At 41.2% G+C, this 58318-nt stretch overlaps 2 protein-coding genes across 4 annotated transcripts; one reads left to right on the top strand and one right to left on the bottom strand.

Annotated features, from left to right (window-relative positions):
* Positions 1-8144: 8144 nt before the first annotated feature.
* Positions 8145-43037, top strand: LOC110983060 (tyrosine-protein phosphatase non-receptor type 1-like). Of its 3 annotated transcripts, XM_022241969.2 has the most exons (10): positions 8146-8415; positions 22365-22461; positions 23139-23239; positions 29138-29236; positions 30667-30810; positions 31264-31473; positions 32270-32446; positions 33301-33452; positions 35419-35492; positions 41554-43037. In XM_022241969.2, exons 1-10 carry the CDS (start codon positions 8350-8352, stop codon positions 41634-41636), a joined length of 1203 nt encoding a protein of 400 aa, XP_022097661.2. In that variant the 5' UTR covers positions 8146-8349; the 3' UTR covers positions 41637-43037. The 3 variants fall into 3 exon arrangements, with proteins under 3 accessions (XP_022097660.2, XP_022097661.2, XP_022097662.2); XM_022241968.2 differs by having other exon boundaries at positions 8145-8415; positions 35419-43037; XM_022241970.2 differs by lacking the exon at positions 35419-35492 and having other exon boundaries at positions 8147-8415.
* A 1619-nt stretch (positions 43038-44656) lies between these two features.
* LOC110983059 (uncharacterized) lies at positions 44657-56775 on the bottom strand. Its single transcript, XM_022241967.2, has 12 exons — positions 56461-56775; positions 54501-54717; positions 53860-54015; positions 53119-53255; positions 52384-52547; positions 51526-51714; positions 50407-50496; positions 49607-49696; positions 48914-49036; positions 48422-48553; positions 46949-47065; positions 44657-46287 (listed from the first exon to the last, which is right to left on the bottom strand). Exons 1-12 carry the CDS (start codon positions 56468-56470, stop codon positions 46126-46128), a joined length of 1587 nt encoding a protein of 528 aa, XP_022097659.2. The 5' UTR covers positions 56471-56775; the 3' UTR covers positions 44657-46125.
* Between the last annotated feature and the right edge of the window lie 1543 nt (positions 56776-58318).

Below are 58318 nucleotides of genomic sequence, written 5' to 3' on the forward strand. Positions count from 1 at the left end.
AAACTAAACTGACAGAAAAGGTTTATCAAAAGTAAGTGGATGTCATGGAAAGTTGTACAAAATGGAAGCGACTGCTTGCTATGAATAAGCTTATTTTTACTGAAAATAACTAGTCTTTCTACTTTTCTATTTTAATGGATGTACATTTAGTGATGTTATGAAATATTACATGTACAGTGTGCTTACAGTGGATTTCTAAAGGTACATGTAGCAATGACAGGTAATTTTAAAAAAATTTTCCAACGAATACATTTTCATTACACAAATATAACTCTCAACATACATGTACAGTGTACTTGGTACAGTGAGGAATTCTTGGTAATAAGTGTAAGGCCTTGTTTGATCAATGACAGTTAACCAACAATTTGTGGATTTTTTCTGGTACCCAGGTGTACCCATAACCAGTAGGGCTGTGCCAAATATCCGAATAACCGAATATTCGATCAATATTCGAATATTATTTTTCATGAAAAGGAAAGGAAACTTCTCTTTTGTTTTAAAAAATGAGAAATAGTGCACTATGGAGGCTTGTTTCAAGCAGATTCAAATGAAAAGTGTCAGAAATCTTACAATATAAAAAGTAAATTACTCATTAAACAATTTAAAAGGAACAGAGATTTTCAATAGGGCAAGAAGTTTTGTTTGTCTCTTAAATCTTGCAAAATCGTGGCTGGAGATACTCCTAGATGTGAGAAGCTGTTATATTTATCATGATGTACAAATTGTGTTATTGCAACTGATTTTTGTTCATCAACAATCTGCCCGGTCCGTGCGACCGGATATTCGGATATTCAATCAAATTGAAGTCGAATATTTGAATAGTGAATTACTTGAATTGAATCAGCCCTAATAACCCAGGAGCATTGACCAGTGGTTGACACATGTCGATAATCAACCCCAGCCTTATAATGTAATCAAACTAGAGAAACTTCTAACCTTACTGGGTGATTAAACAATTTTTTTCAATAATCACGTCAGTGTGGTACGTCTTAAAGCAAGGGTGTACACACAGGGGACGGTTGCATGTGTCCCATGCGTACCGTGTCTCCCGCCTTCGCCCCTCAGACTTGCACACCACACATCTCCTGCAGGGATTCGGTGTCTTCTCTGTCGGTGGAAGGGTGATGGGGAAATGCCAGCCAGTCAGTCTGTTGGGAGCTGGCAGGGCATGCGGGGCGGCCGCGCTTGTTGTACACCGGCAACGTCACCGTGTGCAGTATCTCCTTGACCAAAGCCATGCGGAAATCCAGGTAGGTGGTTTCGCGTCCAAGAAGTCGGGACACCAAGAAGGAGTTGACCAGGCACAGGTCAACCATGTAGAAGAATAGCTCCTGTACCACTTGACCGATCTCCACATGCTGTGGTGGCTCGACGCCAGCTGGTCAGAGAGCTCGACGGCACCCCGGGCATGCGGCTGTGATCCAGGATGCAGGAGGGCTTCAGGATCAGCTTGCCATGCCTGTCACTTTTGCCGGTCTCCTGCATGGCCGCTGAGTGTATTGTCGACAGCATTTTATACTTCTTTCTATCCTTCCAGATGAGAGCAAGGAGTCCGCAGTCACTGGAGCGAAAGGCACATTCGCCCCGTTTGAGTTTGACCTTTTTTCAAGTCTGATGGCATCTGTCTCTGGTGTAGCCGGACAGTTCCACAGGCATTCGTCTGGCCTGTCCCGAAGCCGGAGAAAGAGTGCGGGGGCTGCTGGACTTACTGTCCAGGAAGATGTTGTATCCACAGTCCAGGAGATCCTTGTTGAGGTCAAGAACGGCACGGGCACTTCTGGGCATTACAGCACCGTGGTCCTTGCCAGTGCTGATCTTCATATTCCATGTGTAGCCAACTGCATCCCCAGTGCTCTGACACGTCTTGAAGATTCTAATGCTGAATTGTGCCCGCTTGTCAGGGCTGTGCTGCTTCCGTTTTCTCACGATCATGGATTTTCAAATGTGACTCGCAAGTCGTAACATCTTGTGATGGAATGTACACTGTCTTGAAGTTCTTGGTCAGTGTCTTAATAACAGGACGCAGTTTGAAGAGCCGATCAGTACCATCATCATCATTGTTATTGTTGAAGCGCAATGTTTGCCTGTAACTGGAGAAACCTGTCTCTGGACATGGTGTTGGCCAAAGAACGGAGTCTCAATTGTGGCTCTCTACTCCAGTAGGCTTGGACGTCAGGCTTAGGCATAATGCCCATCAAGATCACCAGTGACACCAGTGCCTTGATCTCGTCCGAGGTGGTGCTGAACCAATCTTTCCTGTGGCTGTCCAAGTTGACACTTTGATGGTCATCAGCATACTTGTTAGTTTGGTCGGCAATGTAGTCAAACAGGTGCTCGGGGAAAAATTGGAGGAAGACATCCAGCGGCGAGCTGAAGTAGCCCAAACTGGCAACTTTGATGCCAGGACTGCCCGAAAAGCCGAAACGGCGGGGAAGGCAATCTCGGTTTTCCCAAATGACAGCAGTCTGTCCTTGTGCAGGTGTAGTCATCTTGCATCGTTTCCGCCTGGTAGGAGCACTCGAGCAGTCACTCTCACTCGAGCTTGTGTCGGGTGTTGAGGAGGTATCAGAGGCCAGTGAACTTTCATCGGACCCACTTGAACTAATTACAGTATCATTACAACAGTGGCAATTTGTTCCTTGCACGGATGCCATACTTTGCTTTGATGAAATATCTGACTTTATGCATGTCAACCACAAACCAGCCTCAGTCTGAGGACACGATGCAGTGTATACGCATCAACATGGGACTTCTCAAACATTGTCAACAAATGTAACTTTCTCTAGCAAATGAAGCTTACACGTCAATGCTACCTGTATTGCTAGTCTAGCCACAAGGGGCCTAGCCTATGGAGAAACGGTGGCTAACTCTGTTTATTAGTTCGAATTATTGATGACTGAGATGATTCAATACCACATGATTACTTGTTTCAATGCATGCCGATTGGAAACCCGGCCCCGTTTGCCTGCCATCTTGATACATGCAGGGTAGTCTTACTATAACCATGGGCCTATATCCATCCCACCATGCCTGGTTTCATGTCATATTATTCTTTTTAACGTACAGTTCGTGTCCTTTGACGGCTGCTGATCGCGCGTTAGGCTTGCTTCACACGTACAGTATGTAGGGCTGGGGAAGCCCTCGACCTAATCCGCGTTTTGGCATCAGTGTGTAAAACATCCAATCCTTCTCCCTTGTCATGTTAAATAAATTCCCCCCTAGTTATTGTTACTATACAAACCATGTCTATGCCGTTTTCATGATTTCCCTCTCTGCAGCTGCAACATCCCAAATAGAGGGTGATTTACCACTACTTGCCGGGTGCCGCGTACTTCCATCCTTTATCATGTTAATTTCATAGTCTTCATAAGAATGTTCAACAGAGGGCGCTGTGCTGACGCCGCACACGGTTTACCGGTTGGGGTGAGGCTAAGGCTGCAACCGAATCTGTTGCCTAGAGCTAGGTCTAGGTCTTCGCTCCATTGGAAATGCGTGGAGACGCGCAGACTACGACGTTCCGACGGAAGCGGTCTCCCTGCATTGCTGGCCATCGAAGTTCGTCACGGGCTAGTATTAAGTCGCTTCCTCGAAGTTCAGTGCTCCCCAAATATGTCGTATATTCATTGTCTTCTTTGCAGGTGGCATAATAAAGGGGTGGGGCTTATTATGAGGGGAGGCGGCAACGAAAATAATTTATTTGCGTTTGAGGGTCGAATTAGAGAATAAATAAAACATTCCTCATTAAAAAATTACACATGCATGAGAGAGGATACTTCTGAGCGGTTTCTCAATTTGGGTGACTGCCACTACTATTAAAAACAATGCTGTCCGTTATATGTACGTGATTACTTTATTCCTCCCGACTGTACCACCCCTGGATCTGTTACTTCTGAACCATAAACAATTACTAGATACGCTACTGCTTTTATAATTATCATTATTGAGATCACTTAGAAGAAGTGAAACCCGAACACGATTAGGATCCCTTTTTTTGTCGAAAACGTAGGAAACTAAGATTATAAATGAAGTAAATCAGCATGAATCCTTTAGCTTACTGTATTCAAACCTAGAAAATTGCCTTGTGGGTGAATTCTGCGTCCAGGGAAATGAAAAAAAATGTGGTGAGGGAAAAATCCAAAAGTTATGCGATGTTGACCAGGCATTTAGGCGCACCGACTCCTAAATTTGAAAGGAATCGCAGTTACTGGCTTCCATATAGGACTCTTCTGGGATCTCGGGGTTCCCAGCCCACCGCACTTCCTCCCTGCCCATCCATTTAACCATAAAAAGGATTCGAACGACCATGCGAGGGAGGAAACGAGACAAGCCCCTAAGCCCTGGCCACCGAGTCGGCCACATGTCTCGAACCTGTACTAAGGCGCTCACCAGGACTTCGCGGATAGTCCCAGCAGAAAGTTACCCTTTCGGGTAAGGTACTGACGGAATTTGACGGGGTGAATTTAGCGTCTCTTGTAGCTACTGATCGACCGTAAGCGTTGGGAAAATAAAAAACTACCGGTGGGATTCGAACCCACCAACTAACGATCTAAAAACGGCAACATTAATCATTTGGCCATTTCATATTAAAGAGATAACAAAACCATTAACCTTACTGTACAGATTGTTTCTATGTAAAGATTGAGCGACTAAAACGTTAAAATAGTGCATCACGTAGCAAAATACACACACAGAAGCAATGGTCGTCAACCTGGGGTTGCTCCCGGGGTAGCATCACAGTTGTGCCCATGAGTATGGAAATATACTCGTAGGGTGAACACAAAAAGGCAATAAAACACCCTTTGAAAATCGTGAAACAAAGTTGAAAGTAAGGTTAACCGGCATGACGTAAGTTTACGTCATGCCGGTGAGCTGTCGCGTCGTGCCATTGCAGCCGTTGAGTCTTTGTCATGCTGTCGCCTCAGACTTCTTGAAAATAAACGCGCCCGTACAGACGCATCTTGCACCTCGCCCTGTTCCCACAGACTCATTAGAAATATCTATAGACCGACAATAGGGGGCGCAAGAGCGTACAGTCTATGGGGGTGCAGACTTCCAAGTGAGAATTCTGACCAGCTCATTATCATTAAAAGTGCCCCCGCAGTATCTTTTGAAACAAAAGATTGTTTGGCTCCCAAAATGGCGAGATTGTGTAAATCCTTGTCGGGATCAGCTCCCTGGGTCTTTAAGCTTTCATACGAGAGCAGAATGGCTAAAACTACGATTGAAAAATGGTCGTAAGTGCCAGAAAGCCGCAATCAGACTTCGGAAAAATCACTTTTGGGGGATGATTTTGTTTTGTGGGAATAATTAAAAGTGTAATTGGTCAACCCACAAAAAAATGAAAACAAATTGAAAGATTAGTGACCAGACAAGAATTTCATTTGTGTTTCAAATATCTCAGGGATGGTGGCGTGTATGTTATTTGACCCTGAACAGTGCTGATTTTACACTGTTTTCAATGGGGCTTGAATTCGTGGACTGTACCCATAGTATTAACTGCCATAGCCAACAGTGATAAATACTTTAGTTTGAGACGCACGTCAAATTAAAGCCCAGTTTATGATTTTTCATTTTCTTGTCAAATTTCCATTCATTAACCGATGACTTCTGAAGATATTTATTTCCACGAAAGGTCACCCCTAAAATGCAATCTTGAAGCCCCTCGCCATTTTGAAATATCCATGCCTACATTTCTCGAAAAGTAGACCGTTTTCGGGCACCAATTTCTTCAAAATCTCGCTCAGACGCAAGCTGGTTTTCCCTTTGTCCACCTAAACCTGTCTTTACTACAAATCCTCAAGTTCGTGGGCCACAAAATGCTCTATTTCATTGAGAATTTGAGCGCATACAAATTGTGATTTGGCCCGCGGAAGCAGTTTTCAGCCTATTTACCGGCCTGCATCCAGACAGGAACGTGCCTTCCGCCCGCGCTTCGCCAAACGTTTATTGGCCCGCGCCCACCACACCCCGTAGTGACTTATTTTAGGGTTGATGGGTTTAGTTTATACGATTAAATCCTTCAATACCCTATTTCCATTTTCCTGTTTCCTTTTTTTTTTTTTTTTTTTTTTGTCTTTGCGTTCAGCACGTATTCTGGAAGTCTATGCCACATGATATAGACAAGTCTTTTTATACTGAGACCAGCCAAGTTCCCTCCCTTTCTCCCGACCTACATGGGCTAAAGATGTAGGTCATTTAATCTTTCCTCTTAAAACTATTATCTGGGGCTCAGGGCCAGCTTTGTAAGCAGCCACATGTCTAAGCGCAGATGCGACCGTGGGGCGGGGTAAAGGCTTCCCGGGAGGATGTCCATGCATGCCCTATGCACGGGTGCCCGCGAAATGTCCGAAAATAAACACTTCCCCAAATTATATGGCAATTTCTCCGATCTCAAATGTATAATTGTATCTCAAATGTATACTCAGTTATAATTCCTATCGCTGAATAGAGAATGTTTAGAGGATGTCATTGCTAATTAAGACCTGATGAGTTTCCCATCAATTTAGCCGAAACAGGATTTTAAGGCTTGGTTTCCTACTCCGGCCGGAATGATAATGGTGATCTCGCCCATGCCGCCCCCCACCACCACCACCACTATGCACCGACTACTATTATCATGGTACCCGCAGTTACGCTACAAGGAGAGATTGTTCTTCCGATCGTGAACAAAACTACAAGTGAAATAATCATTCACTAGACAAACAAACCTCTAGAGTTCTCGGTTGGTGTTGGAAATCAAGAAGACCCTTAGCGCAGCTTTCTGATGATCATCCAAACTTTACAAATTAAATTGTTGCAATTCTAAAGCAGAAGCTCTACTTTTACGCGGTATTAACCCTGAAAGAGCGGGGTTATTTTATTTATTTGGACCATCTTACAGCCAGGCGGCGGACCCACCCCTGAGAACTTGACTTTCCTCTGTTCCAATTTTTTTTTTAACTCGGAATTCCCAAAAAACACTCTTATCAGTACAAACGTGGACTCTTTCGTGCTTGAGCGCGGCTGTGGCAAAGTATACGTTTCACGTTGTCTAACACGTCTCTGATAATGGGCGCTACTGAAGAACTGTACCATCGATTTTCACTAACTTGAAGCAACACGACTACAAAGAAATTCTGAAAACAGGCCCCAACTTTAACAAAGCAGCGGCTCGTGAAAAAAACGCACCGCAGCTATATGAAAAAAATGGGGTGGGGTTAAATATCGCCCCAGCTCTTTTAAGGTTAAGCGTTCACTACACTTCAGTACATCAGAGAATCATTATCGTTCAATTCCGTGTTTATCAGATACGGTTATCATTGAAATCAACGCTTATGTAAACAGTTATCACCAATTGTGTATTTCAGCAGGACGTTGGTGTCCGGCAGAGGCGTAACGACGGCATTTTCTTACGGGGGGGGTGTCAATTTGCCGACTTGGAACTTGTTCGCCCACCTCGTGTCGTGTAAAATTCTCCAAATGCGGAAAATTGATACACGCTATATTCCATGTTTCAGGGGGAATGCCGACGGCCAACGTATATTTTGGAGACCGAAGCTCCATTTGCCTAATAATTGGGGGGGGGGGTTGCCGCACGGATTCATGCCATTGCTGAGACGTGTTTACGTCTGAAGAAATGCCGTAATCTGCATGTAAATTAGTTTGTAATTGATCACAAAAATTGAATTATTCACCCTAACACATGATACAGCCGCACTGCAAAAATTAGATCATTTGAACGATAGTTCCACTTCTCAAATGGAAGTCCCGCAGGGCGCTAGCGGTATTTTATGTAGTGTGGAACTTTCAAATTCGACCAAGCTATGTATAGTCTTCACCCAGAATTTTGGAACTTGTAGAGGTGATGCAGGGATTAATTTACGTGAGAATTTAGTCAGGAATTATGTAGGTGATGTACAGATTTGTTCAGGTGTTGTGTAAAATAAATAATGAATTTAATGTTTAATGTGTATTTAATGGAACGAAAAGTGTGAAGCAGTGAGTCCTGTGCGAGCTTGGGTTAGCTAGCTCATTGCATGATCTCCATAATGGAGATACAGCGCCCTCAAAACAAACCGACATTTCCTTGGTACTCTGGTGAAGTGACCAGCTCGTGTATGCCAGCGCCAAACGACGAACAGGCCCCGTGGATGCTCTAGCAGACGTTTTGTACGTACTGTAGGTACAGCCACGCTCTGCGCTGACGACGACCACTTCGGACGAACTCACACGGGCCGGGTACGAGCATACGACCGTTGTTGATCGGAGCGCGTGGATCGAATGAAATGCTGTCTGCTTCTGGTTGGTCTCGTGCGTTGACTATATAAATCGGCGTTCTTTTTGATAAGTTGTGACAGGACAAGCAAGACAATGTTGAACATTCAGGAAGAATTTGACGAGCATGAGAGAAAAGGTACATGGAGGATGGAATTTCAGGTAGGTAAAACGTGTGTTCACCACTAGCAGTGTTCACCCCATTGAGCAAGGAAACAAACCATCAGGCCCACCGGTAGTGTTAGTCTGTCATTGGTCATTTATAGTGTACAGTGCGTGTGCACGGACTTGATTTGACCACGGACATGACGCGACGGACCGTTCACCCAGGGATGTGCAACTTAAGCTCATACATGTAGCTGGTTCAATGCGCGTTACGGCCGGCACAATATCAAAGCAGAAATCTAATTGGATTATCTCCAATAATAAAACATATATTCCTGTCTACCACTTTGTTTTCTTATAATATTTTAAGTCAGGGTACACCCTTTCTAAAAATATGTTGCTCAAGTCTTCATCCTATAGATTCTGAGAAAAGTGTACCACAGAATTGGGGAATTTTGGCTCATTAAAACTTTGTTTTTCCTTGAAATCGATAAATGAAGAAGATTTATTTGTCCAAACGAATAGATTTAAGCACCGCCTCGGCGCGTCGTCTCGGCATAACCACGGCTGCACTGTACATGCTGCATGCTGCAACGTGTGTCATGTGGTCGCGAGTTTTTTCGAAAAAGTCGAGAGCGCCTGCGGGGGTAATAACAATCCGTAACACGCATGGAACCAAGGTTGCACGTGTTTGCACAGGGGCTGCTCACGGCTGCACATCCCTGGGTAAATGGTTCGTGATTTGACCATACACATTGTAGATTTGACGGAGGGTACATGGGACTTGAATTTTCTAAGCTTTCCTTACTTTTGAGTTGGAAATCATGCGATGTTTCATACCCCACGGTACTGGCATCTCTTTTTAGTTTATCCTTTGCATAAACATACATGTGCCGGTAGGAATGATCAGCCTTACTTGCGTGACCGTACGGTATAGTCGCCAGGTCCCTTATTTCGGAACTTACTGTGAAAACCAATCAGACTTGACAATAGGTGGCGAAATTAGGGACCTGGCAACCCAACCATCACACCCGTTAGGCCTACTTGAACTTCACCCTGTTCACTTGACATGCTTGAGTTGGAATAACTATAAGTTGTCCTACACGTAGTTTGCTAGCCCGGCCCCATTAAATGGAAAAATATCCCCAACTTAATAGTGAGCGTGCTTTTCACAGCATGTTTAGGACCAGTCATACTAGTAATTGTGATCTGCTTCTGTTATATGTGAAAAGTTAACTAACTTAATGATACTAAAATGTACGTAGGTCTAAAGTATTTTGAAGTGGATTAATGTATAATTGTTGGAAGAGAAATTGATGCAGTCAGGTGACAGTAAAACCTGTCGGTGTTCACATAAATATTTCAAAGCCATTATCATTTTAAATACAAGTCTTCTTAACATTGATAGTTTATATTCAATGAATGTACTTGTACATGTACTGTATATTAGGTGTTCAAAAGATTTCAGGATTCTTAAAGATTGATTAACAATTATACCATTGGAAAGAGAAGTTTTAAAAATCCAATGGTGTTGAAATCATTCCCATAGCAGCTTGTGTTTTGGAGATATATAAAATCATTTGAACCTAAATACTGCCATTAGCTGAAAACAGTGTGTAACTTTTGGTATAAAGAGGTCCTGTTTGCAACCCTAAAAAAACTACCTGTTCATATCAAATGAATCCTTCCTATAGAAACTACAGGGTGATATTTCAATCAAACTGCTTTCCTTTGAAGAAAAATGTTCATACTTGGCACAAAAACGATAACAGACAAACTGTGACATCAGACTAAATATTCACTCTGCGATTTTGCTGAAGCTGAACTCCTGTCCACTCCAGTGCATGCGGCTGCAAATATTTCAGGACGTGACATTTGTGTTACTTTCACGTTCACCTGAAGAATGGCATGGTTTTACTACCACGGCTAGAGTACTTGTCACTTTTCAGTCTCTGAGTTGGTTTCTGCAGTTTGGGTTAGAAATGCCTGTGGGGAATCATTGTTCCAACCAAACTAGAACTGAAGGGTTTAGTTGGTTTGGTTGCTGATAGAATGGGAGGAAATATTGAAAGGGGAGGAGACAGTGCTAGGTCACCAGACTTTGCATGCAGGGAAATAAAAACGGCACATGATGAGAAAGAGAGGGGAGCAGCAGTGGTCAAAAGCATGCCGAATATTATGGAAGAAAGTTTGTCCAAAATGCCATCTCTTACCTGGGTGGTTCGATAAAGGAGGCTGAAAATTTAACACTGTGGGAGAGATGATGTGTTTACCTGATTTGCCGAAAATAACACATGTAACAGTGTACTCCATATGTATGCACTGCTGTCGAACTGTTACATGTGGCAAACCTACTCTGTAGTGAATGAAGTTTAGGGTACTCGCCTGTAAAGGATATATGGTACCAGTAGCTTTCTTAGCTGGAACTTAAGCCAACCAATCAGCAACAGTCTACCGGGGTATCATGGAAATTTTACTGCAACGATGTTCGTTTCCAGTGTGTGTTATGGCTTGTGGAAGTTCATGGTGTGGTAATCATGATTTTTTTTACCCCGTACTTCCCTCAACATTGAAAACGTTGACTTCATTCCGTCAAATTAATCAATGTCGTCATTTTAGGTCAGTCCAAAAACCTGGAAAAAAATTGTTCTTTGAAATAGGAAAAGTACCCACTTAATGAATGCCCAATCACCCACAAATCTTGAATCATTTAAAAGCTTATCCTTCAATTCAGTGTTATTTCAATTACGTATAGTTTCATATCATATGATGTGCCGGTATTTCAAATTTTCAAAGACGCATGTGCATGGCTGAACATTAACAACACAAGGTCTAACCCACAACCTTGAGACAATGCTTCTTTTACAATCAGCAATGCAATTTTGCCATGCAGCCTCAATCCTCCAAAATCTTCCAAGAAACACCCCAGAGGATTTTGAAGGATTGAGAGTGGTAAGGGTTAATTAATAAAAAGCATGTATGGTCAATGTACATGTACATGTACACTAAGTGTGTAGGTCTGTCACTTACAGATAATAATGTGGGTCATTTGAATGAAATATTGATGATGCTGAGGTTTGCTTGGCTTCGCAAAAAAGAGAATCAAGCCAGCCTAAACTGTTTGGAAGTATGAATGTGCGTGTAATTTATGTAGAGGCACAATAAACAAGTAATAAAATGATCAGGATAAAGTACCAATATGCTACAATGTCCACCATGCGTGGGACACCATCCACTAACATGTACTCAGGGACAATATTCAGCAAAATGTGCCTGATGGTATCTGGAGATCCTGATTGAAATCCTGCTTCAGTCATCGTCTTGTTTGTTTTCCACGAAAGTAAATTGCGGACAAAATAAGCACAGAGCTTTAAGACAATAGGCAACATTTGTCTTAGAGACTTACTTGTACATGTACCTTTTTTTCCAACCTAACCCCCTCCCCCCCAAAAAATCAGAATTCTTTCCGGGTGAGCTGCATGTTTCAGCCAGCAGACTATCCATTCACCACCATTCTGCTGACCCACTGTGAGATGTATACGTGTACACCATAGGCAGTCCAAATCCTGCTTTGTGAAATGCAGCACTTTAGCATGCAGGGGCGAATCCAGGAATTTTATTTGGGGGGGGGGAGGTCAGGCCAGAGATGATTTTTGATTTCTAATTTTTGTGGACAAGCTGAAAGAAGGATGAAATATTATGTACATGAATGAGCATTGTTTACAGTGGCATTGATGCTCTTATGGTACTTTTGTACACTTTGTTTGATGAGGAGCTACCCGGTATTTCTCATATAACTTGGGTTAAAGTTAGTTAAAGTTAAAATTAAATTTTACCATTGATCAATGGCAATCTGTCTTGTGTACGCTATAAAGGTCATGTAACATTTTGTACTGGTATGTACAATGTACATGTATCGGTACATGCAGGCCATAGGCCTATTTTGCATGAGGTACCAGTACGATGATCCTGTATAATCAGCAAAAAAAATTAACAACGAATGTCATCCCCTCAGTAAGTTGTATTTTTGGGTGCCAACAATGCAAGCTCGAATTAAACACCTCGCTAGTGCCTTTTGACCAAATAGGCCTCTCTGTGTCCCACTTTTTTTCTTCTCTCTGGAGAATGTTTTGCATGTGGAACATGAGAGATTAAAGTTTGGCATAACAAATTTTTTATCTGTTCAGCAATTTTGTAGATTTTGCCGTCAGACTAAATTTTCTCTTTGCTTATTCATTATTTACCAGTATGCAGCAGCAAGCAAGCATCAATCCCATGCTCAGAAATGGTTTCAGTGAGCAAATTCTGGGTTCACAATTTGAACAGAAAACCTTTGCCCAGGATTTTGAAGCATTGATAATTTTGAAATTTTGAAACTGTGTCCTTTTCAAATGCATTTAAGCAAATACATGTATGAATGTAAAAGTTTTCACACATTGAAGAAGAGGACAACGTTGCTGAAGAATAGTGTCTAAGAAAAAGTCATTGCAGCTACACTTTTAGGAATCCTTTACTGTCACAAAAAAGGTGGCAAATACCAGTATATTAAAATCTAACTGAATAAATGATGTTACACTCGATCATTCGATTAACAGAGTAATAATTACATCTCAGAGATGAATACATGTGATCACCCTAGTGGTACATGATGAGATTCTACAACACATGTTGGGCCTACTAGGCACAGTTGGCCTTACATGCCCTGGTCTTCTGGCATTGTCTCCGTTTAGAGAAATAGGCCTGTACACATCAGGCTAGGATCACTATGCAATCAATGTCAGACCAGGTTGCATGCCATCTACCCCAACTCCACCTGTCCGTTTGTTTCTCAGGTGAATGTTTTTTCCAGGAAGGCAGATGTCCTTAATCTCCCTCCCCCCACCACCTTTTTTTGTTTTTTTGACTGGGGATGGTTCTGGTTTGACTGGGGATGGTTCTGGTTTGACTGGGGATGGTTCTGGTTTGACTGGGGATGGTTCTGGTTTGACTGGGGATGGTTCTGGTTTGACTGGGGATGGTTCTGGTTTGACTGGGGATGGTTCTGGTTTGACTGGGGATGGTTCTGGTTTGACTGGGGATGGTTCTGGTTTGACTGGGGATGGTTCTGGTTTGACTGGGGATGGTTCTGGTTTGACTGGGGATGGTTCTGGTTTGACTGGGGATGGTTCTGGTTTGACTGGGGATGGTTCTGGTTTGACTGGGGATGGTTCTGGTTTGTACTGGTGAGGCATCCTGTGCCTAGAATTTTCATGGAATGTTTTTGTTTTCACACTTCCTCCATTTGTTCATTTTATTGTTTAGGATTCATGGACAGTCAATTGTGTATGTACCTGTATACATCTAGTACAATGCACCGGTACCTGTACATGTACGGTGTCCACATAATGTGGGGTAGAAGTCCGTTGTGAGGACTTCCGTCTGAAAAATAGCTTCAGAGGCATTTTGAGATCAGGATTATGTGTGGCAAAATGAAGAGGAGCAGTCCAGGGAATCATCAAAACTCCTGCTCATAGGAGTTATTGTAGTGGGAGAAAAAGGAGCATTTTCCCCAAGTCTTCTTGACTTCAAGAGAACAAAGGAATGATGTATGTCCATGCACCAGTATGCATCATGAAGGAAAGATCAAGAACTATCTTTTTTTGGGGGGGGGAGAAACTTTGAGGATTTCTGTGAGGTGTGTAATCATCACGGTCTTCGAGTGAAAGACTAAAATCTGGGGGTTTCTGACGTGCTTGTTTGTAATGCACTAGTACATGTGACATCCCATGTTTACATGATTGTGGGGACAAGTACACCATGTATGAGCTACTGCTTAATTTGGTAACAAAATACAGGACGTACATGTACATGTACATACAACTGAAGATTAACCCAAACAGTCCTTAATCATTCACCTGTTGGAGGATTGAGGACTGTTGCACAAGGGTTCAAAAATTCAGCAGATTTGTTTCTGTTTACTAAAAGCTGTGTATTCTACTGTACAGAGTCTATAGTATAATTCCGGTTCAAGTGTGCTGTATGCTGTACCAAGTACGGTACACGTACACGAAGGACAGTGTTTACATGTACCAGTGTCTTGGCGTGTAATGTTTAAAGTCACACAGGGAAGCCACATCCGTATGCGATGGCTTGTAAAAGCAGGAAGGAGGGGTGGTTGGGTTCATGTAGGTTTTGCTAGATGTACACTATATACACTGTACAGTATATGCAAGCCACCTCCGTGTATGGTACATGTATACGCATGTACAGGTTGAGGCATGCATGGACACAGGGTGGCATCGGGTACCAGATACCATCTCACCAATGCCCATATTGAGCAGGAAGTACAGATGTACTACTGTACACCTGTACCATCCATTTTGTGCCCAGGAATTGGGAAATGATACATTGGCTGTGTGTCCCCCCTACACTCCGTCTGTGGTCTTTCCTGTGCTGTTGCTGGTCTTTAGCCTCAGCGACACTTTCAAAATTGTTGCAGCTTGCCACCGAGGGAGTACACATAAACTGTATATCACAGAGCACCTTGTCCGCACTTGCGTGTACATTGTATGGACACATACTTCTATACTGTACCTACCGTACATGCATGTGGTTTAAACAGTGTCAAGTAATAGCCAACTTGAACCGTGTGTACCGTGCATGTAACTTTATTGTTTACATGCTTAGCATTACCAATCAGTTTAATTCAACTTTTCTGTTGTGTGGTTTAAACACAGAGAAATGTGGTTCCCATTTTGTTAACGTAGAAAACCATTCACGTCTTGAGACAGTATGTCACAAGTACAATGTGTGAATATTTCAGATAAAATCATTCACACATTTATTGTTTAAAAGAGAACCTTTTGAGGTTGACTTCTGTAGCCCTTGATGTAACAGTAATGTACATGTATCAGTGTTTGATAGAATTTCACTGATAATACATACCATCTTGTGTTCATTGCTGTTCATTGTTTATACTACAATATATACTTACTCTGGTGTTTGGGAAAAAAATGGGAAAGCACTCTTGTACATGTTAGACAACACAAGTCATTATTTTGGGGGTGTAATGTACATTTATAACATTTAACAAAGGACCAACTGTTTAAAAAATGTTTTGTCAGTAGGGAATCGGTTCATTGCTGAATCAATACATTATAAAATGTGGGCGTACACTAGCTTTATGTACGTAAATGCACACAAGCATAAGGTCGTATACTACATGAAATGACGTATATGTACATGTACAGTGTGTGTACACGAGTGCACCAGTTCCAAGAAATGTTGGCCAATTCTGTTGGAGTGAGAGAGAATGTTAGAGATAATAATGGTCAGAGTTCAGGGGCTGCTGTGCCAGGTTTTATCCAGAAAGCTGTGAGCAGATTCTTGCAAATTTGAATAGTGTTGCAACCTTGCTTTAAAGGTACATGCCCATGAAGAACATCAGCAAATACAGTAGTTCAGGAATACATGATGTCCTTCATCTAGATGAACATCTTAACCTCTGCAAAGCTGGAAAATTATTCACAAAACATGCAGTGGACGACTCCAAGAACAGACTTGCTGAAATCTGAACGATCTGATCAGTCGTTTGTCTTAAGCAAAAACTGCGTTAGTGGACAGAAAATGAGTCTTTTATATGTTTATCCTACCCTGTCTTTCCAACCTGCCCATGTATGGTACTATAAATTTGCTTATTTGGTATGGGTACAAGGAGCTGTATTTGTCATTATGGTCACGAAAAAAAAAACGACCTTTTATGAGTTCATGTACAGGCACATGCATGAAGAATGTAGCCACTGTCAAATAAACATCCCTTGAGGATCTGCGGTTTTGATCTTGGTAAGGTCACAAGTTTATGCCAGTGAAGAGTGCAGTTGTTCCCAGTTAACTGCAGTAGCATTCATGTACTGGTAAGTCATTGGAAACGGGGCTGCCAATTGATATTGTGATGAAGAGTTTGAGTGTGAGATGGCACTTGTGCATCAAGAATGTAAATGTGCAGTGTAGTAACTGTCAAACATACCATGAGGATGTGTGGTTTTCATCATGGTGGGGTCGCAAGTTTATTGCCAGCGAAGAGTGCAATTGATGTAACTGCAGTAACATACCGTACATGTACGTTTTTAAGTCATAGGAAAGAGGGCTGCCGAGTGCCAACAGTGAGTAAGAGTTGAGTGTAAGAATACCGGTACATACGTGGGAATCAGGTCAACTCGTACCTATGTCAACTCATACCCCCAAACTCCCGCCCAAGTCAACTCGTACCCAGGTCATCTCGTACCCACGTCAACTCATACCCAGGACAACTCGTACCCCGTAGAGTGTACGTTAGAATAGTGCTGCAGCCGAACCGCCAAACCGAACCAAAACTCGTCGAACATTGCACTTTTGAACCAAACCAAACTGGTCAGTTCGGATATCGACAAGAATATAAGATTAAATCAGTGCTCTGAAATATATGATGTTTGGCACATGTACTATAAAGTTACGATGGCCCTGCATCATGTAATCGTTGTAAAAAGCACGTGGTGAGATTTCACTAATAATCATCTGAGAACACGCAACATTTCCGCTGCACAGCGATTCTAAATTCTCACTACATCCAATTGTGCTTATGTATATTCAAACTTAGCATTAAGTTTGCCAATCTCCGGTAGCCACACCCTTAATTTCCATATCAGGCCAATGATGTCATAAATGGCCGTGCAAAAATTTTGATTTGATACTGATCAGAGTAGGACCTGTGCTCCATCAAAGGCAACTCTGGAAGGAAACCTGATTTTGCCAGGCGGGCCGCGCTGGTGCAGCCCTTTAGCACTCCAGCGCGGGACAAGATTGGGTTCGCGCGGTGGCCCATCTTACAAGGATTTTTTTTAGTGAAGGAGAGGATTATATAACGTACCAGTAATTAATAAATTTAAATTAATTAAAAGGTTGATATTTTGCAAGCAAAGCAGCCATTGGTAGGATTATCCACTGATGACAATAATACATGCAAGGGTACGAATTGACTCGGGTACGAATTGACTCAGGCATGAGTTGACTTGGGAACGAGTTGACCTGGGTACGAGTTGTCCCGGGTACGAGATGACCCAGATTCCATACGTGTACATGTTCATGTGTGCCACTGTGGTTGATAATGTATACATGTAAACAGACATACATGTGTACTGGTGTACGCACATTACATTACGGTATGAACAAGTACGGAAAGGACATCGAAGGGTTAAGCAAATTACATTTTGTTTAATATTTTATTCGCAGCTTTCATTTCACCTCTGTGGTTTTGTTTTTTTCGTGGAAAGCCTTATGGGCATGACAGGGCTGATTCTTATAAGTTGCATTCTCATGGACAAACATTGTAGAGCATTAGTGGGAGTGCTTGTTAACATTCCATAGCAGTTGTCCTTCCGTGCATCCTTATATGGATTCATTACTCGTGACATGCAGAAATCCCTTGGTTACTTACACATAAAACTGGCTGTGGCATGCCTTCTCAGAATCTCTCTAGGGCACCCTCCAATTGACTTCATCATCTTACACCGGATATGGCTCAAGCACAACATTTTTCCAAATATTGTTCTTGAAATTTGTCCAGTTGTCCATTATGCATCTCCAGTGTCAGCCACGTACATGTACTGTATGCAGAATACTGCATGGGTGCATGTGTAGGAAACAGCAGACGTGGTGTAATTACATGCATGCCCTTGCCCATGAAGTTTAGCAATCAAAATGTTCATTAAGTTTTACATTTCAGTGGCCATCTGCACTGGACTTTTCTGTGAAGTAAAACAGACAAGGTTATTCTTCCACGACCTTGTTTTCCCTGTTAAACTTACAACCAACAGTCAACACTTGACAATTTTGACAGTTTGCCAGCTGTCAAATTAACATCAGTCTGTGTATCATGTACTTAATCCAAAAAGGTCCAATGTGAACACAGCTTACATACATGTACATGTACAATGTATATACATGTACTGTACATTTACATACTCGGTGTGTGAGAGTTGGCAGTCTTGCAGAAAGATGCCTTAGAGACTTCAAAATTTTGCTTTTCAACAGCATTTCCGGCCTTCCTGCATTTCTTTGTATCGATATGACATATGACAGGCATTGTTGCTACTTAAAGACTTTCCCAGCATGCTTCTTAGCTGTACTAGGATACATGTATGTAAGCTGACGCACAACTCATAATTAAACTCTTCCAACAGTCTATTTTAGTTCTTGGTTTTGTGTATCCATTGTATACATCGCATAAATCAATTATCCTCTAATAAGGAAAATCCTTGTTTTTTTAAAGGTACACATATTTTGCAACTACTCGGTGAAGTGTGCATCATGTGTGCATGCTCAAGGAAGCTGAAAATTGAAGCCTTGTCTCTCAGGCATGGTACATGTACGAGTACATGTACATGTAGCGGTTCTGACTTCAGGCAGAGAAGTGTCCTTTAGAAAACATTCATACATCATGTAGACATGATCAAATGCACAATGTACATGTACTTCAGACAACAATTTTTGTGAAAGCACATATGCAATGTACCGGTAGGCTACCGATAGGTGCATCTTAAGACGTGCACTCTTGGTATTTCGGAGCAAACACAGATGCTTTTGAGTGGCATTGAGCAAAACAGTTTATTTTTGAAAAGTTATTTCACTCATTTGTAACTGAACTTACTAAAAAGCCTGTTCGTACATGTACATACTGGTACATGTACCCCTTACATGTACATGTATGTGTACTATACTGGTACATCCCACTGCACATGTACATGTACATATGTAGGTAATTCCAGAAATTAGGGGTCCAATATTTTTCGTTTCCCTGTCACATCTGACATATGATTTTGTACGTTCAGAACACATTTTCCAATTTCCGAGAGTGGTGAATTAAGACAAATTACCTGCCAAACAAATAATAATAGTTGGAAATCAATTCTGGTGATACCGGTACTTGTATGGTACATGTACATGTATTTCCATGTCAAATAACAAAGGTCAGATGTAACAGGGACGCACAAATGTCACACTTTTGGACCCCTAATCTCTGGAATTACCTACATGTATAGCACGTACTGGTAATTATTAGCCTTTGAAATACATACATCTACATGTATATATACATGTGGGTAGGCATTCACCGTGTTCACGGGACAAGTTCTTTCGTTAGGGAGTTGTGGGGACATTTCTGAGTCCCTACAACATTTTTGGTCCCCACAAAATAGGTGAAATGTCGAGTATATGTCCCCACAACTACGGTGCGGGAGTCTAGGTACATACATGTACATACACATGTAACATACCGGTACAAGTGAATGTACTAGTACATAATTGTGTGCATGTTTACCTTCTAATTTAAATGACATTTTCCAAACAGATGTTAACAACCCCTCAATACACTGTCCAGCAAGGCTGAAATAAAGTTGCAACCACAGTGATTTTTTTCATAAGCTATTGAGTTTTTTCTCAGATAAGCTCTTGAGCTACATATGTACACAGTACAGTATGTATTGTGCCCTAGCCTGTAAGTTGTTGACTGTGGTTGAATAATGTGGAATGTACATGTACATGTACATGCTACGCGTACCCCGCTGCATGCAGTGCTGCAGCTAAGCGTTGGAAGTGGAGGAGCCTCTGGGGCCTCTCAGTGTGTTAATAATAGCCGCAGATTCCTGGAAACCAGCACAGTAGGGGCAACTTCGCTATTGACCCAGGCTTGTCCATTGAGACAACACCTGTAGACAGTACTGCATTATGTGGCCTTCATGACTACATGCAGTGTACAGTGCACACATGAAGTCAGGTGTGTTCAGTGTGATTATATACAGGTGTGCCTTGGGGGAATCTCAAGCCTTTGCAGAACATCCTCACATATTTTAAGAGGTCTGCTTTTAATTCTCCCATGGGAAGCTGTTCTGGAGAACTAGTTCATTTAATTTGGGATCATAGTGTGCATCGTAAATTTACATTCTGTAGTAATCCATACATTTTGACCCTTGTACTGTAATGGTACTGGTACCTGTTTGTATGGTATTTATGTGGTGAGTATCCTTGTGTGGGTGTTGAAAACCACAGTCTTCAAATGCAAAGGGGAGAATGCATTGGTTCAATTTGTATTAGTTTACAAGTTTCCTGAACTCATCATCTTGGCCTACACATGTACGGGTGAATTGCTGGTGTGGTTCCCCATATTTTTGCTGTCACAATGCATAAATCTAATTTTAAAGCACAAAAATGTATGGGTGCACTACTCACAAATGGAGCATCACCCAAAAAATTACAATTCACAGGTTTTCAGTAAAGATTCACTTGTTGTGGAAAGGGTGTACAGTAGTCAGTGCAGAAATATTGTGTTGTTGACAAATGCTCAGAAGTAATAAAAATTATTAACATTAAAACTACATGTAGTTATCTTTTTAAAACTGAAATGTACATTGTACGTGTACATGTACCAATAAAAGAAATCTGCTTCAGAGGTACATGTACAATAATGACTAGTTGTGCTAGTAATACATGTATATCTGTGACCGGCTCTAGAAAAATGGGTAATAAGTCGCCAGATTCAGGTTATCAGTTTTTGATATGGCTGGATTGAGTACATCAAAAGCTACAATTTGATTTATGAATGACCTTTGTAGTGCACTGCGTTTCAGAGATAGACATTTGTATGTATCCACACTTTCGGATTCAATAAAAGCACTTTTCGAGAAAAAGCTCAGAAAGTGTAGCACTTGGAAACACAATGCTGTGTAGGATTTCCTACTGAATGATCATTTTTTCATCTTTATTCATCAGTATCCATGTTTGTAGTCACAAATTCTGAAAACATAGGCCTAAATGTTATTCAAGCTAATAGAGGGAAAAACACAAAATCACATCTTTGAAGACATTTTCCCCTCTCCAAATAGAACAGGCCATAACATATTGGAATTGCGCGACTTATTACCCTTTTTTTGCAGAGCGGGTCACATGTATGTACACGTATGGTAGTTTGCAGCATAATAGAAAAATGGTAAAAACACATGGTACCGGTAGTGTAAGATTATGTCGATTTTTGAGAAATAATCTAGAAATCCTATAAATGACCAAAGAAATTAATATATTTCCTGTTCCAATGACTACTGTCAAAGACAATTTGTTGTGCAAAAGATCTGAACTGTACATGTACGTGTACCGGTATACAGGAACGTGCATGTCTGTAATGCAGTTAGAGATCATTGGAAAGTAAAAGCCACTTTCAACAGGAACTTCCTCATTACGTAATTATTGACAAATAAATCTACTGGTGAATCAATTTTTAGGGTTAGAAATTCTAGAAAGAAAAGAAATCTTGTTGAGGACACACTAAAGCCTCGTTCCCAGTGGATCATTTTCCGGTCAACATCATGCAACTTTCCTGTAGAATGACTCTGAGAATGAAAACAATTAATTCAGTGGGGACTTGCAGTAAACTGATGTTCCTGTCAAAATTACTATCATGATGTTAACGTTACTGGTACAAGTACCGGGCTGAAAGTGGTCGAGGAAGATTCCTGCCCAGCCATGGTACATGTAAGTTATCAGGGACTCTCAAATGTCCAGTGGGAACAGCTCAATGCTTTACATGTACACTTGCCATATTACCCGGTATGTGACCGTTACATGGAGGTCGTACATGTACATGTACGTACATGTATGGTTCCTTTTCTCATGCCCACACATCAATCTACAGGCATGCGGATAAGTATTTGATGTGCACAGGCGTTGTACATGTGTACCCTGAGATGCATGTATCCTGTATATTTCTTATCACTGCTTGAAAAATAACAGATTGAATCACTTTTGTTCGATTTTTAATTAGTTTCTGACGTTAAATTTAGGCAAGTGGAGGAAATTCAGTTAGCAGAAACAGTACTTGGATTACTGCTTTTGTATTGGAATTTGAACCTCTGCAGAGAGGTACGTGTACAGCATTTTAAAAGCTTGCCCATCGTCAATGCTGCCTCAGCATTTCTTTGTCTTATTTTTCCCTTTCCCTACAGAAAATAAACATTGAAAGTCACCAGTATGATTATAGCACCACAGAAGCAAAGAAAGAAGTCAACAAACCGTACAACAGATACCGAGACGTCAGTCCTTGTAAGTCACTTTGGAATCAAATAGTTGTTGTGCAGCTCTAGCTGCAGTATTTCTGACGCTACACCGAGTGTCACCATTTCATGCTGAGAAGTTGAGAAGTAACCTTACCGGTACATATGTCAGTCTGTGCAGTGCCAGATGAGTACTCCTGTTACCTAAGCATTTGTCCCTCCCCCCCCCATGGTGCCGAGGGATGCCACGTAAGATGAGACAGGGCTTGACTCGATTGACACTTATTCTTGGAAATCTTTACAGTTGTAAACACGCCGCCAACAGCCCTGTCCACTAGCCAGTTCCATTCTCCTGATCAATGAAGCTTCCTCAGAATTTTCCAGATAAAACTATGTAAATCTTGAGTAAGGTTTTGCAAAGCCATCCCTGTGTTTCAATTTTGTTTTTGTATTTTTCAGAAGTGATTGATCCTTAGCTACATGTACATGTAATTATCAGTCAGTTCCTGTGAACAGTGAAATTCATTTCCAAAGCACAACATGCATAGCTTCATATCTTTCTCATCTCATTCCACCCAATTGGTGTCATTATAATTGGTGTCATTATTTTATGTTAATCCTCAATGATTCTACTTTCACAGGTCAAAGTTAAATCGTCCAAATTGCTTCATTTTTCTTTTTCTCTCCCGTCCCCTTGTGCCTCTCTGTTTGTAATTCCCCACCCAGATAACCACACACGCATAGTCCTCTGTAACGGCACCTCAGATTACATCAACGCCAGCCTGGTAACGGAGAAACGAGCCAACCGCAGATACATCCTCACTCAGGTATCGTTTCCACCCTGCCAGCTGTAACTCTGCAGAGTTTGTCCCTCTCTGTTTTGTAGGGGCCTTTCCCCTATCGTTTCCCAACGCGTCGTTGGTCATCCTTATACCGGGGGGGGAGGGAGAAACCGCGTCACAGAAACTGAAAGCGCACATGTAAACGTGTGGCAGTATATGTTCCAAACTTGTATCATTAAAGCAGGGTTGTAAATCTTTCAATTGACACTGACTTCCAGAATTTCACATGGAGGAATAGGAAGTGTAACGCAAACTAGTTGCCGTGAGATTTGTTTTATGGTGTAGGTGTGACAATTTGAGAACTTATTTTGAGAGAGTTCACATGTACAGTGCTAACAATGAATTTCATGCCGGGAGTATCTCATTTCAAATGTCCCGGTGATAAAGCGTGTCAAGCTGTCTAATGCTTTTTGAGGGAGGGACTTCCTTTTAATTTTGTACGCGGGCTTTAAGATTGATGTTCCCCTTTTGTCCCCATAAGTTGTGACTTTCATCTGAAGGATCTCATACTGTAGCATGTACGATACATGCACATATATACATGTACAGTATGTACGTACAGTCAGTAACAAATATGGGAGCATTTTGTATTTATTCAGTAACTCATATTTTGCCATACCACAAATCTTGTCGCACTGCTGGAATATTTTCTTGTTCCTTTAAACCATTCTAACTTGTTTCTTTTTTTGCCACTTTTTTTTTTTTCACATGTACATGTATTGTGACAAATATTGTTCCAGTAATTTTCAGCCCCCAGGTGTACTGTAGCTCCCCATTAAAGGAAAGAAAGTGCAAATACATGGAGATGATGCACCGATTGGCATATGTTACAACTGAACTCTGCCACGTTGAAGGATCCTGTACAATGCGTGTGGGCCTGGTATTTGTACAACATCAGCAAAAATGCAAGACATTGTATGGGGTACATGGGTAATTCCAGAAATTAGGGGTCCATTTTTTTTCGTGTCCCTGTCACATCTGACACATGATTTTGTACGTTCAGAACACATTTTCCAATTTCCAAGAGTGATGAATTAATGCAAATTACCTGCCAAACAAATAGTAATAGTTTGAAATCAATTCCGGTGATATTTCCATGTCAAATAACAAAGGTCAAATGACAAAGGTCAGATGTAACAGGGACTTGAAAATGTCACACTTTTGGACCCCTAATATATGGGAATTACCCACAGACATGTGCATGTACATTTGTACGCACACGCAGACTGCCATCCAGCCCCATCTGACACATGCACCCCGTACATACCATGTACATGTACAAGGTGGCATGTTACAAGGGTGAAGCATTCCTCAGCACTGCACATTTCTGCATTGGAATTGCATGGAGACAAACACATGTACATTTTTGTACTTAACCTGGGTCTGCATCGTAGAGTGTACTGTACATGTACATGTATGCATACATGTGTACATTTAGTTTGTGGCCTAGTGTTTGACTGTTCTTGCAGATGGGTGTGATTAGCATTATTCCTATGTACTTTATGTTGTAAAGTGAAATAGTGTGCTTGTAATAACATCTACAGGCTGTCTGTGGGAAAATACGATACTTGCATTACACACTTAATGTTTGGCTTCTTCAGGGAAAAAATATGATTTGTTGTTCACTGATGCACTTTATCTGTCGAAAGTTGAGATTTTTTAACTATACGTGTCTATAAGTAGTGTTGAGTGTTGTAAAGTTGTGATCTTTACAGTGTGTTGACATACATTAGTACTGTAGCCTGTAGTGTACATGTTCACCATCATTTCGGGTGGATTTTGCTCCACTCCGGTTGCAGCTGTCCTATGCATAGACCATTTACACATGTAGCCCTGGGTTACATGTACATGTACACACCTGTCATAGCTCCCTGGTGCAGCCTCCATTCCAGGGATGCACCTTTCATGTGACACACCGTATATGATATGCAGTATGCGGCAGGCCTTCTCTGTTTGTCTGGCTCGAATGAGCCTCTTTCTCGGAAATTCACCGGGCCTCGTCCACTAATGTGATTGGGGAATTTTATTGTGTAGCTACATGCACGTTGTACGCACACGGAGCCTCTCAACTGAATGGCTAAGGAGACCGCAGGCCTGTGTTTTTGCCATTTACCATAAATATTGTATCTCTGGCTGTGCTGCAAATTTCATTATCACTGAGAGATTCTTGGAAATTTGTAGGTACACTACTTAATGAAATGTGAAGTGAGATGGTGGATAAGTGCATGTACACTTGATACCCTTAAAAATTACTCCCATGAAAGTACATGATGTACATATACATGTAAGCCCCAATCTCCTGTGGGTTTACAGTTAATTGTACTCTGTGCACTATGCTACATTCAACTACGAGTGTGAAGTGTGAAGTTCATTGACTCCAACAGTATCTGCCCGAGTTTAAAGCTAAAGAACAATTTTTCCTGCAATCAAAACAAAAATCGCACGGATTTGTTTGTGGAACTTTCATTCATTCATGATTGCAATTATGAGCAGAAGAAAGTTGGATGGAGAGCTTTTGAAATACCTGTATTTCAGAAGTGAATTTGTCTGATTTCCTATTCAAGATTATTTTTATATTAAAGAAAATTTGGTAATATACATGTAAAAAAACATCTAATTGAAGCCACAGAAACTAAAAGTACAAATGTACTGGCAAGCATTCCATTGATGTTTGACCTATGGAGTGTTTGGTTTTGTGAGGCCGACACAGACGGTTCTTGGAAAAAAATTGAAATTAAAAAAACTAGTTGTTCTTCCTTATTTTACGACAAGGGACGAGTTTTGGTTTCAGAGGGAAAAACATTCAAACCCTTTGTTTTCAACCGCGGGGCTGGTTGATAGATCACATACATGTACATGTGAATGTATGTCACTAAGCTACACATTCAATTACTACAACATGTTGTTCGCTCATTTGTCATTCCAGCTCGTAGAAGTCTTGGTGCCTTCTGAGTGTAGCCATTTTGAATTCATGCATATATTTGTGGAACGTAATGAAATAAGATGACATGTATCCCAAATGATAGTACTCTAAATGCAGTATGGAAGTACATGTACACTACAGATAGGTATAGAGATACATTCCAAAATTTGTGTCCCTGTGGAGACATGGCTTTGTTCTCCTGTTTTGAAATATGGTGCCTTGTGGAGACCCAGGAGAATGGGGTGAATAGGTCTCCACAAGGATTTTCACGAAACTGGTATTTGGAAATCGCTCAAAAAGGACAAATTTTGAATGTGAACTGCAAATTGAAGTGTTTCATATAAGGGACATTCAGTCGAAATTTCAGTCCAGGAGAATGATTCAAGTTGCAATGGGAGCATTTTGAAAACGCTTCACATGTGACCGCATCAGTACACACTGTCACACAGATGTGCCGATAGCTGTGCAAAATCTTCACAACATTTACCATAGTTTGTGTACACAAGCATGGATGTGCCCAGCAGACGTCACTTTGCACAGGTCTGTTAGTGTGGTAGGGTAGTGTACATGTACTCTAACAAGTGTACATGTGGGTAATTCTAGAAATTACCGGTAGGGGTCCATTTTTTTGTGTCCCTGTGACATTTGACATATGATTGTTGTAAGTTCAGAAAACGTTTTCTAATTTCCAAGAGTGATGAATCAATTCCGGTGATATTTCCATGTCAAATAACGAAGGTCAGATGTAACAGGAACCCAAAAATGTCACACTTTTGGACCCTTAATTTCTGACCCCTAATTAGCTCCATATTACATTTGTGAATGACATTGATGATAAGTTTTTTTTACTTGTAAGTGTACACGTACATGTATGCTCCGCGTTTAGAACTGTATGACGTGGCCAAAAAGGTCGCGACAGTGTGGAGGTGATTTCCCAGTTGAATGACCTCAGGCTATCACCATTTCCTGATAAGGACCAATGTGTGTGAATGCCCAGGGCCTGGACGCCAGTGAGAATGGGAACTAAAACAAAAATCTAAAACAAAACAAAAACAACTTGGCAGTTTTGTGACGGAGTTTTGTTGGTAATTCTTAACCAGTTTATAAGAAATTTTGACTCCCAAGAAAATTTGGTCTCTGCTTGTCTGCAAAGTGGATCCCACAGAATGAGTCTTATAATAAGACTATTTTTCAGCAGATTTGTTCATAAGAGCAAACTGAGCTCTTTGGCTGGAAAAATCACTCAGTTTGGTATCCTGATGAAAGACATCGTAAGAGTGAAAAATGTTCAGGGTTCCTACTGGTTAACCTCATGCCCAAGATTCTTTTAAAGGCCTTTCATTTAAACATGACTTTTGACGACAAGCAACTCATTTGGTGGGGTTGGGATATATGGCCACGTGGCTTCCTGTGCTGTGATCACTTGTCACTGATTTGTGCCCTAAAAGGCATTTTTACAATTGCATTTCAGAGGAGTCTGGATTTGACATTTTGTTTCCAAACCAAGTGGCACAAAACACATTCAACAAGGCCAGGGAGTGTTTTCCTGATAGTTGTACATTTTTGCCATGCCTTGAATGTTCCACAACCTGATTTTGCCATACCTGGAGCACTCCACCGCCTGTTTTTTGCCAGGCATTGAGCACTCCACAACCTGATTTTTGCCATACCTCGAGCACTCAACAATTTTCCATGTGTATAAGTCAGGAGGCTATAACTGGATTGAGATCTGAGAGTGATTTCTGTGTCGAAATGAAAATCAACTTTGAGGTCAAAACTGACAGGTAAAGTTTGTCCCGTCCTTTTTTGGAATTCAGAAGGGAATAACAACTTTGTAAGAAAATTCGATAAATTGCTCTATTGTTTTATTCAAACCACGGCCTGCTTGCCAACTTACAAGTATAAAATGCTTAAAACTCTGGCAGAAATCCATAACATAGGAGAAACACTGCTTACATGTACATGTATATGACTTGCCCTTGAGTCAAATACAAAATGTACATGCACATGAACTTGTATGTTTAGAGATTGAAGACCATATGCACTGTACCGCTGTGTAAATACAGCACAGCTTACCTCAACAAATTTTTGTCATTACCAACTCCTTGAAATTCATACCACCCCTGGTTATTTTTGGAATTACAAACTCTGTTTTCTGCATCGTGTGCGTACAGTGCATGCGCATTTACATGTGTTTGCTGCTTGATTGATGGACCACTGGGATTAAAACAAAGGTTCAGTAAATGAAATACAACACTTGGACAACGTGACACAGTATCTTTTCCTGTGCCCACAGTGTTAAATGGGTTGCTGTATGGTAATATAGGACTCCTTTGCAGGAGTGAAAAGGCTTACATGTATTTAAGTTGGATCAACTTTTCAATGGAAAATCTTAACCCGCAAACAATTCAGTTTGGAAAATTTTCACATTTCTGATTTTGTTTCCCTTGTTAAGACAGAGCAATTGTGAGGCCTTCTCTGAATCTGGCAGTAGTTTTCCTGTCTGCCGCTGGGGCTACATGAAGTCACAATGGCGAACGTAATCTCAATCAAGCCATTCCCCCCCCCCAGCTCACTGTCAGACATGGGCATTGCGAGAGGGACAGGGTCCCCTTCCCCCATTTTTTTTTTGGAAAAACAAATACTGTCGGGGGAGAGAGGGGGAGGGAAAGGGGAGGGGGGAAGAGATGAATTGGTGTGCAGATCGCCAGTTTACTTGTACAGACCTCAAAACTGACCCCCTCCTACTTTTAATAGCTGATCAGCCCTCAGCTGATGAGCACTTTGCCCCTTCTCTCTGGAAATGTCACCCCTGGAAACAATAAGTTGCCCCCTTCCCTCCTCTGCCGGAGAAATCCCACCGATGCCCGTGCTTTTGACCGGGATGGCCACAACGTGATTTCAGCTTTGGTAAACCAGTGTTTTCCCTCTTTGATGTACGGTACATGTCCATTTATCAGGGTCCTCTTCCCACGACAATCGGCCACTTCTGGCAGATGGTGTGGGAGCAGAAGAGCAAGGCAGTCATCATGCTCAACAACATCATTGAAAAGGGAACGGTGAGTTTTAACAATTATAATAGTAACAATAATTTACGTATATTCATTTACACCTACTCATTTAATTGGATAGAGATGCAGCATGTTCTGCATGCGCTGTACAGTGAGGACATTAAACACAGTTGATTCAATGGTATATACAAGGGCGCCTCAGGCAGCTGCCAAACGACCAACATATCCACCTACATCTGTGGAGAGGAGACAAGTAGTTACAGTTTGAGAGCTCTGTAGTCGGTTATCAAGCGCCCGCTCCGTCCTGTTGTTCGCACTGTCTATCCGGTTCGTAAGTGTGATGTCACTTCAGTTTAAACCACGCCCATAGCACACGTGTACTGCACATAGGGTTACATGCATTACTCGCCGTTTACATGGAACCATGGAACGGGAAGTTAACGCGCAACTTCAGCGATTGTCCAATGAGAGCCTGCAAATCGATGCGCGTCCACCTTTGTGAGGAAGTCACTTACAAACCGGATACTCCTGGATATTGTTGACAATTTGCCAGCACGTCGTGATAATACTGGGTCTAGTTTCACAGGATTTTGAGTTGAAACAAAATATGCTCCGAGTCAAAATTGTTACTTCACAGTTTTCCAGCAGAAATGTTGATTTTTTTTTCATTCCTAACCGGCTGCAAGATGATTACGTGCTATTGCTAATGTGCTTTACAGTGTACTAGAACTTTATTCTAGTCCATCTCCCATGGTAGTGTATAAAGCTGAAAAACTTGTACGCTACAAGGGCATTTTGCCACACCAAAACAGATCTGACTAATATAAGGAGCTTTGAAGCCAAAAGCGGCAAGGAATTAAATCAGAAGAGACAAAGGACACAAATTGCAGATTTTGAAACAAACAAAAGTGAGAAACATTGTAAGTAACAGAAAGAAGAAAACAGAAAAATGTCCAAAACAAGAGCTGAAACGACTGAACCCAAATAATTTGCAATCAAAGGAGCTAAAATAAAGACTAACAAATGACCATCGCCAAAGATTGAAACCATGAACTGAAACCTTCGGCCAACAAATAAAACTGAAACGCAAAGCACAACTGAAACTAACGAAGTGTGATCAGTTGACCACAGGGGAATACACTTTAATTACTGGAAATCAGTGACCATATAGTAGACAGGGCTGAAGTGATTCACACTACCAAATGGTGGGAAAGGAACACATTTGTTACACTTCACTGCTGTAGTCTGCTGGCTGAACTGAAGCTTGGGTTTACATGTCAATGAATAAACAGGGGACACACCAGTAAAAGAGGGGAAGTGGACATCTAAACTAAAGCCGTGGATTTTAAAGGGGAACTGCTCTTATTTTAAAAGAATGCAAGTAAACTCTTGCTACAGTTGATTTCTGGTTCTGCCAGACGTGGTTGTATCGTACAGTCCTTTAAAGCAGTTTCAGTTTTTGTCCTCATCTTGTGCAGCGGAAATGTGCCGAGTATTACCCCGTCAGTCCTGGCAGCTTGCAGACAATAGAATGTGAGCACACGGACCTGCAAGTCAGCATCCTGAGGGAAGACGAACATTCCTTTTACACCGTCCGCACCTTGGAACTCAAAAACAGAAAAGTAAGAACCGGCCAACCATAGATGACATTGTGTTCCCTGGGGCCCCCCAAAAGCTGGTGTCTGACCATTCCTGTTTCCACTGGAATGCTGCTTTAAGGAACACTGTGAGTTTCGTTTAGGAGTCATGTTCCTTAAAAGAAGGGGCCATTCCTGATTGAAGTGCTCGATATTCCAATTTATTTTATCTATATTGTCCCCAGCAGGGACAGCGAACGTTCTTCATAAGAATAAGCAGTGTTTGCTTGTGAGCATTGTATATTTTCCCGCTATTTTTCTAACAGGACGTCCAAAGGCATCTCAGCCTTGGCAAAAGAACTTAACGGGAACGATGGCATAAGAGGCGAGATTTGTCGGTAGTTTTGCTCAGCAAGCTAGTGGCGTTTGGCTCGTTCGTCTTACTGGCATTGAAACTAATAAATCAGGTTTTTTGTTCATTTCCCTTTTTGTTTTCAGACAAACGAGTCAAATGAGGTCCTCCACCTCCACTACACCAAGTGGCCGGATTTTGGCGTGCCCAAGTCCCCTGAGGCATTCCTGAAGTTTCTCCATCATGTGCGGCAGACAGGGTCATTGGCAGAGGACGTGGGTCCCCCGGTCATTCACTGCAGTGCGGGGATTGGAAGGTCGGGCACGTTCTGCCTGGTGGACACATGTTTAGTGCTGGTGAGTCTTGTGAAGTTGGTGGCCGTTCTGAGTCTGGTGTCGTTGATCGTCAGTTTCAGATATTTGCTTGGTTATAGATCTTAGCCTGTAAGGTATCGGTAGTGTAGTTACAAGCAGGCAATTAATGCTGGTAATCTGGGTTGTAATAATTCACTGATTCATGTATAATTTATGTGACAAGGGTGCTGGCGAACAGTCTCCTAAAGGATTTCTAGAGCCTACAGCCTTGTATGAACATTTCCCTTTATGCTGTTAGCTTTCAACCTTTGGGACAGGAAGTCAAATTAATATTTTAAAATGTAGATCTTCAAAGTTTTTGTGTATGCCACATGCTTATGGAGCCCAAGAGCATCCAAATTCAAAAGCCAGGTACAAGAGAGAGGCACCCCTATATTTAGAACTGACCTTGGTAATTAGAACATTCTTAAAACCAAATATATTGTACAAACAAACAAAGCTCTCTGCTGAGCTTAGCCACTCCATCAGTGTGCCTCGCATAATAAAGCAACTGTGACCTTAAAGTAGTTTGAACCACACCATTGGAAACACCCTTGTGCTTGTTTGGTTTTGTTTCCTTTAGTACTGCATTTGGGGACTTGACATATGTGGGTGCGGCATGGAGTGTACATGACTGATTCTCGTCCACAGACAAGCGAACCCCATAAGGTGGTTACTTGTGTGCTGGGTGCATAGCTGCAGTAGCATTCAAGCTACACCTGTCTAATTCCTCAGTAATATTTGCACAGGAGCACGAACAGGATTCTTAAAACTGAGAAGTCTGTTGGCTCTTTCACAGATAGAGAAAGCAGGCCATTTGGACGGCGTCAGCGTGGAGGAGATCCTGTTGGACATGCGGCGGTGCCGAATGGGCCTGATTCAGACCCATGACCAGCTACGGTTCAGCTACCTGGCCATCCTGGCTGGAGCCCGGGCCATTCTAGACGGGAGGGGCCTAGTGTCCTTAGCTCGTGAAGTGAGTGTGGGAAGAGGGGGGGGGAAGCCATGTCTGTGGTGGGCATGGCTTTAAGTGTTTTGTGGTAACTCTCTCTTGGCAGTGACGTCAGACATTGTGGACTTGTGGCACTAACTATGCTTTCATTGGGGAGAATGGAAAGAACCCAATTATTGCGCGCCATTTCCCTTGTGTTCCCTCACTCAGATCAGGAATACCAGAGTTCCAGCATTTGCTGGCTATTCCATCATTTTGAGAATATACTGCAGCTTTTCGTATTTATGGTCCAGAAAAACAGTATTTATTACTCATGGGCACTTAATCATACCTAAAACTACCAAATGATACAGCACTTTCGTGTCTCCATTTGCTGCAATACACGTGTACAACAGTTTCACTTATGCGTAACATGAGGCACTGTATAGCATTCTCCAGTGAAATATGTGAATCTACATGCAGCTAAATGAGCATGGATAATGATACTATATTGGTGACTTTGAATGACAGATATAATGTACACTTATAAATACCGGTACATGTACTTTGATAGTGTTACTAGGCCCCTCCAGTGCAAAGGCTGTTTTTATTTCTGAGATTGGAGAATGGAACCTTTTGGAAAACATCCGCCCAAATCAAAAGGTTTAGAGACCAGTCTGAGTTGATTTTCAATTTTTCTCAATGAAAACCCTTCTGAAACTCTGGTAAGTCTTTCTAACAGAGTGTAGGACCCTCTTGTGTGTTGGGTTCCGAAAAGTTAATGATGGAATTGAATTGAAACTAGCTCCTAATACATAACCTTAGTTTCTGCCTTCCCTGATTCGCGGCCACAGACTGAATGTTTCAATAGAGGGCTCTTTTAACACTGTTTGAACCAGGAGGGAGAAGAAGAAGCTCCGCCCCCGCTACCGAGGAAGTTAAAGCGTCCGCACTCACCAGAGGAGCAGGATGGCAGTGACGTGAAGACAGCCAGGCAGGATGACACCAATGACGTCAAGTCACATGACCACGACGGCAACCCCGGTACAAGGTGAGCAATATTAAAGATTCTCACAGAGGCCTGACGGCAGTTTCATGTGAAAATGGAAATTGGAAATCCTCATTTGTAGTTCATGCACAGTAATGAGTTTTTCAGAAAAGAAGATGGAATTAAACAGTAGTAGGCACCGCCAATTATTTTGACTTGAATTTTAGTGTTAAATTTCTTTAAGCATATGAATTATAAACTGTAATGAGGTTGGTCAAAGCATCACCAATTTCCACTTTGGCATTGAATTGCCCCTGAATTAAACATCTAAAACATCTCATGGCAGGACAAAGTTGTCTCCTTTGTGTATGCTTTGTGTTGTTCTGGGAATCCACTCATTGCATGGAGTCCTATTTTTACATGTTGTCTTGTCAATGAAATTATGCTTTACCCTTGCTCAGTCGGCATTTTTCCCCTGACATTTAACAGCCACTGTCAATTTGCGAAAAGAAAAACAGCTATCTCACAAACAGTTTCTCTATTAGAAATGATTTCTCTCTGGGTTAAAAACCTGAAGGCCAAGTCTCTCTTTTTTTTTGTTGGACATTTGTTGGTGGCCAGGTAACGTGAAAGATTAATTTGCAGAAACCAACCGTAATAATGCCGTGGTTTGCTGAACCTGTTTGTGAAATTGTATGGGCTTATTGTGTGTTGGAAATGTCAACAGGTCTTACAAGTGACATTTTAGCATTGGAGGGCTTGAAATTTTGTTCGCACCTTGTTATACAGGTTATATTTATTACACATGTGCAATACGGTTTCTTTCCACATACTCGTGATGCACATGTTCATGTGAAGTGTGTTATGGAGAATTTTTTCTAAATTTCATATGTGTATTTTTTTCCCATTTTTTTTAGTCTGTCCTCTTGGTTAATCCCACTAATTTAATTGAAATTTTGGTCCAGAGAATATATATTACTTTTGACTTGTTTTCTATTAAATTTGTTTTAATGGTGATTTTGAACAATTTTCATTTCAGTAAAGATCAGTGCCTGTTTTAGATTAGGTTTGTCAGTTTGCAAAGCCAAGTTTTACCCTCTCCCCTAACATGTTGGCAATTGATTAAAAAAAATTAGGGGGGGGAGGGTTGTGATGCATATTCTTTAATGGATAACAACAATTGAACAGTCAGTTTTTAGACAAATATCCATTTTGTCTGACCTGGACCCAAGACCTGGATACGCCACTGAAGCTGAGCTGTGCCTTCCCTTCCTTCTTGCGAAAACCATGGAAAAGTTCTGGTGGAGTTTAAAGCGCGTGAAAGAGAAGGATGTTGTTTGTGCATTTGTAACGGCTTTGTTCCAAGCAGATCCAAATTGCAATCGGTGATCTGTCGTTGATTCACTGACACCAGAACCCGCCTAATGGATAGCGCAAACCAGTCCTGGAATCACTTATTGCGATCCAGAGCCCAAAGAGGTCCAACATGACTGACGCCGTCATACGTGTTGTCGGAAAGATTTCTAAACAGATATGCATACATGTATATGTTACAGGGGCTATAGAGTGGTGCTCGTATGTGTTTACAAAAATCAGTTGTCTGAAACATCAACTACAGATTTTATTGAAAGTTACTTGATGTGTGCCAGAGAGAGTAAAAGGAATCCTTACAAAGAAAGATCATTGGTATTATGTACATAGACCCATGCAGCGGATCGCTACACTTTTAAAGGACAACACAGTTTTTTATAACACACTTCTTGCAGGTTCGTTATCCTTGTTGGCTTGAACACTGTCACGTGGGGTTCACTAATATGGGCTAGTGCATGAAAGTTACATCAGTATGCACGGGGACTGGCAATTTCAGAAGTATGGTGCCCAGTGTGAATTTAGCATGAGGTATGCCGCAGGTGCATTGGAAGCATGCGCCAGGACATACACGCAGTATGTAAGAACGGGAAGAGTCAGGAACATTGGTGGCCAGTGGCAACTTCTGTTTTTTTTTGGTTGTGATTGCTCTCCCCCACAGCGAGATGGAGCTGCGGCGGCGGCGGCGAGAGGAGAAGAAGCGCAGCCTGCAGGAGAAGGTCAGCGAGATCCGAAGTAAGCAGAAGAAGAGCGAGTGGTGGCACAAGCACAGGGCGCTGTTCCGCTACCTGGGCCTGGGGCTAGGGCTGGGGCTCGGGGTGTGCGCCCTGCTGTTGTACCGCTGGTTTAGCGGCGGTGGGGCAGTCCCTCCTCTTGCAGCCAACGAGCCACCGGCTGTTTCCCCGGGGAATTATTGAAGATGGGATGGGAAGGAGGGTTGCTGGTCATATCCAAGAATCTACTCTATGTGCTTGTAATTGAAAGGCACAAGTTCCTTTCCAAAAGGTTTTCACCAGCGATTCTGACGTATATGTACTGTATGTCACTTTTATTTAGAGACACGTTGTAACCCTCGGCAACAAAAGGAGCACCTGCTTGTCCTGCATGTTTTTTTTATAGCCTTGCAACCAGTGCTGTAACTCGGATGAAAATTCAAGGGAGCCCTTTTTTCAGAGAGGCACTGAAAGCCAATGAACTGTGACTTGTACATAGGCTGTGTACATTTCAAACTTTCCATGGGGAGGGAGGGTGCATGATACGATGATTTCAAACAGTCTATTTGCCAGAAATATTAATTTTCTTTTTAAATAGGCGGGCCGTGACCTTACGCTTTATTTGAACTATCTTGCCTGGCAAGTTAACTTATTTTCACCAACCTGCAAGAATTTCAAAGGCTGACTGGATATTGTTTAGCAAAACTTACTTTGACCGGCTTGTTTCAACTGTACTTTTTTCAGTCATTAAACTGCAGAGTCATGCTATTCAATTTTAAAACTTAGAGTGGAAGATTCAGTAGCCCGTACAATCAAACTTATGGTTGTAAACTTTGTTTATTCTTTACAAATAAGACAAATGACAGTTTCAAGTTGGGGTTTCTTTACCAGTCAGCCGGCGCAAGTTAGAGTCCATTTTACTAGCCAGCAGCAGTTTTATGAGACTGTATGCCAGTCTAGTGCTAAGGCCAAGGCCTGAAAAAACTACATATCTGTAAAAAAAACACAACAAAGAAGGATTGTGTCCAAAGTGAGCATTGGGATAGCTACATGTATGAAGAAAAGTGAATGACATATAACAAATCTTGGCCTTTCTGCAGTGAATTGCAGGTCCCTTAAACAAAGATGTGAAAAAAACCTCTTGCACATTCACCTTGATGTTAGCTACTTGCACAGTCAAGGCAGATATCCAAACCACAAAAATCATGTACATACAATTTGATCAATATTTTCCAAAGGTATACGTATATTCTTTTCTTATTATACCACCCACAGGATATGCTTCTGTATGTTAACCTAATCTGTAAATGATTATGTAAATAATTTTTTTAAAAGAAAAGTACTAGCTTGTTACTGGAGCGTGCAGGCTCCTTTGATGTACAAAAGCAGGAATTAATGGGGAAAATAAATGGTTTCCTAAAATCCATGAGAACAGAGTCTGAAGTTTGCAGGCCATCTTGTACCTCAGGATTCAGATCCCTGCAAGCAGCACGATTATATTATTGAATTTTTGGGTGTGCCCACTGAGGCAACACCGTCTCTTCAGTATTGTTAAGACTTTTGGGGAGGGCTTAGAATTCAACCTAAACCCTGTCTGGTGCAGTCGAGATAACCTTTAGGGGCCATTGATCTCTGAAAAGTAAGTCCATACAGCAAACGTGTCTGAGAAGTGTTATTTTTTGCACATGTGATGCCCAGGTTGATGACTGTAACTCACAATTCATTGCAGAAACCACTGGAAGTTGAAAACGTTTTTAAAAATTGTGGTGCAGTGTAAGTGTTTACTTGTTAGATTTGTTGGCGACCTTTCTCTTGCCTCTTCTCAAGTTGGCAACTGCAGCCATTCTGAAGGTACACGCATGTGGCAGCGATGCCCATGCTTTGGAATACATTTGTAGCCATTGCCTAGCTTCATGGAGCTACTAGGGAACTTATACACTGAGCTGAAATCAGAGTACCAGCCCTGTAGTGTGCCTGCTGCACGGCATCTTGGCTGGTAACCCTGTTCCTACCAAGCAAACAAGCATCGTGAACCAGCAGAGAGGATTCCTTCTGAACAGGAGGCTGTCAGTGGGAGAAAAGAGACAAGTTGTCATTAGGATGTGTCTTGAGCAGCAGATAGGTGTACATGTACATGAGTCTGTCTACCTCTTTTGCAAAACCATCCAGAAACTTGAGTCTGGTGCCCATTTTGCCTTTGATTAACTATTGGTGTCTTGCTAGAAATGACCCAGTTATTTCTCAGGCATGTATTGGTTATCCATTAGTTGGTGGTGATTGTAGCTTCTAGCTACATCTGGTGTTAAAAAAAAAGTTAAATAAAAGAAAGACTATTTTCATTGGAATTATACAAAATGGTGAATATATTTTCTATTTTGTATGGGGGAAACCCATCCTGTTTGTTTAAAGTTTTGTTTGTGAAAAATATTTGATGTTTATTTTGTACTTTAATCATTGACACTTAAAAAGGCTATAGACTAGGCAACCGAAAAAGGTGTAATTTGCCAATATAGCTTAAGTTAATACCAAGTCGATTATCAGCCTGTTACGTGATGACTGACTTTTGTGCTTTGCCTCCTGAGGGCGCCCTAGCAAATATAGCAGACTGAGCTGTGGATTGCATGCCACTGACATTTAATACTGATGCTGTAGAGGGAGTTGTAGTTGAGTTGTTTACTAGTATCTTGCTGAGTGTTGCAGCATGTCCTGGGTAGAATGGCCGTGTGTTTGTGAGAAGGAATGCGACATCATTTATGCCACTTCATGCAGTCATATGTCCAGCAGGAGTAGTAGGAAAGCTACATGTCACAGTGTTTGAAGTTAACGCTGCAGCGATTTAAATCATGTTTTACGGACGTAGTTTCACCTTGTTTGTTTTCAACTCGTTGGTTTGACTTTAAAAAAAAGTATTGTCGACTACCGTGATGTGGGACATTTTAAAATGTATTGACTGCTATGATGTGGGATGTGATGTTTTTAACACCCAACTGCCTCACAGCTCTGAGGGTGCTATGTTCCCCTGAGGTGTGAAAACATAATATCCCACATCACATCAGTCAGTGATTGTTTTGTAATACCTCTGTCTTGAATTCTTTGCAACATTTCCTCACCTGAAGGTCTGGAACTACCCAGACAGTTATGCAACAGGCCAGGACTTTCTGCATTGCAGTATTGGTCCCTATTAGTCTCTAGTGTCCTGCTCAAAAGCAGTATCTTTACTGATACCTCTTCAAAACCAATTGGAGGAGAACATGTCTTCAAGCTCAGCAGTCATTATGTTAAGTTACTTACAAAATGTGATTAGCCATTGACAAAAATTGCAGCACGCCAAAAGCTGTTTGTGTTGTAGTGCCAGTAGGCTGCTCCCGCCATAGAGTACCGAAGTGAATACGTCACGCGCACAATTAGTGTGTAAAAGGCATTAGCGCGAGAACCAGCGCGTGAACCAACACGCGCGCGTACTCCATTCGTTTGCACTGCACTTTCTGGTTCACAGTGACGTCACACTTCGGTACTGTATAGTTTATCAACTGTACAGTGAAAAAAAACAGAGGTACCAATGAATAATCTGGTTTGGTCCCTGCATTATGGTTTTGACTATTAGGTTGGAACTAGTCTGTGTTGTCATTATGTGATATTGCTTATGTTTAATGTCCAGAGGTGAGGGTAACATACATTTTTATTTCCCAGTCACTTGAATGTGGTATTCGGGACAGAGGTATGACAGTGCTGGTTACCGTACCTCTGAAATTGGGCCCAGGGGCAAGTTGCTGCTATGTTGATGTGAAATATTTCCTCTATCAAACCTCATTTCTCATCAAACTTTGTAAGCCATCTTTTTTTTTTTTAAATCTTGTTTTCAACTACCTGCTTGCACACAAGTAGCTGTTAGTCCCGGGGGCAGCATTCGGCATGTCAGCTGTAGAGTCCTGCCACAGACTTCCCCTCTTGGATTTGCTAACAATTAACTCCCAATTTGGACTTTCGGACCATATCTTTTGTCTCATAGATTGTAGAAGCAACATTGATTTGCCGTGTAGATTTGTAACACTGACTGTTGGTTGGCTTTTTGAGAGAGAGCATTTGTGGTGTTTTGATTTGATGGGACATCTTGTACAAATTACACCTGTAAATTATACCATAAGTGCACTTGTGTGTAGAAATCTCAAGTAAAATTACAAAAAAAAAAAGAGAAAAAGGCTGCACTCATTCCTTGGAAATTTTTCATTACAGATATTTGTTTTTTCTGATAAATGCATGCTCCGGCTCCTCCAGCCCTCTGCTGGAATGCGTAATTCTCAGAGTTGCATGTTGCAGCCACCATTACGTACAGGCATGCAACTTTTCCTTGGACCAGCTGATTTCCTTGTTTTTCACTTCATCCTCATGCCATTGAAAATTGGACAACACTGTACAAAGTCCGGTAAAGTTTGGAATTTCCTGATGGGGGGGGGTTCAAAGTCCAAATTGCCTGCCTGTGTGCAGGATCCAAGAAACTGAAAGACAGAAACCCTGAATCTCGATTATTGATCCAAGGATCCAAGAAACTGAAAGACAGAAACCTTGAATCTTGATTATTGATCCAAGGATCCAAGAAACTGAAAGACAGAAACCCTGAATCTTGATTATTGATCCAAGGATCCAAGAAACTGAAAGACAGAAACCCTGAATCATGACTATTGATCCAAGGATCCAAGATCCAAGAAACTGAAAGACAGAAACCCTGAATCTTGATTATTGATCCAAGGATCCAAGAAACTGAAAGACAGAAACCCTGAATCTTGATTATTGATCCAAGATCCAAGAAACTGAAAGACAGAAACCTTGAATCTTGATTATTGATCCAAGGATCCAAGAAACTGAAAGACAGAAACCCTGAATCTTGATTATTGATCCAAGGATCCAAGAAACTGAAAGACAGAAACCCTGAATCATGATTATTGATCCAAGATCCAAGAAACTGAAAGACAGAAACCCTGAATCATGACTATTGATCCAAGGATCCAAGAAACTGAAAGACAGAAACCCTGAATCTTGATTATTGATCCAAGGATCCAAGAAACTGAAAGACAGAAACCCTGAATCTTGATTATTGATCCAAGATCCAAGAAACTGAAAGACAGAAACCCTGAATCATGACTATTGATCCAAGGATCCAAGGATCCAAGAAACTGAAAGACAGAAACCCTGAATCTTGATTATTGATCCAAGATCCAAGAAACTGAAAGACAGAAACCCTGAATCTTGATTATTGATACACATTAACTCTGCTTTCCCAAGGCTTACCACACATCGCACCCTTACTTGTATACTTGCAAATCTGCATGACGTTGCTCGTCGTTAGACTAATGCTTTCCAAATTCAAAAGACTTAATTAGAAATATATATATATATCAGTAGTATCTCTGGTAGAGGTGCTCGTACAAAAAATACAAAATGCAGCTGGAAAGGAGTGCAGCACGTGTTGTAAAGTTCACCGTTCCAGGTCAAACTTTCTGTCGTTAGTTCACACTGAGAGTGGACTTACTATTTAACGGTGAAAGCGACTAACAGGTAGACTGGTCAAAAGGATCTAAGTGGCATTAAAACCACATGCGAATGAAAATACATGTACATGCAGGTTATTATGTGGATGTACCCTTCTAATTCAGCAAAGTTTGGGCTGGGTGTCATCTCAGCAGTTGCGTGTAATTAACAGTTTGGGAAAGGTGGACAGATTATTAGAATGTTTAAATGCTTTCAAATCATCCAAGCTGTTTAAATACTTCAATTATTTAGTCTCTACTCCGCCAGTACTAAAGTGGCCAATATGGTGTGTGTACGGTTATTATGACTTGTTACACATGTCAAATTTTAACATATGAGTTACAGTGTGTAAAGCTGACATTTACCCCCCAAAATCACAGTAATAACCATTTATTTTGACAGAGCCTAATGTGCTTGAACAATAATCTTGTACAGTTACAACTGACGTCCGAAATAAAATAACCCCGATGTTGAAGTATTTTGGCTTTCTGTAACTCAGGTTTCCTCTCGGAGTGATTTTGGGTTCTTTGTTCTTCTTTGTTTTTTCTCCTGTGTAGGGGCACGGGAACCAGTCGGAATCCCAGACAAGACATCGCCTCCCCTTCCAAATTGTAAATTGGACCAGCACCCTGATCCATGACCCCAGTTGACCCAAAGGTCAACCTGGGTTGAGTAAGGTTTTTTGCCTCCCCCAATTCCCCTTTTTTCCATCTTCGCTGGTGTGTCCTGGGTTTTTGTTCGGGTATTTTGTGTTCTACATCATTCATTGTGGACCTGCCTGGTTTGATTTTTGAAAGCACTTTTTTTGTAAAGTAAAGTAGATTGTAAACACCTGCTGCTACGTCTCGTGTGTAAGTTTTGGCCAGTCTGATGTACTGTGCCAATCAAGTCGGTGGCGGGATTTTAATATACCTGCACACACAGCACTGGTTGAAAGTGTCCACTGGCAAAATATTCCACCTCCTGTGTGAATAGTTCCTATACTGTGCAGGTGGGCATGGTTTACCAGAGACTCTTCGGGGGGTGGGGGGAGTTCTTGAGGATGTAGAAGCCATACAGCAAGAAGACTCTGATGGCACAAGATGGAGGATGCTCACTTGCTCAGCCGTGTATTAGCCTAGTGATCTACAGATTGTGTGGTTGCATACCACTGTGGTAGCGGTACGTAATGACGAGGTGTCAAAAATGCGAGGCCAACATTGTTGTGAGTTGGAGGGTTGAGAAAAGATAGGGTTGACTTAATATTTGCAAAATATGTTAGAAATTTCAACTACATCGTGTATTGGTAAATTTGAAATTGTAATTTAAAAATCTAGTCTTTGATTAATTCAATGCTCAAAGGAAAAGGTTGGTTGCTACATATTGGTTTATGACGGTTCTTTTTTTTGGTTCTGTTTTGCTTTGTTCTTGCATTTTCTCTGTTCGTTGATCGTAATCTTTTTTTGAGGGCTTTGTTTTTTAATCATTGCTCCCTGAGTGTTATATGTTCAACTGGGAAATTGTACTCTGGTGCCAAAGTAAGACTTTGTTTTGGCCTCAGTCTCAGACCGTAGAGATTGGCAAGTTAACAAAATACTTGTATATTGTGGAATAGAAGCCATAAGACGTATTCACAACAAACAGACACAAACATCATGGGATAAAGAGACAGCATTCAGTAAATCTTTCTGATTACAATCAGATGGGTGGTTGAAGAAATGAATAATTTTTTCTTGAGTATGTGTGGTTGGCTTAAAAATGCAAGTATTATTAGCACTTTTAATTTAGCATTCTGTAGTTTTTTCTGCATAAATGGTAGCAACATTTTAACTCCCACAAGTGAATACTGGACAGTGTGCACTCAACTCTTGTTTGTTTTTTTCTCACATTGGTGAGTTTATCAGCATTGATTTTTACTGATCATTGAGAAGTTATTTGCCGTACATGTACATTTACCAGAACTGTCAGTGTGTCGGAAATCTGAAAAAAAAAAATATCTATGCACTTTTGAGTCTTGAAAACCTTTGACGGGAAGCGAAGAAAACCATTGACATGGATGGCACATTTTAGAATCAGGGACTTAGTTATTTTTGTTGTCTCACAGTTGGAATATGGAACAGTCTTATTACATGTTCCACTCACCACAGCTCTCTCTCAGGTTGAGATTGAAATTTGGTATTTTGTCCAGCCATTTCTTGTGATAAAGTGTGTTAAAAAACAGAGTGTGTCATTTTAAACCAATCCGTACAACCGATAAAGGCTCTTTAGGAGTTGGAAACAAAAACAACAAATTAAAACATTGTCTCTTCTTTCCAACTTAATGTCTTATTAAAAAGGAAGGGGAAACTAGTCCTGTGATTTATAGAGCTTAAAATGTCAAAGATGTTTTGCAAGATAAATCTGTCGTTCCTTTCCTGTGTTCAAACTCCATGATTGCGAACAGATATTCAAGACGTGCTGTCTGGATAGAATTGTCAATATCTAGACAGTTTGCAGAAGTCCTTGAATGATTTGTTCTCCCAATCACCACCTCTGCCAAGCTCAGGGACCCGTGTGGTCGAAACCAAACAGGAAGGCCCAATTTTAATGGTCTCTCGTTCTGGGAATTCCCATCCAAAAGTGCCATAACTTTTAGATTTGAAATTCTAATGGATCCCAGGTTCTGTTGAACTAAGATCTCTGTTGGCATACCCAGACATCTTCCAAACTTCTTAAAGGGCACACTGACCTCCTTTTTGGTACTGCTACATACTTTTGCATTGAAATCACTACTATGCCACAGCCGAGAGCGGAAATTTGTATCTGCAAAAACCTCCGTGCTGCATGTACAAAATGGTATGACATGTACGATGTAAATAAAAGCAGTTATGTAGTCGAGTCCATTTGCAAGTCCCTGCAAGTCCATCATGGGCCATACAGTGAGAAGTCATGTCACAAAATGTTCAAATGGACTCTGGTACAAGACTTCCTCGGTCTTTATTCATCCTGTCAGTTGTGATTGGTCTTATGAAAATGCCTGTGACTGGACTCGATGTTAACCGGCAAAAAGTGGAGAAATTTTGACACATGCTCGCTGGGGTGTGGGGAAAAAACAACTGCTGTTACATATTTGCCTGTTCATTGGTCAGTTGAAGCTGTAATATGTGTCACGATCATGGTCCTCTGCATCACAAGTCAAATCACAAGTCTGGTCACAAGTACCAGCCCTCATCTCAGTTGATGCGGCATCATATTTAGACAACTTGTGAGAACTTAACATCACTGGCTGTACATGCCATACAGTCTGGTATCCGATGGTGTCAGAATATCATTTGGAGCAGAGTGCAGGGTTTTTTCTGTCGGAGAAAGTCACACTTCTTCAAATTAATTGGCCAAATAGTATTCTCTTGGCCTTGAAAAAGTACAAGTCTAACGCAGCCGTCTCGTAAAATAACAGTAACCAGAGATATTTTTCCTGTTCCGGGTTATGGATTTTTCAACATTCTTACATCATATTTTTTCAGAAAAATTGTCAAAAACAAGTGCATTTCTTGGTGGCACTTGGTAAACTTATGTATTTCAGTATAACAGGTGTATTATGGGACATCAATCATAAGAGACAAAAACCTCAATAATTCATCTGTTTTACAGTGTCCTGTGTACCTGAAGAGCTCTTTATTTTTAATAGATTCACCCGCCAAGGCCTTTTTATTATTTATTTTCATTCAATTACCAAGTTACACTCCCAGAAAAAAGGAAATAAACAGATGAGGGGCGAAACAATTCAAAAGCATTTCCACAAGTTGTCATTTCTCTGAAACTTCTCCACGGATTAAGTGACCTTTCCACATCGTGGTAACAGGTTTCAGTGTGGTTGCCACAGCACATAACATTTGATCTGGTTGAGAGCAATACCCAACTGTTCTTAGAAAAAAAAAACAGATGAAGTGTTCACGTTTGTGTCAAGGAAATTTCTGAATTCAACGAATCCTGATACCATACTTGGCTTTGCCAACCCAACATTTATAATCATCTCTTAAAGTACTGTGGCCTAAAATCTGACCCTTAACATACTGAATGGCTACAACCTATTCACTGAAATGTGCCCTTGCTCTAGTTAACGTCATTAACATACCTCCTAACATGTATAGGGAGTAACAGTGTTTTTCTGAATCCTAGTTCAAGCCACTGCAGAGAGTTCATTTCTTAAAAGAAGCTTTTTTGTCCGACATTTTGGTCATTTCAGAATAAACACAGCAAAGACCTAATGCCAGTAACTTTACTTTTTGAAAAATTTAACTGTTGAGGACATAAACTGAAAAATTACAAAATTACTGTTGATTGGCCCCATGCTCAAATAATTGCTTTAGAAGATAATACATGTAGCTTTCCATTATATGATGCAAAATTAAATGCACTCCAGTTTTGGGGTCACGTGTAAACTTTACACAGAGTTAAACGTGAAACTGCACAAAATTAAATATGTCTGTATTTCAATATTTATGTGTCAGTAATATACTTTTGATTGACTTTCAAGGAAGAGCAGCTGATAAATACGACGAAGCAAAAGGACAAAGATATCTCGGAATGGTTACAACCTTACCCAAATAATTGTTTTACCAAAAGCTGCTTTAAAGGGTTTTATATACCTCATATACCACACAGCATTTCCACTTTGCATACACATGTATAACTAGATAGAGATCACAACATTAGGAAGATTTTGCAAGCAAGTGAATATGCTTCATGCTCTGGAAGCTCTACCAGTTCTCATACAGCCTGTATGTGACACCACACGTAACTCGCTATCTGCTACAAATGCACACAGTATGGATATCTTGCTCGCTACACTTCAACCTCAAACATCAACTGAATTGTCAAATCTCAACGGCTGTTCTTTACATTGATTCCATCATGTGTGACGTGACTTGAAATGAATAAGGATAGATCTCTGAACATGTATTTATTGTTTGTATGCATTTTTTAAGAGAGATAAACCACGGAAATGAGCTTTCACTGGAGGCTATCGTTTGACAGGGTGTATCAGCTCAGTGTGTGCTATACAGGTTCATGAAACAACCAAATGACTAAATGGTTACAGATAGCAAACACGTATACAAACACACGATCAAGTACATATGTCCTCTGGAGTCTACCCCCTTTGCCTGAGCCTACAAGTGCCCGTTGGAGCAACCTCCCTGGGGGAAGGGCGGTGGCGACACTGCAGCCTTCTCCGCCAGGAAGAGCCCCCACTTCTGGTCGCCAGCCTTAGACCGGGTCAGCTTGTTGGTCCATCCGTCCACCAGATACTGGAAGTCCTCCTCACTGAATTCCTGCAGGCCAACACACCAATCGACAGACAAATCCTTGGTTATAGAGTGCCCTCACAGTCCTGCTTTCAAAAAGTGAAATCTATCCCCACCGAAAACGCCGAAACTACAAGTACACAAAGTAGCCGTGTGATATCAACCAAACTGAGGCAATTCTAAAGCATTCCCTCAGAAAACATAAAACTGAGCTCTGCAAATTGACACATATTCAGATTGTCTTGCCATAGCTCGCTTCTTTTTGTCAGACTACAAACAGGAGTAGTACTGTAGACCAAGAATGATTCCTTAGTGTCTCAAGATCATTTCTTCAGAAAATAATTGAAAAGTTAAGGCACCTTATGTTAGATGTGGCCTGCCCAGCATGGTTCTGTATCCATCCTCAAGGATTAAACTTTAACTTTGGAATGAACAGGTTATTTGCACTCTTGGGGGTAACTCGTAAGTTGGGAAAAAGTGTTCCCATGTGAGAAATGTTTCTGCAAACTTTGGCCATCCACGCAAAGTGTGGGTGAAAGGAGAGTGGTCTATTTGGTAGGTTGGTGAAGCAGCAGTAAGTTCATGGCTTCTGCTGCTGTTGGAGATGTTACGCCTGGACCACGCATGCTTTCATATCACCAGCTCTTGGCAGGGCAAGTTGAGGGACCCTTGTCCCCTGTCTCCATACCTTGATAAACGCCTCCCTCCCTTTCTCAACTTTGGCCTTCTCCGCCTCTAAGATCTCCATGAACTGCTCAGTCCGGTCCTCGGCCTTGACGCTGATGAAGCCTGCCGCCTCCAGCAACTTGATCAGGGGACAAAACGGCAAGGGAATCATAACTCTGACAAAGGTACACCTCTCTGTCCAGAACTCATTACCGCATGTTGCTATCTCCTCTCAGCTTTTGGTAAGAAAGAACCAGTTCATCACATTTTTATCCTTTAATTCATGTTTGAGAGAGAACGAACCGACTCATTTTACGCTCCCCCAGCTTCAACTCCTCATGAGGTTCAGAATTCTGTTCAGAGTTTCCCTTCAACAAGTCAAGGTGAGCTTTCCATTCAACTTCTTCTCTCAAAGGATGTTTTTTTTTTAATTATGCCTTTTGTATTTATTTTTTTAATATTTATTTATCCTTGTATAGCATGGGTATTTCATTCGGTGAAAAAACTTGCTGATTCACAGAGAAATGGCTCAAAAACAAAAATTTGAAAATACAATATAAGATCGAATGTTAAAACCCAGAAACAACTACACTAATACAGTACAGTGATGCTGAACTGTGTTTAGGAAGGTTGGAAAGTTTTGAAACGTACATATCACTTTTGTTTCTTTTTTCTTATTAGAATTGGGAACCCATGTAGTTACATGTACCTTAAAATGCAAAGGAATGCAATGAGGCGGAAACATTCTTATTTCTGAACACAAACTGGGCACATCTGTTAGCACACTCTGTAAGGTTGTGGCTCTGACCACAACATTCACAGACCACAACGGGGAAAACTGAACTCATAGGATAAAGCTTTTCCTCGAAATGTGCCCACTGCTGGAGATTGTGTACAAAGCAGGACTGGGATGCCCTCTTCCACAGGGGGGGGCTACTCCAATTGCTGAGGGACTGGCAACAAGTGACAATGCTGGTCCTGTTCATGATATAGTGACCCCTTTTTCCTAGGGGCTGAATCGGTGACAGGAAATAGCAACCATTACTTATTTTATTTCTGTTCATAAAACAGTGCATTCAGGGCCAGTCACAGGATGATTTTGAGCGACAAGGGAAAAGACGACAAAGACATGTTCAGTTTTAGAGGTGGGGAGCAAACCCGAGATAAATATTCCAGGAAAAAAACTCCTGGGAATCAGCTGGACTATTCCCAATCCACATGCGGACCTAGGTGGGATTCAAACCAGGGCTGCAGTGGTGGAAGGCGAGGAAAGAGCCACTACACCAACCTTAAACCCCCCCCACAATTAAGTTGTTCTTTGACCAAGGTGGTGTGCATTTATCAAAATGCATGTGTGCCTCGAGTTGAACATTGCATGGCATATCCTTGGGCAATCTGTTGCCCATTTGTTCGTGAAAATGGCGAAAGACCTTACTTGAAGGATCTCAAGAAAACAACGTTTATTCCTAAATGACTCTAATTATTAGCTTGGTACCTTTCCATATGCCTTTGGGGTGTACAGGGTGTAACCTCGCTGTGCAATGTAGCTCCTGAAGGCTTCAGTGTGGGGCAAGTCCCCACAGCAGTAGTCCGAGATGAGCAGTTTGCCTCCTGGCTTCAACCAAGTCTGTGGTTAAAATAAAAAAACAACAACACAAAGTCTGTGAATCCAATCAACAGGAAACATATCTGTCAGACTGTGAGTGCAGTGCAACCATGTAATTTGCAAAACACAACTGGTTGAAAAAATCGTGTTATTTGATACAGTAACATTCATGATGATGTACAAATTATTTTCAGTGGAAACTGATTGATCATGCCCATCTCTCCTGAGGTACGGTCAACTGTTCTGCCATGTAACGGAAAAAAAAAATTAACAGGACTTCACTTGTACGGCACATTTAAGCCAGAAATGAATACGCCATCAGTTCAGGCATTGCAAAAAATAATCTCACTCTCTTTTTTTAGTTTGTTTGTTTTTGTTTACCAGGAATTTGTGGAAGAGGCTGGCCTTGTCACTAATATGTAACAGGGTATCCCTGCTATACACCACATCAAAGGATTCCGCCTCGTAGTCGCGCTTGGTCACATCTGCAATCTCAAACTGTACCTGGGCGACAAAAATTGTAATGGAAGTTTTCATCGCTGTCAGAAGTTCTCATGTCACTACTTCTGACACCCCTGCCATTCTCAAGGGATAATCCTTGGAGGCCAAAGTGTCCACACGCTTTCCCAATCCACTCAATCCGAAGAAAAAATTCTCTTTTCTTTTCTCTTGAGGATTTCTAGCACCAAGCCTTAATTGGCCCTCATTTGTATAATGGGTGGACCACAAGGCAGTAAATGACTGCCAGAGAGGACTACACTGCAGCTTCCTATAATTTCCTTAGCAAAGGAAGAGGCATTTTATACCAATATAAGGACCACTGAAAACATCTCAAATATACACAAACCCAGGAATTTATTTCATTTATTGAAAACTGTTGAATCTGGAATACGATACTTTCTTATAGCTCAAAAGTAAAGCCTTGAGAATTTGTAATGCTTTTCTTATTTTGAATCACTGTCACCTCAGAGACCTGACAAGTTTTGCTTTGATTTTTTGGTTTTTCATTTCATCAAACCTACTCTCTTGACAACAATGCTGTTTCTTTGTTCAGCTGTTGCCATGACTACCAACCTTCAAGTCTTTGTGTTCGCTGGCTCTCTCCATCGCAATCTCGATCATGTTGCTGGACAAATCCATTCCCACAACCTCCACACCATACGACTGCATGACAAACAAGAAAAGGAGGGACAGAAGATGAGGAAAAACTTCCATCTTTCTTTGAGTCCTTGGCAGTGCAAGAAGATGTAGAATTTCAGGAGGAATGAAATCCTTTACTGACTGATAGTAAATGTGGTCTTACTGACTGATAGTAAATGTGGTCAGGTGGTTGGCAATTACTGAGCTTAAATGGTAGTTTTCCAGTATCAGCACTCCAAAAACTGACTTGCTAAGGAACAGGGTTGTGAATATGTCATCTGATTTGACAGTACTGCTGTACAAGAAACTTGACCTGATTATCTGCCAACTTTTCTGTTAATTTCAAAATTTACTCTATTAGAGGGATATTGATTCGGAATGAATTTCATTCAATTGATCAATAGCTCAATTTTCCACTAAAGAGATTTCTAGTTGAAAGTTTCCTAATCTAACATTCTAACAGTATAGCAATCTGTCAAGTAATTAACCTGCAAATCAGCTAGTCCATAGTATCAGTTCTTCGAAATGGCAGTGATTATCATGATTTATACTTAACACAATTTTGCTATTTATAAAAAAATGGAAAACAAAAGCAGTAGATAAGCATCTAGCACACATTCACAAAGAAACATGGTAAGTCAGAAAAAGTAATGCACTGCTTCAGAATAATGAAGATCCAAGTGAAGCGCACAGTATGTTGTGCTTCAGCCTTGCATTCTAACCATTAAACTGACCTTTGCCATGTAGAAATCTCCCCCTCCAATCCCAGCCCCAACATCCAAGACCCTCTGGCCTGGCTTCAGACCGATCATTGGTAAGAACTCCTGCAGCACATGGAACGCAAAGCCCACGAAAAGTAAAGTAAATTCTTGGGAGAAGCAAAAGCAATTGAGGCTTTGCTTACACCAGAAAAAAAATCTGCTTCATCACTATCATGGTATAAATGGCATAGTATACAAGAATAACATGATTCATGGTTGATCCTAGCTTCCCAAGTTCAAGGTATTGGGAGGTGAAGGACTAGTTTCCAAGGCAAACTCCATTTGAAATAAATCATGTCATAATTGTTTCACCATACTAAGGCTGCATCCGAATCTCTTGCCTGGAGCTAGGTCTAGGTGTTCACTCCATTAGAAATGTATGGAGACGTGTAGACAATAGACCTAGCCGTAGCTCTGGAAGCCCGTTTCGGACACGGCCTTAGTCCAGGAATGAGGGAAAGGCAGCATGTACATGTGCAGCCATCTGTTCATGTGCAGCGCGCGTGTGTAATTTGCCAGGGAAATAGTTCCAGGGAACAGTTCAATATGCTAGCATATTTGACTTGTGCGCTGATCCGTGTGTGCACACCTGGTGATAACAGCCAAAAAAAGGGCAACTACCAGGGCACCTAGTGTTGACGAATGGATTAGTATTGAAGAGTTCAGCTCGCTGTCAAAACTATGCACCATGTATGGTAACAAAGGATACTACCCTGGAGAAGATAGATAAGGCACTGCATCACCTGCTGATTTAATTTCAGTGGGAGGTCTAAATTACAATTTTTACAAAAAGGTCTTTCTTTATTCTGTAACAGATACAGCTTGGAGTTCCACCTCTCCTTTCCTGAAACTTGGTCAACTTCAAACAAACAAGGGCTCTGTTATTACTGTTTGGAAATCTATATCTCGTGATCTGCCTTGGAAAATCTGGGAAACTGTAAGATAATTAGTTGAATTCACAGACCTTTTCCCATTAATCCCCTGATTTCTCCCCTTGGGGGGGGGGTGTGGGAAAGACAAAACCCAGTGGAAGTGGGAAAGAAAGTCCATTTCTCCCAAAAGGTGTGACTCATGTGTGTATTTTTTTTCTACCTTGGTTGTTTGAGAACCCCCAGTACTGACATAGCCATCTCCAAATATCTTCTCATATCTCAAAATTCCCTGCCGGGTGTACTGTTGGCTGTCCAAGAACTGTTGGAAGGTCTCGAAACCGTGGTTGACTGCCGTGTTTCGCTTCACTTTCTGCATCAGCCAACAGAACTGGTTCTGGTTGTTCTTAAGCTGTGATGGAAGACAGAATGGACACTAGACAAAATACATCTACCTGGACTTGGGTGTTGTCTAACGGGGGAAAATTGATCAATTTGCAGAGGAAATCAACTGTAAAGAAACCTCTGAGTCTGTCTGAAGTTTCAACTAATTTCCAAAAGAATTTCTGGGAAATTATGTAATGGATATACAGTAAAATACCTAATCTGTTGATTGTTATTATTCAAAATTTCCACCAAAATTCATAAATTCCATCAAATAAGAGTATGGCAATGGGAATGGGTACCTTGAACATTCACCAACACTGGCAGCAAAAGGGGGTGGGGATGGGGTGGGGGCAAGTGACACTCGTGTTCCATTTTTCGACTTGGAGGCATGCTCTTCACCCCCCCAGTTTTGGCAAGTCCTATAAAGGGGCAAGGCTTAACGGATCAGTCTATTAATGGCTGATGCCTCATGATCTCACTACTAACACCCCTCCCAATTTAGCAATTGTTCAGCTGCCACTGTTCACCACGTTACCACTTTTTTAATTCTAAGATCGTCACAATTCATACAGACCCACCCACAATCCGAAACCAAAAATATGGGAATCTAGGAACAGCAAAACAAACCTGACAAATCTGATAGGAGGATAGAGGTTAGTAGATGAACTTGGCAGAAAAATAGATGGAGACTGACCTTGATGTAAGACTGCACACTTCTGCTGAAGATAAGATCAAACCCCATGCTGATCCTCTCGTCGTTGTTGAGAGTCGGGTCTGCTTGCGTTGTGCCCTGGAAGATGGCATTGTAGAGGGCCGGCTTGCGGTATATAGTTGGGTTGAAATCACGCTTCTTATTACCTGCGGAGATTTGATATAGAGGCCCCTGCATCATTGATCACATTGCCTTTAAGATTCTCCTTCTAATTATCTAGTCACTGAACTAACTGTTCCCTGTACCAATCATTCTTGGGGAGACTGGTCTTTCTCGCAGGACAAGCCCAAATTCTGGAATGATCTACCCTCGTGAAATCGTCAGTCGTCTCACTCTCTGTATTTAAATCTCCTCACGTTTTTATGTTTAATGAGTTTGTACTCATTGTCAGTGGCTGATTTCTGTTAATCAAATTTACCTTTATTTAAAATTTTAACTGATTTTTGATGTTGTGCACCATGAACAGCTAGCTTGGTGGATAACGGCCTTAGAAATGTATTTCATTAGTATCATTAAACTAAATCAATGCTATTCTTCAAAACAAAATCCTGAAGTCGGTAAAATGTACCATTTGTGTTTCTTGTCCAGTACTGCAATTATGCAGCGAAAATGTCAAAACTTCATTAAAAAAACAGGAGTATGTTTCAGCAAACACAGGCCTACTGACTAAAAAATCTCCCAAAGAAACAAATCAAAAGAGATATAAAATATATATACCGGATTGGTGAAAGCAAGATTCTCTGAAGAAAAGAAAGCCATCTTGGTCAAGCCAGCACAGTGACTTACGGGCCAGTTTCACAACCTCATCATCTGTCAAGTACATCATCAGCCAGTTGCTAAAGATGACATCAAAGCTACATGTATCCCAGTTGATGAAGAAAAGGAAATATTCTATTCATATTGTGACCTTTCCAAAAATTGCCAAATAAAAAGTGAGAGGCAGAGTACAAATATTTTAGTGATGGTGGAAAATCAATTTGAAATTATTATCTACAAAACTAAAATTGCTGTACAACTGCCAACTGTTGAAGATGGCACCAATGCTGTCACAGTTGAAAACAAGAAATCTTTATTTCATCACACCCTCTTACAGAAATTGCCAAATGAGATATGAAAGAAACTCCATTTAAAACAATCATCTGTGAAGAAAGATTTGACAGAATCTTAATTTGTTGTGTATGCCACAGCAATATTGCTTGGGGCTTGCCATGAGTACATGATTTATCTTTGATTGGTATTTATGTTTGGTGTATGAAAGAAGAGAAATTGTCAAAAGCATGCAGTTGTTTGGAAGATAGATATATTGATGAGGTGAGACCTGGATCTGTTCCCGTCCAGGAAAGCTGATGAACTGTTGAATGGCAAATTTTAAAAGGGCTGTTTTGGACTTAAACCCTTCAAGAATAAATCAACTGATTGCTACCCTCTCCCCAATGGATTATTTTCCCACAAACTTACCTTTCAGGAGCAAAATCCAGCTTGGTGGCATCAGCCTGAAGAAACTTGATGTTGTCGTGGCAACTGTTGAGCTCCCGATTCTTGTTGATGAACGTTTCCATGAAGTCTATGGCTGTCACATGCTTGGCAGACTCTGCCAGTAATCCTGTGAACCGTCTTCAATTGAAAAAAAAATGGAATTCCAAAACATTTGTGCACTTTGCAGCAAAAGAAAAAAAACCAAAACAATACACAAAAACAAGAGACTTTAATGTTCTATTAAATGCAACATTGAAACTGCAACAAACCAAGCTTTAATTTGATGTACATCCCTGTCTTGAAGATCTCAAGAAATTATGAATAATTTACCAACCTTTTTGGTCACCAACAGTTGTTTATTTACTTGTCTACAGTCATTATCCCAACAAACAAACTGGTGAGCATGTGTTAAGATGCAGTTAATTCTCAAAAGTTAAGGCAGGTTCCTACTTGGTTTGAAAGCAAACACAATCACTAAATAGTGATTTTAGTATTCCCACTGCAATTTGAAAAAGTCGAACTCATTTCAATTCAAGTGAAGTTTGCTGCAAATGTTTTGTGACGTCAAACAGCTTTTAACCCCTACTAAGTTCATTGTGCGCAATGTTTGAAAGTCTGCTTACCCAATGCCAGCTCCAAGCTCCAGGATCCTCTTGCCGGCCAAAGAGGGCAGGAGAGACAGTATCTCAGGCTGCTCCTCAGCACATAATGTCCTAGCCTGGGTGTCCAACATCATCTCCTCCAGAGTGGCATCCTTGGAATGGTCATGCCAGAAGTGCTTCATTTGGCTTCGAGCGTCATCACCGTTGATGTTCTTTGGAGAACTGGAGCCATTCAGTTCTGTTGTTACAAGTGGGAATGTGAAATTAATATCAAGGTAAAAACAAAAAAAAATTCCTTGTCGAGAATTTTTTCAAAGGATTTTAAAAAGGCTTTTCTAAAGACAGTGGATTGTTCCAAGATGGCAGATGGATTTTTCATGACTCTTATGTTCATGTTTGTTTTCACCATATCTAACAGGTTTTAAACTTGCAAACAGCAAATACAAGGTCAAACTTTGTTGCAAAGTTAGCAAAATTAAAAAAAGGAAACAAAAAAAAAATTCCTGAAAGAAAAGGACATGGGCAGGATAAGAAACTACTTAATTCGTTTACTCAGCCTACTTTTGCCACTTATAAAAGGGCAGCAAAAACATTGGACTTGTTGGTTTCTTCAAAGTCCACAGCCTATTCAAAAATGGGCCACCACAACAGACAATCTCTTGTTTTCATACAAAAACTGCAATTGGCAAGAGCTGTCTGTAAGCCTGATAGCACAGCAAAATTGCATTAACTTACCAATGGAGCTTTCCATTAAGTGTCATGAAATAAATTCTAAACTGATATAACAATGTGGTGCAAAAGATCTGTGCTTCTGACCTGTAAGCAGGCCACCTTTATGGTTGACTAATACATACAGAAAGAAAAAGGGCAACTTTCTGAGCTATATCTTGAAGTTCTGCCTGATTAAGTGCATCACTGTTTTTTCTTATGAATATCAATGCTGAAAAATATTAAATTTCAACACATTTAAAACTTTTTTATAATGTGAAATACCCTCCAATTTCCATTTATAATAACCATAAATGCACATATGTACATCATGTCCCTCCCAACCATGAAAAGGTCCAACTCACATCCATTATGTGACCTCAACATTAAACCAAGCATGACCTGAAGATAAAACCTCAAGTCAATTGTGCTCTCTATCAACTAAATCTAATATCAATCAAACAGTGTATAAACTCCTTTGTATTCAAATTGAGGTCGCCCAGAGGATACAATGTGATAAGGTCAAAAGCCAGAACACCAGAACAACATACAATACAGGAATTTCAAAACAATATCTGACATTCTTTATAAAGTTCTTTTCATCTTCAGTGGCAGAGCTAGGATTTTACTAGTGGGAGGGGGGGCACCAAAGCTTTCGGTGGTGTGGTTTTTTTTTGGGGGGGGCAAGCTTTTGTTAGCCTTGTTCAATATCCATTCATCCATTTTTTTCAGTGGGGGAGGGGCACCTGGGGGCACTGGGAATTTGGGGGGGGACACATGCCCCCCTGCCCCCTGTGGCTATTCCACTGTTTATTTTGACCTGCATGTTAAATAACACTAAGGCTAAGAAAAAATTAATTTTCTTTTTTGCAACCTAATTAATTTTTTGGAGTAATTGCAGAACACCCCGCCACTCTAAAAAAACGACCCCAGGAATAACTGGTTAAGTGGGTACAAGTTTGTTTCTCACAAAATATGTAACTATGATGCATATTCCAAACCAGTTTGTGCTGGGGTGGTACTCCTCGAGACAAAAAGACTAGAGGTATAGGTGATTACACAGGCCAGAAAAAAACATCCACCTGCTTTACATATCACCGCCACCTAAAAGGTGTGGGGCCAGGCTCCTCCCTTTCAGGCTTAAAATCCCGGAGCAGAAACACCACATCGTTTTACTTAGCCGTCCAAAATTAAGGAGGGTGTGTTCTCTTTCCTGAATGCGTACACCAAGCACAATAATGTTATACCGCGAATGGCTGGAAAAAGGACTTACCATCTGACATCTTCGTTTATAATCTCGTAGAAATTTTCGAGACACTTGTTGAAGCTGTTCGCTAGACGGAGTGCACTGCCTCCCTGGTTCTGCTGAAGGAGCGGCTGCGTTTGTTGTGGGTCTGTCCCCGCTGTGTCATCCCCGATGAGCTGCTAGCTCGGAAGAACTACAACCAACCTCGGCGGTTTTGCACTGAAAAAATGATGCCCCTTGGATTTTTCCAGCCAACCTTCTTCAGCTGATGATTAGCACGGGGAACTACCTGCTACTACTAGTGTGCTACCTGTGCACAACGAGACGATGACTCCAAAGACTATTTTTGGCATCGTGCGATTCTTGCACGCAGCTTGCTGTGTAACGTTGCAATATCACTCTTTGGCCTGTGACCTCGATCAGCCGACTTTGCACTCTGCATAATCAGCTTATTACAATGCCGCTATAATTTTGATAAACCGTGACGTGACCACGGAATGATTAATATTAAACGTGTGTACAATCACAGATGAGGAAATGGTACGTACATTAGTAATTTATGTTAACCAAACAAGGTCACCATCATAAATTCCCGTTGCACCCGAGGCAGGCGCTCCCAGTTAAAAAAACAGATGAATGGATATTGAACAAAAAAAGCTTTCCCCCTAAAAACCATACCACTCAGCCGCCCGAGTGTCCCAATAAGATGCTGGTTCCCCCTTGTGCCCCCCTCCCCACTAGAAAGCTACGTGACAGCGAGCCACCCAGCTTACTGTGTTACGGAGATGATAGAAATTTCATTATAATTACATACATGTAGTATGATTTAATGTCCTTTATAAATGGATTGGAACAGATGACTTGACACTCTATCATGGAAATTCGGAATTCTGTGACAGCCCAAACGCGGAATTTGTAATGTAATTTTTTTCCATTTTACATTGGCCTACATGTAGCATCAATATTGACCCGACTCGGATGCTAGGTTAAGTGACCTTTTGTGCAACAGGTATATGTGAGCTGTCACAGCGAAATGGGAGTAAAGTTGCATCCCGCGCTCTTTCCTATTTGAGAGTTCAAAGGCATATTGAAGTGGAGGTCAATTTGGGGTTTTGTAGAAATACTTGGAAAGAGTAACCCGTCTCCTATTTAGTTCCAACAAATGTTATTTTCTCAGCAATTTATACAATAGCTTTATTCGTGCCTTGTTAGAAATGTTGAAACAAAGTCAGAAACAAAGATGCAAAGCTACCAGAATAATGCCATAACACATTGTCACCTTATACCGTTACCCTGAGTGTTCCACGTAGGCCTACATACCATTGGAAGCTCTCTTTCTGCTGATTCAAAAATACCAATATCTCAGTTTTTGAAAATTCTGACTTTCAGCTCATTTTGTGGTGACAGGTCACGTATAGTTATCTTATCAGCTGGTCAGTGACATTACTCGTCCGAGTACTTAATTCAAACTCCACCGGCTCCATAAATAGATCTCGTGTTCTGCATTACTCCCCGGCACCACATTTCTCACATAGAAACAGTGCGCGGACCCTGTCTGCAGTGATCATGCACGCAGTGTATCTCAAATAACCCTCAACTGTAGCCGTTCTCTATACCTCTTCCTTCAGCTCTCAGGAAATTTCTCCTGAGCTATGACCCGCCATCAGTAGATCACCTCAACTGCTTACTGAAATATGCTCCTTGGGATTTGTTCATCAATAGACTGACATTAACCAGTCATGGGATGGTTTTCTTGACATTATTGATGCAGCTCTGAAAGATGCCCTGCCTGTGAAACTGGCAAAATCCAGAAAGAAGAACTTCCCCTGGGTTAATGCCGAAATAAAGCACTTGTGTGGACAAAAGCGCCGTCTATTCAAAAGAG

This window comes from Acanthaster planci, linkage group LG06, assembly GCF_054643075.1.
Source record: "Acanthaster planci isolate LZ-2023a linkage group LG06, COTS_SCS, whole genome shotgun sequence".
In the NCBI taxonomy this organism is placed as follows: domain Eukaryota; kingdom Metazoa; phylum Echinodermata; class Asteroidea; order Valvatida; family Acanthasteridae; genus Acanthaster; species Acanthaster planci.

Bases quoted from the DNA above. Each gene is read 5' to 3' on its own strand.
- LOC110983059 (XM_022241967.2), bottom strand. The intron at 51,715-52,383 runs GTCAGTCTCCAT...CTTCCATCACAG, and splicing joins GTGTGCAGTCTTACATCAAG to CTTAAGAACAACCAGAACCA. The intron at 49,697-50,406 runs GTCAGTTTAATG...TTTGTCATGCAG, and splicing joins GAGATTTCTACATGGCAAAG to TCGTATGGTGTGGAGGTTGT.
- LOC110983060 (XM_022241968.2), top strand. From the start codon at position 8,350: ATGTTGAACATTCAGGAAGAATTTGACGAGCATGAGAGAAAAGGTACA. The intron at 29,237-30,666 runs GTGAGTTTTAAC...CATCTTGTGCAG, and splicing joins ACATCATTGAAAAGGGAACG to CGGAAATGTGCCGAGTATTA. The intron at 31,474-32,269 runs GTGAGTCTTGTG...GCTCTTTCACAG, and splicing joins TGGACACATGTTTAGTGCTG to ATAGAGAAAGCAGGCCATTT.